The following is a 72,089-nucleotide window of genomic DNA, read 5'->3' on the forward strand; positions in this document are numbered from 1 at the left end:
TTTTGAGGCTTTCGGGGTTCATGTTGTGTTATGCGGCGAGAAATCCAATACGGATGCTTCAGCAGAATGATAGGGTGTGAGTGATATATCAGCCATTTGATTTGTGTAGTTGAGTTAGGTATGGAAATTTTGGTATTCTAGAGGTTTGCGGCGAGATGCCCTCATATATGGACTATTTCCTGTTTGCGAATTGTGAAGAAACGTTTAGGATGAGATAATTAATAGCATGCATTATTGATAGGTCGTTGTGTATTTTTGGAAAGGTCATTTACTTATTTGGAAATACTCAGGATTTGGATTGGGGGCTATTTGAAAGCTCAATGAGAATATGTGTTTTGTGTCAGGTCAAGTTTGTGTGCTCATGTGAGATTGTCATTTTGGTTATGTTATCAGGCAGAATGGATATTATTTATGCCCTTGGCATATGTTATGTGCTACTCTTTTATGTTGTGCTAGGCGGTGAGGTGGTATGATTATTCACCACGCATATTGTAATTTTGTTCAGGCCTTATGGTGATGTGGGTGAGATAGCCATCGTGATGTTGATCTGCTCATTGCACCTTGGTTTTGCTTGCTTCTTTCATGTTTTATTACTTCTATTCATTTTTCCCACAATTTTATTTGTTCGCTCTGTTGTACTTGGTATCAATATTCATATGTTCGGTGAGCCTTAGCATTTTGGCTTGATGAGTATTTGGGAGCGGGCTGCACGCCGCAGTGGATGTTATGTAGGATACCATTTCCTTGTATTTATCTGGTGTTGTGTTTTCCCTCTATAGGATGATTTGATGAAAAACTACACTTTTGTTGTTACACGTGTTGTACTTGTTAGATAATTCTTATACTTTGCTTTTCTTTATTTGTGATGCACAATTGAGTTATTGTTGGTTTAGTGTATGAATTGTGTAGTGTGAGAACTCGTGTGGTTCCATGATGAGTTGTTAGTTGGGCTGCTTGTATTGGTTGAGATGAGGTTCTTAGACCTGAGGTTAGTGTTATGGTATTGGGGGTGAGGAATGTTTGGAAGTGTGAGAGTGTTTCTACTAAGATTTGGGTAATGGCCCTTGACGGGCGAGAAAGCTTCTTGACTTGTTGACTTCATGGGCGGCTAAGAGTTCCCGCATGTTCCTTATCATGAGCAGTGATGTGGAGGTCCAAAACAAGGTTATATTCAATGTGAAGTGTATTGTCGGCATCTAGGATGTTATTTGAGCAGCTATGGTGGTCAGAGGTGATTGCTTCGGGCATTTGAGTTGTGTGAAGCAGCATGTGATTGTATTCTGCATTGGAATTTTGGCTCGATTCAGCTTGTTAAGGCTCATGCAATGCGATGACATGGAATTAATATCCTATGATGAATTTCAGATGTTGAGGTTTGGGTTCTATTCTAAGGTTATGGGCTAAGGAGGAGATGAGACCTTCAGCCAAGTTGCATTGTCAATTCTGCTTAGGTTGGGTGATGGGGAATCACCCCCGGGTGTATGTATGGTGAGCTCATGCAGTAGTTTGATGGCTTTGGAACGACTCAGGGCACGTTCGAGGATGAATGTATGTTTAAGTGTAGGAGGATATAATGACCTAACTAGTTGTTTTGAGCAATTTTTCTTGGTTCGACAGTTTGAGGTCACGAGCAGCTTCATAATATATGTATCGATTTGTGTGCAAGGTTGAATTCAATTAACGGATGATTCAAAGTCAAATTGGAAGAAGGAAGCTAGTTTTGGAAGTTTAAACGGTAAGAACTTGACCGGAATTGGACTTTTGAGCAAACGACCCCGGAATGGCTTGTGGGTGATCTCAACAGCTTCGTATGGTAATTTTCGACTTAGGCACACGTCCGGATTCAGATTTGAAGGTCCGTAGGGTAATTTGAGGTGTTTCGGCAGAAGTTGCAAAAATTGAAGTTTAAAAATGGAGAAGTTTGACCCATAGTTGACTTTTGTGATATCGGGGTCGGAATACGATTCTAAGAGTTGGAACAACTCTGTTATGTCATTTTGGACTTGTCTGCAAAATTTGGTGTAATTCCGGGTTGATTTTATAGGTTTCGGCACGAGTTTTGGAAGTTGGAAGGTTTGAAAGTTCCTAAGTTTGATTCATGGTATGATTCGTTGTTTCGACGTTGCTTGATGTGAGTTGAGACATCGAGCGAGTCCGTGTTAGGTTATATGACTTGTTTGTATGTTTAGGCGGGGTCCCAAGGGACTCATGTGTGTTTCGGGTGGGCTACCAGTATTTTTCCCCTATTTTTGAAATGCTGATCCTCTCTTCTGGTGTCCTTCTTCGCGTTCGGGAAGTGTCTCTCGCATTCGCGAAGTGTTACTGCTGACCACCACAAAATCCTTCTTCGTGGTCGTGTCCACCACCACGCGTTCGCATAGTTAAGCCATTCCACTCTACGTGTTCGCGTACTAGTTCACGCGTTCGCGAAAAGCAATCTTTGGGCCATTCCTTCTTCGTGTTCGTGAAGCACACATGGGAAGCCTTCATTTTTCTTCTTCGTGAATGCGATCCTTCCTCTGCGTTCACGACGCACAAATGCCTGGGCAGACAGAATATATCCTAAAATCGAGGGTTAGACCATTTTATTCATATCTTGACTTGTGGAGCTCGGTTTTGAGCGATTCTTTGAGGGTTTTTCACACAAATTGATTAGGTAAGTGTTGTTCACCTAGAATGTAATTATTCCATGATCTTTTCTTCATTTTCATCATTTAAATTGTGTTTTGAGTTGAGGAAAATGTTGGTTTTGAAAGAAAATTTCTAAAATGAAAAATCGTGATTTGAGGGACCAAATAGTATGGGAATTTGATAAATTTTGTATGGTTGAACTCGCATCGGAATGGGTATTTAGTTTTTGTAAAATTTATCGGGTTCCGAGGTGCGTGCCCATAGGGAGGGTGGTCCACTTTTGGACCGATTTTTGGATTTTGTTAAAAATTGAAACGTTATGATCCACAATAGTTTCTTATGTGTTTTATTTGTGCTTTGAAGTTAATATGGATAGATTTGAGCCGTCCGGAGGTCTATTCACCTGAGAAGTGCATTTTAGAGTATCGGTTTGTCGTCTTTGAGGTAAGTATCTTGCCTAACCTTGTGTGGGGGACTTCCCCTTAGGATTAGAGTCTTCTATGCTAATTGTAGTCCGTGCATGCGAGGTAACGAGTGTGTGCTCAGACTAATTTTTGGGAAATTTGACTTTAGTGTTCTTAGGTCCTTATGTTTATTATGTGGGAAGTATTCCGTTATGATTGAGTTTCCTAATTGCTTAAATTACCTCAATATGCTCCATATGATGTTGTTAGCTTTCCTCTAACTCTTACTTGTTACTTGACCCTTATTTGCCTTAATTGAAGTGATTGCCTTCCTTATTGTTTTGATACTTCTTGATTATGCGTTCCTCTATGACTTCGCGCAAATATGTTACATATTCAATTGTTGTGGTTACCGGTGTAGTTATCACGTGTTATTTATGTCTTGTTGTTTTGTTAAGGTTATTGTACTTCTTGCTTTTTCCATGATCCTTATTATGTACTATTCATGCTTAAATTGACAATTATTCATTGTCACGACCCAAAATCCACTAAGGATCGTGATGGTGCCATACACCGCTGTCAGGCAAGCCAACCAAAATACTTAATTAAATTTCAATTTTAGTATTTGTGGAAATCATTTTCTTTATACATTAAATAACAAATAATGAAATTTACAGAAATAACCATGATGTCTTTAACAAACTTAATATTGAACAATCATCTAACCATCCTAGAACCCGGTGTCACAAGTGCATGAGCTATCTCCAGGAAACAATATAATACAACCGCCGTCCGGAATACAAATTGGATAGAAAGTAAATAGAGTAATCTGAAAGAGACTTGTTGGCTGTGGGTCGTCTCGGGAAATGCAGCTCACCTAGGTCTCCGTATCAACCATGCTGCTACGTCCACTAGGCCACTATTGATACATGTGCCTGTGCAACAAAAATGCACAGAATTGTAGTATGAGTACGAAAATAACGTGTACCCAATGAGTATCCCGTCTAATCTCGAAGAAGTAAAGACGAGATGGTCGAATTTGACACTTACTAGTGGTCAAATAATGATATATTATTAATGGGAATAATCTTGGATTTATTAAGAATGACAAAAATTTCAAGTAAGTCACGAACAGGTGAAAGTTCCTTTTATATTACAGGTCTTCGGATTCATACTTCATTAGTTTTTCAATTATCTCAAGTCGGGGAGAGAAAATATCAATAGCAATAAATCTCAAGGCAATCAATACAAGCATGCGCAAATCATGCCGAGGTTGTACGGCCCGATCCAACATAAATGTAAAATGTGCACTGCCGAGGAACGAACGGCGCGAACCATAGATGCATCTATTACTTAGCTCGCGCATCATGCATGCGATGCAGTCAACACAAATAAACAAATACCCCGATCGCAAATCATAAATGCGACGCGGGCATACATAATTACACACAGTCAAACAGCTAATTAAGAGTTTATCGGAGAATGTTTATTCCAATAAAAGCCAATTCACTTTTAATGATTTATGAAAAATGAAGTTTAATCCTTTTAGAAATTCATTAACCAATTCGATAAGATTTAAGCAATTCAAATGTCAATAAGATTACAACTATTCCAAGTATAGCATGCTTTTGGGTCCTACACTACCCGTACTTAAATATAATAGTAGCTACGCACGGACTCTTGTCACCTCGTACGTACATAGCCCCCACAAATAGGAGCACATAATAAATTATTTCACCTATGGGGACAATTCCCTCTTACAAGGTTAGAAGGGAGACTCACCTCGCTCCGAAGATCCATAACCGGCATTCCACGCACTTCTAGAGAATCGAATCGATGCACAATACTCCAAAACTAGCCAATAATTATGCAAATCCATTAACATATGTTCAATTACTCATTACAATCCAATTGATAGCAATTCCTAACCCCGATCGAAAAGTTGACAAAAATGCCTCGGGCCCACGTGCCCGGATTCTGAAATTTTTTGAAGATAAAGTTTACCCATGAACTCACGAACTCAAATATATTATTTTCTCTTAATTCCATACCCAAAATCGCGGTCAAAATCCAAGAATACTAATTTTCTAGGTTTTCCCTCAAACCCCCAAGTTTTCTACAAATTTCCATGTCCAATTCCGTATATAATCATGTATTTAACTCAAAACTAGTATGAATTACTTACTCGTGATGAATGACAGAACCCCATCTTCAAAAGCTCCAAAAATCGCCCAAGCCAAAAGTAAAATGGGTGAAATGAACTCAAACCCCGATTTTAAACATTCTACCCAGCTCAGGTCCGCCCTTCTTCGCGTTCGCGGCCTGTTGCTCGCGTTCGCGAAGGCCAGTCACCCAGCCCCTTCGCGTTCCCATACCAGGCCTCACGTTCGCGTAGGCCAATGACTATGGCCCAGCTTTTCCTTCTATGCTTCGCGATCTCTCCCCCGCGTTCGCGTAATAGCTCCTCTCACCCCTTCGTGTTCGCAATTTCCTCTTCGCGTTTGCGAAGGCCAAATCCAGCAGTCTACCACTTTCCTCTTCGCGAACGCGGGACTCCCTTCGCGTTCAAGAAGAAGGAAACCAAATACCATCAATCAGCAGCAGCTTTTTATCCAAATTCGATCTAAAACCATCCCGAAACACACTCGAGGCCCGGACCCCAACCAATCATACCAACCAGTCCCAAAATATATTACAGACTTGCTCGAGGCCTCAAATCATATCAAACAACGCAAAAATCATGAATCGATCTCCAAACCAAGCTTTATGAACTTTAGAATTTCTAACTTCTACTTTCGATGTTTAAACATATCAAATCACGTCCGATTGACCTCAAATTTTGCACACAAGTTATACTCGACACTACAGACTACTCCAGCTTTCAGAATCGGATTCCGACCCCAATATCAAAAAGTCCTCTTCCGGTCAAACTTCTTAAAAACCTTCAAATTTCTATCTTTAACCAAATGACTTCAAAATGACCTATGGACCTCCGAATTCATTTCCGATCGCGCTCCCAACTCCAAAATCACCATACGGAGATACCCACAGACTTGGAATCCCAAACGGACATCGAAAACACTAAAATGCACTTCAAGCCAAACTTATGAAATTTCTTCCAAAATGCTAACTTCCACAATAGGCGCCAAAATGCTCCCAGGTCATCCAAAGCCCGATCCGGGCATACGCCCAAGTCAGAAATCATCATACGAACCTGCTGGAACCTGCAGAACCCGATTCCGATGTCGTTTACTCAAAAATCCAATCCTAGTTAATTCTTTTAACTTTAAGCTTCCGAAATGAGAATTCTCTTTCCAAATCAACTCTGAACTTCCCGAAATTCAATTCCGACCACGCGTACAAGTCATAACACCTGATATGAAGCTGCTATGGTCTTAGACTGCTGAACGACATGCTAGAGCTCAAAATGACCGGTCGGGTCATTACATTCATGTTGAACAAGAGTTATGATATTCTCTTGGTAATTGACCATTGTTGAGTATTGACTCAAGTTGATATCTAGAGATCAAAACGACCGGTCGGGTCGTTACATTCTCTTCCACTTAAACATACGTTCGTCCTCGAACGTGCTAAGAACTGGTGTGGAGCTTTCCGAAATCACTGTTTAACACCTTGAGCACCTACACGTGCTACCACCACTCAGTTGGGCACCCTTGCTCGATAAATCTGAAGATATCCTTTTTCACTAAATAAGCCTTAGACCTCAATTCCAACATCCGAAATTCCCTACCAGGCTATTTCCAACATACGCCCACCGTATCAATAACTACACACAGCACCAAACATGACTGCATACCTTAGCTAAATTCACACCTTGCACCACTTTACTCACATGACCACAATAAATTTCTCTAATCGAATAAATCGAAATTCCACGAATCCGATGCTCCCATTGCACCTCATGACCTACTTAGGTCTTGCTCTAACTCTGCCAGTATCGCCACGACGGCAGAGATGTGTAGAAATCCATAACCAACTGCCAAATCAACAAATCATTGGGTCTATACTTCTGACAAGAACCATCACCTTATTCTGAAGTAAATAATGGTCTTAGCTCCTTAATATACTTAATATAATCAGATTTCACTAATCCAAAATCCAATGATCTCGTCTCACCCAGTACGAACTGCTCAGGCAATAAGTCACCTCGGACATGACCAAAAGTCTCATATGACGCCACCAGGTGCCAATAGGATACCAATTCGAACGCGATACAAAAGGAAAACGAACTTGGAAAAGGAAATCCAATTACCTCGCTCGCAAATCATACATGTGACGCGGTCAATATGCTAAATAGACGCCCCGCTCGTGAATCATACATGCGATGCGGTCATCATAATCAAACCAATACCCCGCTCACGAGTCACACATACGATGCGGGCACACAACTAATATGAGCTTTTCTCATAAAATAGGAAACAAAACACATAAAAACAGATACAGGGAACTGTACTTAGCATCACCCTGTTGCGGCGTGAAACCCGATCCAAATAACATAATCATGGAGGCGTGTCACTCGATCCACACATAGAACTCACATAAGGAGACATACATCGAGATAAATTGCTCATTACAGCAAGATACCGAATATCGGTCACAAGCACGCTAGGTGCATAATATCATTTCCCTGAGGAGACATATAGCGCTATAAGCTACAAACTCAAACACAACTGAGGTGCGATATACGATCTGAATCTCAAGAGCCATCCAGCTCATATAACATCATCTCTACGCGGAACCGCAACACATAAGAAATTCACAAAGCCGTCTCACAACTCCTACGGTGCAATATAACATTATATGAAATAGCTGACAACAAATAACACCCCGACTACTCTTCCATATGGAGCGCTTTGTTGAAATGAACGCATTCAGACTGATATAAGGCCCATATTCATACTTAAATCCATTAATAGACCTCAAGCCGATTCTGATCATACCAAATTAGGTCCATAATCTTTCCTGGGTCCATAATAACCCTTGTTCCCATAACACACAAGAATAACCATCATAACTGGAGTAATTCCTCCACTGTCAACAACCCAATAAACCGAGTGCCCTCCAAGAATGAATTCTCAATTTAACGACATCGCTACAATCTTCATACTTGGTTTAACTTCTTTAATCAATGAAGTGACTACATGCCACACTTATACAACCTTCCCTTGGGGCATGCTCCCACCACTTTCCATAACAGGTAACAAGTTTGTACATCTAAACCACCGGCCGCACTAACGCTGAAAAGCATCAAGAATCCTTAACCAGGATGCGAAGCCTTTTTCACAAAGCACCGATCTCAGGTGACACTGAAGACAATACCAACTTACTTCAAACATCGAAACTCCTTTCCTGTTCATCCGAGCTCGTGACATTCTTGGCAACATCGAACTGCAACCTTGATCTTCACTTCAAATTCCATACTACTCACTGCACCCATCATGCCAATATATGGTAGAACACGTTTTTCATCATGGCTTCAGAACCACTATTAGATTAACACTTCATCATATAAAACTTTCCACTTAACTCACTTCAAGAGAACCATAGCATTACATAGGTGAATTCTCATAACCGTACAATATGTATATCTCTAAGTAGTGGTCTAAACCAACATAGTGCTTCCGGGACCTGCCTCCACATAACAGGCCACAACAGTAGAATACTTTCTGAATAACACCAATTACGGCGGTCGACAAGCCTCACAGGCACCGTCACAAATCACTTGCATAACTTGATCACGCTGAATGAACTGATCACTACCAGCAATATGCCAATTCGACTATGGCTAACCAATCCATCTTCTACCAATTTATCCTTGATTGCCATAGAAACAATAATAACTACATTCAACATTTAACACACTCCATATGCACTCATCCCGAGTGACCTTGAACCACGAGACCATGTTGTCTCAAATCCCATGAACCATTTCATACCTCCCAATTGCTACACTGCAAGTTAAAACATCATAGAACATTCTGGGGCCTTCTCATAAGCTGCTAGAAAGTTTAATTCTTAACTGTACCTATAAGCTCGAAATTATTAGGCACCACACCTTACCCCTTTGAATCTACTAGGACCGTTGCTGAGAGCCGCCCGCCCGCACTGACTTGGCCCAAATATAATCAACTCCATGATTCTTCTAGCACAAGCATACCCTATTGACGGAGCACCTGACAGGATAACTTACCTTGAAACCCACACTTATACGAGTCACAATTCCTGAATCCTTCCCCATGTATGAACATGATCCAACAAGGCCAACCATAGCACACCTTTAACAATCACTTTGCTCAAATTACCACTTATGTCATTTTCCCATAGCTGAAATAACCCATCAATATACTAATAACCAGAAACCGCGCAAGCAGTTAACCATGCAACCCAATCATAGGCGGTGGGTCTCTCCCACTTAGCTCGAAGCCACTACTACACAACTCTGGAATTCACTAGGATTCTTAATCTCTTATTGACATAACCTTGAGCAATCAACCGCCAAAATTCTCGGAATCTTTCTGTAAAACCCCCTTTTTATACTCCAAATCATCAACCATATTCGCACGACCGATCTCTTCGTTATATGACCAATAGAATTCTTCACGGAAGCCTCGCCAACCACGTGACCGCTAACCTACTCACAGGGACTAACCCTCATGTGGAAATCACTTCCCGGCATCTTCCATTACTGTTGCACGGGGTACAATCACTATGACATTAAAAACCCATTCTAAGTTCGAGCTAACTCTCTAGCTGCATAAGTCTATTCACCCCTCGTGGACATCAATTAAATGTGCGGCAACATCCTTCCAATTCAAAGTTATGTTGTATCCTTCTTCATTTCAAGCAGTTCTTTCTTGTTATATCAAATCTTTTGCCGCATAATGGCCCATGCTTCAAAATAACTCCGTAGGCCCCAATCACTAATCTCTAAAATTCTCAAATCATTCCAAACTCTCCTTAAGGTGCGTAGTCATCCTACCACAATACCCATATGCAACTCCGCCACTTTCTCACTTTGGCAGAACTCATCCTTTTAATCGACTACTCGACCTTTGCTTCTTACACTTGGCCTTCTAAACACTTTAGCCTCCGCCTGACACTTCCCACATGTCTTTCCTCATCCTTTGTTGCTCAGTTGTTGACTTAAATAAAATCTATCTTTATAGTACTTGAACCCATAATCGCTACTAACTTTAAACCTTTCTAAAGATCATCTTTCTCGAGCCGTCAACATTAGAAACATTGATTCAATCCTGAACCACCGCACCCCACGATCTCTGACCGTCGCTTCTTTAATACTGACCTGCATTAACCTGTTCCAAAGGCGAATTGGAGAAGATAATAACACCGGCGAACTTAGTACATTCAATAAGGACAATGACACCTCATCATAGAAGAAAGTTCTACCATGCTCACAAATACCAAGTCCTATTACCCCATCAACCCAAACTTGAACACTCTCAGCCCGACTGTTTTTCCCCTGCCGGGAATAAATTCCGAATCTCTAGATCATGCACTGAGTAAACCTCCCTTCAAGTCATCCATTGCTCCGACACATAGGAAAACATCCTACCATCGTATCAATACTGTGGAAAAATCGTTCATAAGCATCATGGCAACTTGTTCCTAGCCTCAGAGCTCTCAGAAGTACCGCTACTTGGCTGAAACAATAGAATATACTTCCACAAGGCGACGATAATAGTCCAATCAACTATAATGGGAGAAACATCCCGCACCACATCTATAGTACCATTACGATTCTTCAATTCTCAATTTATAACAAGCGCTTTGCGTCGCATAAGATTGAGTAGGAAAGAAATAAAGGCATAAGCCTCAAAAGAATTAAATCGTACAATGAGGAATCAAGAAGGGAAGTACTCCTAACAGCCTTGTAGCCTCCCGAAGATAAGTAAAACGCCTCCGTACCTATCCGCGAGACTCTACCAGACTTGCTCATGACTTGTGAGACCTAAGGGAACCTAGTGCTCTGATACCATGTTGTCACAACCCAAAATCCACTAAGGGTTGTGATGGCACCGGACACAGCTGTCAGGCAAGTCAACCAAAATACTTAATTAAATTCCAATTTGAATATTTATGGAAATCATTTTCTTTATACATTAAATAACAAATAATTAAATTTACAGAAATAACCATGATGTCTTTAACAAACATTATATTGAACAATCCGATAACCATCCCAGAACCCGGTGTCACAAGTGCTTGAGCTATCTCCAGGAAATAATATAATACAACCGCCATCCGGAATACAAATTATACAGAAAGTAAATACAGTAATCTAAAAGAGACTTGCTGGCTGCGGGTCATCTTGGGAAATGCAGCTCACCTAAGTCTCTGTATCAACCATGCTGCTATGCACACTAGGCCATTAGTGATGCATGTGCCTGTGCAACAAAAATGCACAGAAGTGTAGTATGAGTACGAAAATAATGTGTACCCAATGAGTATCCCGTCTAATCTCGAAGTATAGACGAGGTGGTCCACTTCGACACTTACTAGTGGTCAAATAATAATATATTATTAATGGGAATAATCATGGATTTATTAAGAATGACAGAAATTTCAAGTAAGTCACGAACAGGTGAAAGTTCCTTTAAGTCACGAACAGGTGAAAGTTCCTTTTTATATTAAAGGTCTTCAGATTTATAATCCATTAGTTTTTCCATTATCTCAAGTTGAGGAGAGTAAATATCAATATCAATAAATCTCAAGGCAATCAATAAAAGCATGCGCAAATCATACCGAGGTCGTACAGCCCGATCCAACAGAAATGTAAAATGTGCACTACCGAGGTTCAAACGGCGCGAACCATAGATGCATCTATTACCCCGCTCGCGCATCATGCTTGCGACGTGGTCAACATAAATAAACAAATACCTCGCTCGCGAATCATACATGCGACGCGGGCATACATAAATACACACAATCAAACAACCAATTAAGAGTTTATTGGGGAATGTTTATTCCAATAAAAAGCCAATTATCTTTTGATGATTTAAGAAAAATGAAGTTTAATCCTTATAGAAATTCATCTACCAATTCGATAATATTTAAGCATTTCAAATGTCAATAAGATTACAACTATTCCAAGTACAACATGTTTTTGGGTCCTTGACTACCCGGACTTAAACATAATAGTAGCTATGCACGGACTCTCGTCACCTCGTACGTATGTAGCCCCCACAAATTGGAGCACATAACCAATTATTTCACCTATGGGGACAATTCCCTCTTAGAAGATTAGAAGGGAGACTCACCTCGGTGCGAAGATCCATAACCGACATTCCGCGCCCTTCCGTAGACTCGAATCGATGCACAATGCTCCAAAACTAGCCAATAAGTATGCAAATCCATTAACATATGTTCTATTACTCATTACAATCCAATTTATAGCAATTCCTAACCCCAATCGAAAAGTTGACAAAAATGCCCTCGGACCCACGTGCCCGGATTCTGAAAATTTTCGAAGATAAGGTTTACCCATGAACTCACGAACTCAAATATATGATTTTCTCTTAATTCCATACCAAAAATCGTGGTCAAAATCTAAGAATACTAATTTTCTAGGTTTTCCCTCAAACCCCCAAGTTTTCTACAAATTTCCAGGTCCAATTCCATATATAATCATGTATTTAACTCAAAACTAGCATGAATTACTTACCTCGTGATGAATGACGGAACCCCCTCTTCAAAAGCTCCAAAAATCGCCCAAGCCAAGAGAAAAATGGGTGAAATGAACTCCAACCCCGATTTTAAACATTCTGCCCCGCTCAAGTCCCCCCTTCTTCGCGTTCGCGGCCTATTGCTGGCGTTCGTGAAGGCCAGTCACCCAGCCCCTTCGCGTTTGCATATTAGGCCTCGCGTTCGCATAGGCCAATGACTCAGGCCCAGCTTTTCCTTCTACGCGTTCGCGATCTCTCCCCCGCGTTCGCGTAGTAGCTCAGCCCACCCCTTCGCATTCGCGAAGGCCAAATCCAGCAGCCTCCCACTTTCCTCTTCACTAATGCGGGACTCCCTTTGCATTCGCGAAGAAGGAAACCAGATACAAGCAATCAGCTGCAGCTTTTTATCCAAATTCGATCTGAAACCATCCTGAAACACACCCGAGGCCCCCGGGACCCCAACCAATCATACCAACCAGTCCCAAAATACATTACGGACTTGCTCGAGGCCTCAAATCATATCAAACAACGCGAAAATCATGAATCGACCTTCAAACCAAGCTTTATGAACTTTAGAATTTCTAACTTCTACTTTCGATGTTTAAACATATCAAATCACGTCCGATTGGCCTCATATTTTGCACACAAGTTATATTTGACATTACGGACCTACTCCAACTTTTGGAATCAGATTCTGACCCTGATATCAAAAAGTCCACTTCCGTTCAAACTTCTCAAAAAACTTTCAAATTTCTATCTTAAGCCAAATGACTTCAAAATGACCTACGGACCTCCGAATTCACTTCCGATCACGCTCCCAACTCCAGAATCACCATACGGAGCTACCCCCAGACTCGGAATCCCAAACGAACATCGATAACACTAAAATACATCAAGCCAAACTTATGAAATTTCTTCCAAAATGCTAACTTCCACAATAGGCGTCAAAATGCTCCCGGGTCATCCAAAACCCAATTCGGGAATACGCCCAAGTCCGAAATCATCATACAAACCTGCTGGAATCTTCAAATTCCGATTCTAAGTTAGTTTACTCAAAAATCCAATCCTAGTTAATTCTTTCAATTTTAAGCTTCCGAAATGAGAATTCTCTTTCCAAATCAACTCTGAACTTCCCGAAATTCAATTCCGACCACGCATACAAGTCATAACACCTGAAATGAAGCTGATCATGGCCTCAGACTGCTGAACGATGCGCTAGAGCTCAAAATGACTGGTCGGGTCATTACATTCATATTGAACAAGAGTAATGATATTCTCTTGGTAATTGACTATTGTTGAGTATTGACTCAAGTTGATATCTATATTGCGAAGCTAACTGTTAAAACAAGATTGATTGTTGTTGTTTCCCTTGCCATGATGTTATTGTTTTTATTGTTGAATTCCCTTAATGGGATGTTATATTTTCTATTGATTGAACTCTCTTGCGGGGATGTTATTGCTTCTATTATTGATTCCCTTGCTCGGATGCTATTACTTCTATTGTTTGGGTGAGGAAGAGTGTAAAGCACGAAGGGTGATGACGTGCATGATATTGTGAGTGAGTGTTAACGCACGAAGGGTAATGTCGTACCGATATTGTGAGTGTTAATGCATAAAGGGTGATGTCGTGCCATATTCTATGAGTGTAAAAGCACGAAGGGTGATGTCGTGTCATATCGTGCCATGATTATGAGAGAGTAAAAGCACGAAGGGTGATGTCATATCGTTTCTGTTGATTTTAATGGTGAGGACGAGAGTAAAAGCACGGAGGGTGATGTCGTGCATTTGTTACTGTTTTTACTATTTCTGTTGGTTCCAAAGTTGATATTTACCTTGCTTCTCTACTTACTTGTTGTCAGCATTTGATGTTCCCCTCAATATTTTTCTCCCGTCCCGTTGAGTTATTAGCAATATCGTATTTTATTTAAAAGGAAATTTCTACTAAGTGGTAATTTATTTAAATCTCATGATAAGGGTAATAATTCATTCGATGCCGCATTTTAATTGAAAAGGGAACTTTCTTCATTCAAATGATTTCTGAAAATAACTTCATCGTTTCTTCCTGATTTTCTAATTGGTATAGAAGTTGTACTCTACCTTATGTTATGTAAATGAGGCTCCTTGAACATCTTAATTGCATTGGTTACGGACCCTATGAACTGAGTAGCATGAAAATATTATTGTGCAAATTGAGATAGAAACACATGGGCACATGGTGTTGGGTGTGCTAAAGGTTTGGAAGTTGAGGTTATGATATGAGACATTGAGTTCTGAGATGGCTGGAATTGCGCATTAGAAATGGTATGATTAATTGAGTTGACATTGTTTTGCGTATTTGAGTACATTTTACTTGTCTGCGTTCCAGCTATGTTAGTGTCAATTTACTTTGTTATCTTTTGTCGCCATCCGTGTTTCCCTATCTTGTTACTACTTATTGTAGTTTGTTCTCTCCTTGCTATTAATATTACCTTATTATCTTTATGTTGATATTTTATTATCATATCCTGTTCAATTTACTTGACCAGTAGGTGCCCAGACTGTTCCTCGTCACTACTCCACCGAGGTTAGTCTTGATACTTACTGGGCACTGTTGTGGTGTGCTCATACTATACTTCTATACATTTTTGTGTACAGATCCAGGTAATTGATCGATAGTAGCTGTGCGGGTCGTTGCGGTGGATACTCAAGGTAAACCTGCTACAATGTTCGTAGGACTTGAATTCACCCTCATTTGTACTTATTTCTATTTGTTCCTTTCTTCGTAATAGTGATGTATTTATTTTATACAACTACTCTTAAAAAGGCTTATGACTTGTACTACCGGTTTTGGGGAATTGTAATTTTTTAAGAGATCTTTAATTTAAACTTAGCAAATATCTATGTTATTTCAGTTAATGTTACGCTTACCTAGTATAGAGACTAGGTGCCATCACGACTCCTTCGGAAGGATTTTTGAGTCCTGACAATTAGTTTATTAGCCATATTTCTAGGTATTGATTTACTCTAACCAACCTATAAATGGCCTATGACTTATTTCCTGCCTTATTTGAATCCCAATCTAGGGCTGGTAATTTATCCTTATTTTAAGATGTCTTTCCTGAATTTTGTTTGTACTAATTAGTTTTGTTTAGCCCCAATTAACTGACTGATTTTTATTTGTATACATTATTTATGAACTCTATTATTCTTTGCCTAATTTATTTTACCTTGCTAAGTGTTATATAAACCCCATTTTGATTTCTTTCTAACACATTCAGAAATATACAGAAACACACATAAAAACTCTTATTCGCACGCACTCTCCATTGTAATTATTTCTATTACTTGTGTTTGCTGCACTATCTAGCCGGCTGAAAGTCAAGGCTAGATTATTGGATTCAACTTGCCTTCACCTTCCTGTTTGCTTTCTCTTAACTGGTATGCCCCTATTTTGTTTTCATAATCTCTTCTATGTGCTATGTGTCTCAGTATACTTCTGCTTTGATACTTGTCTCCTAACCATCTCTTTCTCAACTACTATGCTTCAGTTCTTATTCTCCATGACTTATATGATAAGTTCACTCTGAACCGCAACATGTGCATGTTCATTACATGCTTCTTGTTTATTTTAACTAGTACGCTTTAGTCTTGTTACCTCCTTGTCCCATGTGGATGTGTGGTTAGTGTTCCAACATGCTTCTGTTCTACCCTATGTTTCTCTTAACCAACATGACTTATGTCCTGTCCTGGTCAATATGATAGCATGTCCTTGTTTTGCTCATGATACCGGTTTACTCATTCTGAAATTAGCATGTATAATTCTCACCGTCTCACCCTGTTCTGTATGTTAGTTTGATTAGTCATTTTGATTTCAGCATGTTTCTCTATTTAATACATGTCTATATGCTCACCTAGTGATAACTAATGAACTAAGTCAATCCCAGGAAATGTGGAACCTTGTTTGAATTTATTGTGACTCTGTTTTGTCTGTTGTTTGACTACTGGAATATATGTTTGAACTCAATATGTTGAATATGGTCTTGTTTGTAGCTTTAATCTTGTAACCTGTTTCTACTCACTTCTAAAATCCAAACTATTCTTTTCTAAAATTATCTCCTACTTTCATATACTATTTTCGACTCCTACTATTAGATATATAGGGTCATGCCCCTCCAGTGTGAGCACTGCCTAGGAGTCCATGGAACTCCTCCAAACTTTGACACACTGGGGTTGTCCTTTCCAAACATGTTTACAAAAAAAATACTTCTTTGAATAGATTTTGGTGTGAGCATTGCCTGGGGTCCTTGAGGCCCTTGGGAACTTTGACTGCCTGTTAGAGTCCATATTTGATTGAAGGCCTGGCTTCCAGGTTGATTTTGGGTCTGCCAAGGCTCCCTATAGTATAGTAATTTTCATTATGTAATTCATTTGTATTGGCATGTAATAACAATCTTTGTAAAACAGATATGAGGGTACTTAGTAAAAAACTTGGAAGGGATTTTTATATCTTTGTTGGGGTTCGGGTAGAAACCATGCTCATAGGTGATTGTGATGATATTTATATGCATTAGATACCATGTTATAGGGTTAATCTGATTATGCTGAATTTTCATGCTTTGCATCTTAGAAATCCTGCTTATAGGATCTACATGTATTTTCAACTCAGCGTGTACTAGTGACCATGTCCATAGGGTTATGTCCATTTGATAAACCTACTTTCCTGGCGATGTGCTTAAGAATTATGCCCACCTGTAATTAATAGAAATCATGCCTATAGGATTTTAAAAAATTAGTTTTTGCATTTAGATATCATGCCCATAAGATTTTAAAATCAGTTTCAGCATATAGAAAATATGCCTATAGGATTTAAAGATAAAGTCTGTCTGTTAAAAATGAGTAATTGATTTACAGCTTAGATGCCATGTCTATTGGGTCCTGCCCGAATATCACTTAGGCAAACCTGTAGGTTAATTAAACTTTTGGGTCTAAAACTGTGATTGCTTGTTTGAAATATTCCCATATTCAGAATATTAACCAAATCAGTAGGCAAGCTGATAGGTACTCATCTGGCCGCTTCAATAAAATCGATGCATATTCTGTGCTCATTTATATATCCTACCTATAGGACCCTAATCATTTTAAAACTGCTTGTTTGAATAGCGTGCATTTATTTGTCTATGTATGGAGGTAAATATGAGCCCCCTTAAGTGATCTTTTATTTGACAGTTCTACTTATTTTGTTTATCGCTTAATTTTCTCCTTTTAAGCACCATAAGTGAGTCTAGAACCACCTTAAATATTTGGGTCACAGGTAAGGGACGGGTAGTGCACGCATAGGATACGTATTTGATGTTGTTAGATCGCTTAGGTAATAATTAAGGGGAGGGTAATCAGGTAGTAAAGGATATGATGACCTTTATTCCCGTTTTAAAATAATCTCTATTTGCTTAAATTGCTTTATGACTAATTTGCTTAAATTGGGTTTGGCCGGGACCCACCGTTGTGGACCTCGAGGGGTACTTAACACCTTTCCCTCAAGGTAATTTCGAGCCATTACCCAATCTTTGGTAAGCTGGTTTCACGAGTTATTTGTTCTAGGTGCCATAACACACCTTAATCTGTTATGTGGCGACTCTTCAAATCTCATACCAAATTCCCAAAAGGAAAGTAGTTGTCCGAAATATCGAAACACTGACTCCGCAAGGAAAAAGGGGGCATGACAGTCTTACAATATGCATTTTACGCGTGTACCACATATTAGTGAGTATATTTATCTAACTTGAAAATAGTGAATGTTGATTCTATTTATCTAACTTAATAAAGAAAAATGAATCGTAAGATTCAAAATTTCTAAAGACTTATGTGGAATATTTTATGAAATTTATTGTTATTTTTGTGAACTAATAATAAAATCAAGTATTTACGCATAAATACTTTCATCAAAATTCATTAAAGTTTTATTAAATAATACATATTTAAAATTTAAATCTTTATCTCTTTAGAGATTTGGGAATGATTCCCTATATTTTAAGACTTTCTTTACAACAATAATTTATAGTATAAAGATGACTAATGTTGATTTGATATTTTACAACACATAACTTAGTGATATATAGAAAATGATATAAACTTGTTAGAATGATTTAAAAAATAAAAAAATAATTAATAAAAGCTTATTTAGAATACTACAAAAAATTATACATAGATTATAATATAGTGATTAAATAATACCAAAATTATTTATTAAAAATAGTATGTTTTGGTAGATGTTTGAGTCATCGGATTAAAAATAAAATATACAAAGTATAATATAAATATTTTTTACCATATAAAACTTGAATAAATTTTATTTTCAATTTTAACCTCGGACTTCTTAAATGATTTAGAATAAAAGCACTGGAGAAGGATATTTTAGTCATTTGATTATTTTTTTCCTTACGTACATAGGTAATCTCTATATCAGTATACCACATTGAACATACAATAAAAATAGTACCAAATTATGGTATAACTATTTTTGTAATTTATTATGTCGAAAATGTAAATTCGACAAAACATAAAATTGAATAAGCTCATATTCTATTTCATGATTATCATCCATTAATATTTTCTTGTTTATTTTTTTAGAGTAGTTTTCAAGTACTATACATATAATCGATAGAAGAGAATATTTAGTTCTTTGTTCATTTAGTATAGTTCTCAAATATTATCAAGGAAACGATGAAGAGAAAATATTAATATTTGAACATGAAAGGAGGTCAAATATTAATTATATGAAAGTGTCGATAATGACTTCAAAGTTATTTATTTTCGAAAGCTAAAAAGTTTTTGAAAGTCCAACAATTTTAAAGATGTTATGTAATAGGATTGTGTTTTACTTTATTGGAGAAATTTTTATATGTTTATTACTTATTCGCATACTATAGTTTTTAATCCTAAATAGTCGGACTTCCAACATAGTTCAAATGTGGGATAATTTAATGAGTAAAATGTTAATGTATTCAAAGTCCTAAATATTAAGAAAGTAAATAAAATTACTATTTTATCCAATGTAAAATCGATTTTTAAAGGGTAAAAAAGGGAACAACATTTTGCTAAGGGCCTTCATGCTTTTAATATAGTATAGATAAATATACATTGATAGCGTCAGGATACGGAATTTTTGCCTTCGAGACAGTAATGTCGCCTAACATTTCACTCGCTAGGCAAGTCAACATTAGAGTAATTCTTAAGTCAATTTTTAACAATTCAAATAATTAAAACCAATTAACCTGAAATGAAACTAAAATGAAGTACGAAGTGACATAATAACCAAATTATCTAAGTACAATCCCGAATCTGGAGTCACAAGTGCATGAGCTACTAGAAGTTCTACAAATAGGGTCTGAAATAAATACAACTTTTTCGAAGGAAATGAACAGTAAATGAGGAAAGAGGAGGGGACTTCAAGGCCTGCGGACGCCAGCAGATCTACCTTGAGTCTCCGAAACTGATAATCCGAGCTGAAACACCTCTCGTACAGTAGGGACTAGTACCAAAATCTACACAAGAACTGTAGAGTGTAGTATGAGTACAACCGACCCAATGTACTCCGTACGTGCCGAGCCTAACCTCGACGAGGTAGTGATGAGGCTATGACTGGACACTCATGTAATTTAACCTGTACAACGCAGCTATATTTGCAACATAGTAATAAATAAAAATTCAATACGTAAAATTGGGATGGGACATTTGAAAGGGGAACAAGATACGATAACTACAACAAGAATGACAATACAAGACGATCAAATAAATCATCAACCAATGAAAACGGATAAACATGATGAATAAAGATAGCACGACATCACTAATATGCTTTTCCTTTCAACCTCACCATGAAACGATAAATATGGCACGACATTACCCTTCATGTTTTTACACTCTCCATGAAACAATAAATGCGGTACGGCATCACCCTTCGTGCTTTTACTCTCTTCCTCACTATGTATTAATCAATAAATTAAACAATAAATGTTGCGACATCACTGTAACGATCCGAGCGGTTATTTTGAGAATTAGCATTCTGTTCGGTGGCTTAAGGTCTTGACCAGCTTCGTATTATGTATTATGACTAGCATGTATGATCGAGTTCGGATTTCGGATGATTCGGAGAAGAGAGCTGGTGCTAGTGCTTTGTAGATGCGAAGTTGGGTCCACAACTGCAACCCCGCAAGTGCTTAAAATGGTCCACAAATGCGGAAATTATTGCTCAAAATGCGCTGGTGCGGATGTTTTTGTCGGAAAAGCGAAAATCCCTGAGTATAAAAAATCAGACCGTGTTATTTTGGTATTTTCAACATATCTTGAGTTCTAGAGCTCTGATTGACCTGATTTTTGCGGCGTTCTTCTCGTCATTTCATGGGGTCAGTATCTAATAATAATATTTGTACTTTAATATGATCACGGAAGTCCATTTTTGAATTAATCCATGTTTTGATAGAAGAATTTGGGAGTTTTTTTATCAAAAATGTTTTTAAAGAAAATAATTGGGTTTTGAACATTGATTCAGAGTCATAATTTGATAAAATTAGTATGGTTAGACTCGTAATTTAATGGGTTTTTGGATTTTGTTAATTTTTTTTGGATTCCTAGGTGCGGTCCCGGGGTTCAATTTTTAGTTTTTGTTAAAGATTGAAACTTTATCATCCGGAATCATTTCCTATGAGTTTTATTTATGGTTTGAAGTTATTTTGGCTAGATTTGAGCTGTACAGAGGTTGTTTCACTCGAGAAGGTCACTATAGAGTAACGGTCTAGCTTCTTCAAGGAAGTATCTTGTCTAACTTTATGTGGGGGAAACTGCCCCTTAGGATTTGAGTCATTTGTGCTAATTGTTTCATGTGAAGGTCGTGTACACAAGGTGATGAGTACATACTCGAACTTATTTATAGAAATTGACTGTTTAGGGCTCTTAGGTTCTTATGTTCATTAGATGTGAAGTTGTTTTAGCATGTTAAATCTCCCATTTACTAAATTTACCCTTACGTGTCTTATGTGAAATTAATTGATTCATGTTTTACCCTTGTTATGTGCCTTAGTTGAAGATACTACCTCTTTTATTGCCATGCTATCTTTTCTATAATTGCTTATCTTTAATTTAAGTTATTATTTTCCTTTCTGTAATTGCTTATCCTTAATTGAAGTTATTATTATTCCTTCCATAATTTCTTATCCTTAATTGAATTTATTAGTATCTTTTCCGTAACTGCTCAACCATGATTGAAATTTTTTTATACCTTTCATTGTTGACTTATCCTTATTTAGAATCATTGATTCATGATATCTCTCTTATCGTCGAATTGTACTTTAGTGCAATCATTGTTACACATTATTTCTCCCTTGTTGAGCTAGTCTTGTTGAGACCTTATTCCCTATTGTGTCTTTATTTGTGAGCTCATTCTTCCATTTCCTTGTGTTCTAAAGTTCTTGTGTTGATTTACTTGTCGTATTCTCGTGTTATTGTCCTTGTTGTTGTTGTACTCAGTGTTGTTGAGCTGAGGGCTATGTGAGGTTGTGGTATTGAACTATTTTGAGGAAATGTTGTGTCTTATGAGCACGTGATGATTTGTGATGACTTGTGATGGACAGGGGGAATTGTTATTGTTGTTATTTGTGTAGTGTTGTGCCTACCCTGTGTGAGTTATACCATATACATTTCGTGGTGATCGTTTCTTTTGTGCAATTCATTGTCTCTACTCTTACTTGTTGACTTAAATTGTGGTGGAACACTTGCATAAGCATACACATAACTAAATCACCCATATAGGTGAAGAAGATGAATCCTGATGTTATTGACCATTTATATGTACTCCCGTGTACTTGCTTTCTATGTGAGAGTTATCTTGTTGGCATGTGAGTTATCCGTGCAGTCATGAGTCATTATTATTGTTGGCACGTGAGTGATCTGTGCGAATATTAGATAATGTCACTCTTTTGGCACGTGAGTCGTCTGTGCGGTTATGAATTTGTAATGTGGGCACAAGAGGCCAAATGATTAGGGTTCAAGAATTAGGACCCATGATCCGTGATCATGAGTTTTGGTACCTCATGGAAATTCCTAAATAGATCTAGTGTAAAAGCGGTTATTCTTGTTGAGTTGTTACTTGTATTACTTTATTTCATCGGACTTACACTGTGTTTCGCTTACTCTACAGTATTTCTATCTGTTTGCTTCTTGTTCTAAGCATTGTTTCTAGTGTTTCATTGCGAGTATTGTTTTGTCTTCCTTACCATGCTTAGATTTATATTAACATTGTTTCCCTGATAGTTCACCTTCATACTTGTTTAGGTTGTTTAGTCCAATAGGTGTCCTAACTGTCCTTTATCACTACTCCACCGAGGTTAGTCTTGATACTTACTGGGTACTGCTGTGGTGTACTCATGCTACACTTTTAGCATATTTTTTTGCAAATTCAGGTATTTCAGAGTTGGTTGATCAGTAGCTAGCTATTCGGGTTTTGCTGTGGAGACTCAAGGTAAACCTGACATCACGTTTGCAGGCCTCAGAGTCATCTTTTGATATTGACTTGTACTGTTTTACATCTATTTTGAAATTGTTGTATTTAGGTATTTTCTAGCAAACTCAATAGAGCTTATAACTTGTACTATAGGTTTTGGGATTGCTGGCTTGTATGGAAATTTTCATATCGAAATTAATAGTTGTTGGTTAAATTTTGCTATTAATTCAGTAAGTGCTAGGCTTACCTAGTCTTAGAGATTAGGTTCTGTCATGATATCCTACGGAGGGAAATTGGGGTCGTGACAATCACCCCTCGTGCTTTGACACTCTCCCATACCATGCAGTAATGAATATAAAAATTTGGGAGAGAGATAATTCAAGAATAAACCTGACGTCAATAATGGCTCCAAGATGGCGAACCTCAACTTCCAAAAATACTCAACCATCATAATTAATTCATAAATATGGAAAGAAATATCAAATAAATAATAATCTAATCTAAGCATGGATGTCATATTTAAAGAAAGCAGTAAATCACAAGGAAACAAGTCCCCCCCCCTCATGTTTTAACCCAACAACAACACATAAGTACTCGTCACCTCACATGTACGTTGTACCCAAACATTTAAACACGTAGAAAATAGGAAAACAAGTCTTAATCCCTCATGTCAAAGGTTAACCACGATACTTACTTAACTTTACAATCAAATTAGAGCTCTACAGGGCTTTTCCTCTAAAATTTGCCTCCAAACAGATCGTATCTAACCAAAATCGACTCGATTACACCAAATAATGCTAACGGCATCAAATTCAATATGTAAAGTTAGGATTTTTACACTTTTCCTAAAAAGTCAAAAAAAATCAACCCTAGGCCCCTTTGGTCAAAACTCGAGATTCGAACCAAAACTCATTTACCCATTCACCCCGTAAACCCGATTATGTTATTAGTTTCGAAATCCGATCCCAAATTGAGGTCTAAATCTCAAATTTGTAGAAAACCCCAATTCTTCCTAAATCCCTAGTTTTCTACCATAGAAGAATAATGATTAAGGCTAGAAATTAATGGGTGATGTTAGAAATGGAAGAAAATGAGGTAAAATATACTAACATATGAATTGGTGATAAATTTAGTCTTTAAAATCACCTCTAGGCCGAGCTCAAATGGATTAAATCCCGTGTTTTGAAATATTTAAGGATGTGCGTCAGGTCTTCATCGCGTCCGCGAGGGACCTGCCTCGTTCGCGATGCACAACGGCCAAAGTGGCATTCGCGTTCGTGAGATGTGCTCCGCGTTCACAATGGTTCTCCGATATCATGACCCAAAACTCTATCCTATCGTGATGGTGCCTATTGATGATACTAGGCAAGTCGATTTTCAAAATACTTTGATATTTCATAAAAGATAAACCAGTAGATTTTTCATAATAGAGATTTCATAAAAACGAAAGTTAAACTCAAAATATAATGCGGAACAATAGCCCAAACATCAGGGTGTTACCAAGTCATGAGCAACTAGACCTCCTGTCTAAGAAATAGTGTTTATAAAAGTTTGTGTCTAAATTTAAAAATAGAAAAGAAAGATAGCCAAAGAAGGAGAACTAGGACTGCGAACGCCGGCAGCTACCTCGTAAATATTCAATAATCAACCCTACACGAGCTCAATGACCTCCGTGACCAGACACACCTGGATCTACACATGAAGTGTAGGGTGTAGCGTGAGTACAACAAACTCAGTAAGTAGCAGAAACAAATAAGGAACTGAGAAGCAATGACGAGCTATACAAATACAGTTCATTTCATCAAGTTCAATGAATAATAGACAGGCTTTCAAATCCGGCAGTTTAAGTCAAATCAGTTTTATACAGTTCAGGTTCAATTAAACCGAATATAAGGCCTTTTAGAAATTTCCACAACAATGATAGATAGCAACTAAGTGCAACAACAATGAAAGTAAATACAGCCTCTCAGGGCAATAGTCACTCAACTCATCTCAACAGCTCAATCACTCGGCTCTCAGCCCTTAGTACTCACATTCAATAAGTACATGTGCTCACTGGGGGTGTGCAGACTCCGGAGGGGCTCCTACAGCTTAAGCATTATAATCTGCATGAAAAATTCACGTGTTCCACGGACAACTCATGTGCTATAATATCAAATCAATATCCTCACGGACAACTCACGTGCTGCACGGACAACTCGCGTGCTATGGTATCAATACCTCACCATCAGGCCCTAGGCCTCACTCAGTCATCAACCTCCCTAGTCTCTCGGGCTCTTAGCAATCATATAAATCTACCCAAATAGAGGTAAATCATGTATCAACAAGGAACAAGAAGAGATGGAGGTATGGTACGCAAGTGAAATCACGATTGTGTACAAGATAGCAAATAGCAGCTAATTCAACAAGTACACGACCTCAACGATTCTCAATGGTGATATCATATGGCCTAAGCATGACTTCAAACATGAATTGCAGTCAAATTTCCATAAAATAGAGGGAACATGTAGTTAACAGTAAGCTATTCGTCTTTACAATCTCATGGGATGGACCAAGTCACAATCCCTTTGGTGCACGCTCACACGCCCGTCACCTAGCATGTGCGTCACCTCAAAAATAATCATACGACACGAGATCCAGGGTTTCATACCCTTGAGATCATATTTATAATTGTTGCTCACCTCAGTTCGAGGGAAACTCTACTCTAAAATGCCCTTGACTCGTGAGTCGGCCTCCGAATGTCCCGAAACTAGTCACAAGCAGTATAGTACAATTAATATAGGCTAAGGGGATCAATACCACAAGAAAACTACTAATTAGAGCCGAAAACCCAATATTGGCTTAACCTGGCCCCTGGGCCCAAGTCTCGAAATCCGACAAAAGACACAAAACCCGAAAGCCCATTAACTCACTAGTCTAACTGTAACGACCTGGATGGTCATTTTGAGAAATCAAGCTCCTTTCTGTAGCGTATGGTCTAGAACAGCTTCATAATATGAGTATCGACTTGCATGCATGGTTGAATTCAGTTAACAGATGATTCAGTGTCAAATTGGAAGAAATAATCTAGTTTTGGAAGTTTAAGCGGTGAGAATTTGACTGGAATTTGACTTTTGAGTAAACGACTCCGAAATGGGCTTTGGGTGATCTCAACGACTTTGTATGGTGATTTTGGACTTAGGCGCATGGCCGAATTTAGATTTGGAGGTCCGTAGGGTAATTTGAGGCGTTTCGGCGAAAGTTGGAAAGTTGAAGTTTAGAAAATAGAGAAGTCTGACCCATAGTTGACTTTTGTGATATCAGGGTCGGAATGCAATTCCGAGAGTTGGAGTAGCTCCGTTATGTCATTTTGGACTTGTCTGCAAAATTTGGCATCATTCCAGGTTGATTTGATAGGTTTCAGCACGAGTTTTGGAAGTTGGAAGATTTGAAAGTTCTTAAGTTTGATTCATGGTGTAATTCATCATTTTGGCATTGTTTGATGCAATTTGAGACTTCGAGCGAGTCCATTTTAGGTTATATGACTTGTTTTTGTGTTTAGACGGGGTTTTGAGGGCCTCAGTTGTGTTCCGGGTGGGCTGTGATTCATTTTTCCCATTTTTGGAACTACTATTTTTCTACTTCTTGTATTCTCCTTCGCGTTCGCGAACATCCTTTTGCATTCGCTATGTGTTGTTGCTGACTACCTCAAAATCCTTCTTCGCGTTCGCAAAGCCTTGCATTTTTACTATTCGCGTTCGCGTCCATCCCTATGCCTTCGCGTAGATTCCTGGCTCTTATTCTCCGCGTTCGCGAGCTCATTGTCGCATTTGCGATGAGCAACCTGGGCAGACTTCATTTTCCCTCTTCACAAACGTGATCCTTCCTCCGCGTTAACGATGCATAAATTACTGGGCAGACAGAATATATTCCAAAATTGAGGGTTAGACCATTTTATTCATATCTTGACTTGTGGAGCTAATTTTTTGAGGGGTTTTCACACAAATCAATTGGGCAAGTGTTCTTCACCTAGAATCTAACAAAATCCATGATTTTATCTTCATTTTCATCATTTAATTTGTGTTTTGAGTTGAGGGAAAATGTTGGTTTTGAAAAAAAAAAATCTAAAATGAAAAATCGTGATTTGAGGGATCAAATGGTATCGAAATTCGATAATTTTTGTATGGTTGAACTCGTATCGAAATGAGTATTCTGTTTTTGTAAAATATGTCGGGTTCCGAGGTGTGGGCCTAGGGGGTCGACGTTTGGACCGATTTTTTGATTTAGTTAAGAGTTGAGACTTTATGATCCGAAATAGTTTCTTATGTATTTAATTTGTGCTTTGAAGTTAATTTGGCTAGAATTAAGCCATCCGGAGGTATTTTCACCCGAGAAGTGCATTTTAGAGTATCGGTTTGTTGTCTTTGAGGTAAGTATCTTGCCTAACCTTGTGTGGGGGACTTTCCCTTAGGATTTGAGTTTTCTATGTTGATTGTAGTTTGTGTACGCGAGGTGACGAGTGCGTGCTCGCACTTATTTGTGGAAAATTAGCCTTTTAAGGTTCTTAGGTCTTTATATTCACTGTAAATGAATGTGTTCGTGACATGACTGAGTTTCCTATTTACTAGTTTCACCTCTACATGCTTAATTGGAATTAATTGCTTCATGATTCACTCTTATTGCCTAATTCACTCCTATTTTATTTAATTGAAGAATTTCGCCTTTCCTATTGTCATGCTATCTTTTCATAGTTGCTTGTCTTATTTGAGAATTATTATTTTTCCTCATGAAATTGTTTAGTCTTAAGTGAAGCTAAGATCATCTTTCCTTAATTGAATTGTCGAATATCCTAGAAATTGTCCAACCTTAAAAGGAGTTTAAATAACCTAAATCTTAGTTGACTTGCCTTATTTGTGACTATTTGACTAGTGTTGATTTCCTTGTTATTGACTTGTATATTGTGGGATCGTTGCTACATGTTAGTTTTCCCATTGTTGAATTGTTCCCTTTATACCAGTATTCTTTTCTGTGGTTATTCCTTGTGAGCTGGTTCTACTGTTTCCTTGTGATTTACAGTCCTTGAGTTGATTTACTTGTCTTACCTTGTATTATTTTCATTGTTGTTGTTATATGTATTGTGGTGATGTATGAGTTCTATGTTGTGCTGTAATTATTGTTTCTATTTGTTGCACTGTGTATTTACTTTGGGACAACGGAACAACGGGAGAGATCCTTCTACATGTTTACTTTGGGACTACGGATCGGTATTCCGGGAGATCCCCCTACACAGTTATAATTGGTACTACGAGACGATATCCCGGGAGATCCCCCTGTACTGTATATTTAATATGGGATTATGGATCGGTATTCTGGGAGATTCCCCTACATATTTACGATTTGGACTACGGGACGATATCTCGGGAGATCCTCGGCAAATTTATGTTTGGGATTATGGGACGATATCCTGGGAGATCACCTGTTAATATCACTGTGTTCTGAGCTATTGTTTCATTTATCCTATCCCCTTGTAAACATTTAATGTATTGTCCGTTCCATTTCTTATACTTACTAGCTAGTATGAACTATGTTAGGACACTTGCACAAGCATACACGTGGCTAAGCACCCTTATCGGATAAGAGGCTTCTTGGTATTGTCGAGTATAGACGCACACCCTTGTTTATTTGTCTTCAATGTGAGAATGACTCTATTTTGCACATGAGTTGTCAGTATAATTATGTGGTGTGATGAGGGCATAGGATGCCAAGTGTTAGGATTCAGGTACTGAGACCCGTATTGTATTAATATGAGATGAGGTGTCATAGGGTGGCTTTTATTCGAAGGCTATCTATTTGAAAAGATTATATTAGAAAGTTATCTATTTGAAAAGATTATATTCGAAGTTACTTATTTTGAATTAACTATTTTGAAATGTCACAGGGTGATTTATATTGGATGAATATTTGTTTGAAAAGATTATATTCGAAAAGTATTTATTATGGAAGAACTATTTTGGAAAAGAACATTTATTTATAGGAAGAATATTTCGAAACATTTTTATCACTTGATAGGTTTGACTATTTGATTGATGTTTGATGGTTAAGACTCAAGGTGAAAATTGTCGTAGTTGCTGAGCTATGACTTATCTTTGTTGTATTTGTGATTTCGGAGTTGGGTTGTATTTCCGTTTACTTTTCTGTGTTCTTATTACGGTGTTCCAGTATTACTTGTTGTTTTCTTTCCTTATTGCAATTTCTGTGTTGTTAGCCATATCGAGTTTATATAGATATTATGTTTTGTTGTTTCTATACTTATACTTGTTCAGTTTATTAGGCCAGTAGGTGTCTTGACTGTTCCTCATCACTACTCCACCGAGGTTAGTCTTGTTACTTACTGGGCACCGCTGTGGTGTGCTCATACTACACTTCTGCATATTTTTTTGTACAGATCCAGGTATTGTTCGATAGTAGCTGTGCGGAGACTCAAAGTAACCCTGAAGCTGCGTTCGCAGGCTTCGAAGTCACCTTCCTATTTTGTATTCACATTGTTGTACTTATTTCCATATAAATGTGTTTAGAAGTTGTAGTAAAATGTTGTAGAGCTTATGACTTGTACCGCCAGTTTTGGAAAAATAGATATTCTATAAAGGTTTTTATGTCGAAGCTGTTAGACTTTTTTAATTATGGTTAATATTCAGTAAATGTTAGGCTTACCTAGTCCCTAAGTGTGACGACCTGGTCAGTCGATCATGAGTTACCGCTCCGTTTTCCCCCATTTTTGCTTCTTATTGCTTTGTCTATCGGTTATATATGTGATCGGGTTGGTTGGCTCGGGTTCGGAAAGGATTTGGTAAGGTTTGAGACACTTAGTCTCTTTTGAGGAAGCTTAAGTTAAAAAAGTCAACATGATGTTGACTTGTATGTTAGAGGGCTTGGATGTGAGTTTCGATGGTTCGAATAGATTCCGGAGGTGATTTGGGACTTAGGAGCGTGATCAGAATGAGTTTTGGAGGTTCGAAGTAGATTTAGGTTTGAATTGGCGAAATTGGATTTTTGGCATTTTTCCGGTTGTTAGGTGAGATTTTGATATAGGGGCCAGAATGGAATTCTGAGAGTTGCAGTAGCTTCGTTCTTTCATTTGGGATGTGTGTGCAAGAAGGTCATTCGGGCGTGGTTTGGTTGTGTTTTTGATCAAAAGCGTAATTCAGAAGATTTTAAAAACTTAGGCTTGAATCCGATGAGTTTTGGTTGATTCGATGTTGTTTGAGGTGTTTTAAAGATTGGTATAAGTTTGAATAAGGTTATGGAATATGTTTGTATTTTTGGTTGAGGTCCCGGGGGCATCGGGGTGAATTCGGATGGTTGACGGAGAGTTTGGGAGTTTGGAGGAGCTGTAGATTTTTCTGCTTCTGTTGTTTTCGCGTCTGCAGATTGGGGACCGCAGGTGCGATGCCGCAGATGCGAAGAAGAAGGCCGCAGAAGCGAAAAGGTCCTGGGAAGGCTGGAGCTACAGAAGCGGTTGAGGAGCCGCACCTGCGATGGCGCAGGTGCAGGCAATGCATCGCAGATACGATTTTGAAGACTTAAGTGAGGAGTGCAGATGTGGTGGTCTTGACCGCAGATGCGAAATCCCTGGGCCAGAACACATAAATTGTTTCCTTCAATTTTTGAGCTATTTCACCATTTCTAAGTCGGCTTTGGAGCTTTATAGGCGATTTTGAAGAAGGGTTTCAAGGGAACTTCACTGAGGTAAGGATTTTTGACCTAAAACCCCTTCCGATGGTACTATTTCACGAATTAGAGCTATAATTAATGGAATTTAAGGATTAAAATTGGGGAAACTAGGACTTGGTATTGGAGACCTAGACTTGAGGATTTGAGAGACCATTTGTGGTCAGATTTTGGTACTTTTGATATGTATGAACTCGTGGGGAGATAAGGAATCTATTGATGTAACATTTATCGAATTCCGAGATGTGGGTCTAGGGGGTCGGGTTTTGGTAATTTCGGGATTTATGTTGTAAATTGAATATTTTCACTTGGGCTTCGTTCCCTTAGCATATTTTGACGTCTTGGTTCTGATTTTGGATAGATTCGACACGAGTGGAGGCCGATTTGAGGGGCAAAGGCATCGCGGGCTACAGATTTGACCAGATTGAAGTGAGTAATGATTGTAAATGATGTCCTGAGGGTATAAAACCCCAGATTGCAGATCGTTGTGCTATATTAAGGTGACGCACATGCTTGATGATGAGCGTGGGGTCATGCACTGTTGGGGATTGTGACTTAGTCTGTTCCGAATGACTATTTTACCGCGTATTTGACTGAAATCTATTTGCTATCTTCATGTTTTGGGCTAAATGCCATGATTGGGCCTCGTGCCAACTATTTGAATCCTTAGGGGATTTTTATTGATATTTCCTCACTGTTTTGACTTTATACTTGAACTCAGTCATGTTATATTCTATTGTTTTTTCCTAACTCGTCCATGTTTACTCTGCTTTAATGCTTAAATGATATTTCAAATGATATTTTGGGATGAACACTATGTTTTACTGTTGCCCGAGTGGTTTTTGAGGATTTTGACTGAGTAAGGCCGAGGGCCTATGTTGTGAGGTAACATTGATGTTGATTATGAGGCCGAGCGCCTGAGATATGTATGCCACGAGGTGGCTTGTTGATATGAGGCCGAGAGCTTAGTGATTACGCCACGAGATGGCATTGATATTGCACTTGGGCCGTAAGGGGCCCCTCCAAGAATCTGCACACCCACTAGTGATGACGCCACGAGTGGGTGAAACACCATTATTGAAGATAAATGAGCACAAGAAGCTTACCTCAATAATCATTTCAAATTCTCCTCAAAATCCTCCAAAATCCGAGTTCCAAAATGTGAAAATGGTGAAAAATCTCGAAGTCCCGTATTGTTATGTTCTGCCCAGGCTTTTCGCACCTACGGCCATTTATCTGCACCTGCAGAGCCGCTTCTGTGGTCAAATCTCCGCTTTTGCGGAAGTCACTTAAACCATTGGGCTCACACCTGTGCTCTACCTCTCGCACCTGCAGACGCGCATCTAGGACCCTTCGTCCGCTTCTGCGGAATCAACCAAGATCGCCTCTTCTGCATCTGCGGCTCAGCCTCACATCTGCATGCTCGCAGATGCAACCCCTTTCTTGCACCTACGCCTCCTGCCCAGCCTGGCCTTGGCCGCACCTGCGCCAATCCTGTTGCATCTGCAGCATCGCACCTGCGGCTAGACCCCTGGCAGTTGAGATTACACCAGCAACATGCCATCTTTAGCAATTCTTCAAACATCCAACTTGATCCTTTAATTATCTGAAACTCACCTGAGGCTCTCCAGACCTTAACCAAATATATCAACAAGTCCTATAATCCCATACAAACTTATTCGAACCCTCAAGCCACCTCAAATAACATCAAAAACACAGATGACACTCTAATTCAAGCCTAATACACTTCTAAACTTCCAAATTCCACAAACGACATCGAAACCTATCAAACCACATCCGATTGACCTCAAATTTTGCACACAAGTCATAAATGACACCACGAACCTACTCTAATTCCTAAAAAGCAAATCCAACCCCGATATCAAAATATCCACTACCAGTCAAATTCGCCAAAATTCCAACTTTTGCCAATGCAAGCCAAATTCTACTACAAACCTCTAAAACACATTTTGGACACGCTCCTAAGTGCAAAATCACCTAACAGAGCCAACAGAACCATCAAAATTCAAATCTGAGGTCCGTTTACACATAAGTCGATGTTTGGTCGACTTTTCCAACTTAAGCTTCCAATTAAGAAACTAAGTGTCTCAATTTACTCTGAAATCACTCTAGACCCGAACCAACTAACCCGGTAAGTCATAATACAACTGTAGAATACAAAAGAAGTAGAAAATGGGGGTACAAGGCTACAACTATCAAAATGACCGGCTAGGTCATTACATCCTCCCCGTCTTAAATAAAACATTCGTCCTCAAATAGGTCTAGAAACATACCTGAATTCTCAAATGGGTATGGATACCTGCTCCGCATCTCCCGCTTGGTCTCCCAAGTGGCCTCCTCCATGGGCTGACCTCTCCACTACACTTTCATTTAAGCTATATCCTTAGACATCAACTTTCGAACTTGCCACCCTAAAATTTCCACCGGCTCCACAGCATAAGTAAAACTACCATCCAACTGAACTGTGCTAAAATCCAAAACATGAGACGGATCGCCGACTTAATTCCGAAGTATAGAAATATGAAATACTAGATGCACACTCGACAAGCTAGGTGACAATGCAAGCTTGTAAGCCACATCCCCAATCTTTTAAAGTACCTCAAAAGGCCCAATGAACTGAGGGCCCAACTTGCCTCTCATCCCAAACCTCATAACACTTTTCATGGGTGATACCTTGGTTAGCCCCAATGTTTCATATACTAATTTTGATGATACCAAGCCAACATAAAGTTTAATAAAAGAACATTTACTTGTGGTAAATTTATTTTTTTAGTACATGTTTAGTATGGAAAGCAGATGGAAGATATATTGTAAGATAGAATTATGGGAGAAGATATGGAAAAGAAAATATTGAAGATCTACTGAACATTGGTACAAGTAATAAAAAAGAGGAAGAGTATGTAATGGAAAAGAGTATTGACATGCTAAAAGAATATTTGTTAGTTCAAGAAAGAAGGAGTTGGTGTTAATCCAGTCAAATATGGAAACAAAGATTATTTCCAAAGAATTGATCTGCAAGCTTAATGGAAGGAATAACATTTGAAGTTCAAAGTTTCAAATGTCAAATGTTTTACTAAAGATTTGGAAGGAGTCGCTAGGAAAATTATAGAAGAATTCTCCCTAATGTTTTGTACAAGATCTACTACATATAGAAGAAAGGAATGTTCTTACTACAATATTATGGTAAGAAATTATATTCCAAGAACAAAGGAGAAAATATTTTCTATTGAAGATCTACTACCTTATGAGAGAAAGATTGGACAGAATAATTGTATTGCTCTAAAAAGGAAGAAGTTTGAAGAGGAAAGAAGATTGGTACTACACTCAAAAAGGAAAAGTATTAATAGAGGCTTGGTACTGCTATTAAGGAGGAATATGATCTTGAAAGATTTTTGCTATACAATTGGATGCCATAATATAAGAAAGTGTATAAGACAAATTTTGGAGACAATCAAGCAAGAAGATCAAGAAGCACATGCACGTGAACACATCCAGATTCAAAGAAGTTCAAGTCAAATTCCTTAGGATAGACAATCAGTACTATTCATTAAATGCTTTCCACAAATAGCTAGACTCTCTTGCAAATAGCTATTGTTATGTAGCAATTTCAAATCTCTTGGTTCTTGCACAAAATAGCAAATAGTATAACAACAAAGAAACAACAAGCCATTTCAATTATGCGACAAATCAGGAAACCATATCAAGGAGGATTTACGCCAAATATTGTGATGACCCGGCCAGTCGTCTTAAGAGTTAACACCCCGATCCCCTATTAACTACTTTCCCCAAGTTTGATTCTGCTAATTTGATTTACCAGGATGTTCGGTTTTGAGTTTCGGAGAGTTTTGGGACACTTAGTCCCTAAATGAGAGCTTAAGTGTTGGGAAAATTGACCTTAGTCAGAACAGTGTGAAGAGGAACTCAGAATGGAAATCTGATGGTTCTGTTAGCTCCGTTGGGTGATTTTGGGGTTGGAAGCATGTCCGGAGTTTGTTTTGGAGGTCTGTAGCTAATTTAGGCTTGAAACGCCGAAGGTTGAAATTGTAAAGTTTCCGGTCCAATAGTGAAATTTTGATCCGAGGGTTGGAATGTAATTCCAAGAGATGAAGTAGTTCCTTCATGTCATTTGGGATGTTCATGCAAAAATTTAGGTTATTCGGAGACGGTTTGGTTGGGTTTTTGATCGAAAGCGCATTTTGAGAAAATTTGGAGTTCTTAGGCTTAAATCCTTGATTAATCCGAGGGTTCAATGTTGTTTTAGGTGTTTTAAGGATTGGTACAAGTTTGAGTAATGTATTGGGTGATATTGGTGCTTTTGGTTGAGGTCCCAGGGGCTTTGGGGTGATTTCGGATGGTTGACGGGAAGGTTGAAGAAGTGTAGTAGCAGCTGTAGCATTGCTGCTTCTGGTATTTTCGCATCTGTGGCTTGGGGACCGCGGCACTGCAGATGCGGCTAAGGAGACCACAAAAGCGGATTTTGGTTTGATCAGCAGGTTCCACAGATGCGGTGGATATTTCGCAGAAGTGGAACCGCATCAACGAGTGGAAGACAATAGGTGCGGAAATTGGCCATTTAATGAAAGTTGCAGATGCGACGTTTGGTCCACAGATGCGGTCGTAGAGCCGCAAATGCGGAAGTTGCTGGGTAGAACATATAAATAGTTGCCTTTGCGAAATTGAGCCATTCTTTCACCGTTTTTATCCGGGTTTGAAGCTTCTAAGATGGGTTTTTGAGGAAAACAAAGGGGAATCACATGGAGGTAACGTTCTTCACTTTATAAATTGTTTTCATATGATTAAAGACCTAAATAATGGTGAGAAATTTGGGAAAAAGGGGTAATTAGGGCTGGAGTTTAAGAGACCTTTAAATGAAGATTTGAGGGGCCATTTGCACTCTGATTTCAGTATTCTTGTTATGTATAGACTCGTGAGAGTACAAGGTTTCTGAAAATGTAACTTTCACGCGATTCTGAGACGTGGGCCTGAGGGGAATTTTGGTCATTTTACCTAATTTCTCGTATTAGCTTTGAATTAAATCGTAGAATCAGTTACTTGAGGTGTCCTTTACAATATGCAATTGAATTGAATACATTTGGGCCATATGGAGTCGGATACTCGTAGAAAAAGTGTGGTTTCGAGTTGATTTTGTGCCGGTTCGAGGTAAGTGGCTTGTCTAACCTTGTGTGGGGGACCTTCCCCTTAGGATGTGATATATTATTTTTGAAATGCCTTGTACGAGAGGTGACGAGTGCGTACTTGAGCTAATTATTGAAAATCCGATTTTACTTTGAGCATCTAAACTGAGTTCCTTTCTTACCTGTTTTACTCTACTTGCAAACTTAGACTGTGTTAGTTTAGAAAATCATGCTTAGTTGACTTAATTGCCTATTTGCTCAAACTGCATTAATTGCATTACGTGAAGCATGTTAGGCTATAATTTACTGTTTACTTGTTACGAACTTAGTATTTATTTTGATATTCTTGAGTTGCTACTATGTGTTTTAATTTGGACTACGGGACGGCATCCCGGGAGATTCCCTGCACGTATTTATAATCTAGACTGAGGTGCGGGATACTAAGAGATCCCTGGCACGGGTTTTGAGGATACCAAGAGATCCTCGGGATACCAAGAGATCCCTGGCACATATATTGAGGATACCAAGAGATCCTTAGTGTATTTATTTAGGATACCAAGAGATCCTCAGGATACCAAGAGATCCCTAGTGTATATATTGAGGATACCAAGAGATCCTCAGGATACCAAGAGATCCCGGGTTATTATCCTTGTTGTGAGTGGTGTTTTCCTTGTGTTATGCCTTTATTTCTGTTTTCGTTATTGTTCTCGTATCATACTGTATAGATTCTTACTATAGATTCTCATTTATACTGTTTACATTATCCTATCATATTTATTATTATTTACCTCAGTAGGGCCCTGACCTTCCTAATCACTACCCGACCGAGGTTAGGCTTGGCACTTACTGAATATCGATGTGGTGTACTCATGCCCTTTCTGCGCATGTTTTTCATGTGCATATCGAGGTACCTCTACCCAGGCTTATCACCCTTGAGGCAGGGAGATCTTTTGGAGACTTCGAGGTACATCTTCCGCTTCCACAAACAAAAGAGTCTCTATCTTTATTCTATCCTATAGTGCTAGCCTTCTACCTGTTGATGTAGACATTCTAGAGATTAGAGCATTTTATTGTATTTCTTCTAGCTTGTGTTCCCGTGAGTTTCCGGGTTTTGGGATAGTGTTTTAGAAATTCTGAGATGTTGAGTTGTATATGCCGAGCGGCATTTTTATACTGTTTCTCGTTGGTTACTCCTGGCTTTTAATTTATATTTTTCGCAAGTTCCTATTAATTCCGCATTTGTTAGGCTTACCAAGTCGTGGAGACTAGGTTCCATCATGATAGTTCACGGAGGGCGAACTGGGGTTGTGACAAGTTGGTATCAGAGCTCTAGGTTCATAGGAGTCACAGAACACAGACCGGTTTCTTAGAGTCTCGCTGATTGGTACGGAGACGTCTATACTTATTTACGAGAGGCTATGTAACTGTTAGGAAAACTTCCACTTCATTTGATTCCTTGTCGTACGATATTTTGACATCATAATTTTAAATCCTCTCTTCTATTCTCTCATAGATGGTGAGGACACGTGCTAATCGAGACGACCAAGCACCCGCGCCCCTTACTGCAGCCGTCAGAGGACAAGGCTGGGGTAGAGGATGAGGACGCACACACGGTGCAGCTAGAGCACCTACGTGAGTTTCCACTGAGGTACTACCAGAAGATCCAACCGGAGTCCAGGCACCTGACACGCCTACTGCTACCAATACTCCAGCCCTTTAGGAGACTTTGGCACAGTTCATGAGCATGTACACCACTCTGGCTCAGGCAGGGCTTCTTCCCCTTGCTGCAGCCACATCCCAAGCCTGGGGAGGAGCACAGACTCCCATCGCCCGCACTCCTGAGCAGCGAGTGCATGTAGAGAAGGCCCTTGAGATTATTCCTGCACCGCCTGCAGTGCCAGTTCAGCCCGAGGGCATGGCAGCGACTTCCGAGCAGGAGCAGTTGAGTCTTGAGAGGTTCAAGAGATACAAGCCTTCTGAATTCAGTGTTATAGCATCGGAGGATGCTCTGGGATTTCGTAATGAGTGTTACTGCATTTTCCGTACTATGGGTATCTCAGGATCGAGCGGAGTTTCTTTCACTACTTTCCAGCATCGAGGAGCCGCCTATGACTGGTGGTGCACCTATGAGTTAGACAGTCCAGATGTGGCTGCTTCACTGACTTGGGCTCGATTTTCAGATCTGTTGCTGAGGGAGTATGTTCCTCATCGCCTCAAGGACGCATGACGCGCAGAGTTTGAGCATATGCGCTAAGGTGCTATGACTGTTTTAGAGTATGTTGTCCGTAAAACCAATTTGGCTAGGCATGCACCAGCTTTGGTTGCTACTGTTCGCGAGAGGGTCCTCTGTTTATTAAAGGGCTTATTCCTTCATCAGATCTAGCATGTCTCGTGAGTTAGAGATGGATATTTCTTATCAACAAGTGGTGAGCATTGCTAGGAGGATTGAGGGTATGCATGGTAGAGAGAGATAAAAGAGGGAGGGCAAGAGGTCTCGAGAGTTGGGCCATTTCTCTGGTGCCCATGCCCCAGCTTTAGGCCGTCATGATAGGGGTTATATGAGTCGCCCTATTCATTCAACTCTTCCAGCAGCCAGTAGTGCTCCAGCTCCTCCTAGGCCTCAGGAGCCTTATTATGCACCTCCGGTTTATAGCGTGCCTCCTGCATGGGGTGCTTTCAGAGGTTAGTCCAGCAGACCTGGCCCTAGCCAGTCACAACCACCACATCCTCCCAGAGCTTGTTTTGAGTGTGGTGACACACTCCACATGGTTAGGGATTGCCCTAGACTTGGGAGGAGTGCACCTCCATAGACTTCTCAGCCACAGTGTGCCCCGCAGAGTTCTCAGGCTATGATTACAGCTCTAGTTGCTACCCCACCGGCTCAGCCAGCTAGAGGTGGAGGTCGGGGAGGTAGAGGTCTCCCTCGAGGGAGAGGCCAGGCCAGATACTATGCCCTTCCTGCCTGTACCGAGGTTGTTGCCTCTGATTCTGTCATCACAGGTATTATACTGGGTTGTCACAAAGATGCATCAGTTTTATTTGATCTAGGCTCCACTTACTCTTATGTGTCTTCTGATTTTGCTCCGCATTTGGGTGTATCCCAAGATTCCTTGAGTTCCCCTGTTTATGTTTCTACTCCTGTGGAAGATTCTCTTATTGTGGATCACATTTATCGGTTGTGTTTTGTTTCTCTTAGTGGTTTTGAGACTAAAGCCGATCTATTATTACTCAGCATGGTTGATTTTTATATTATCTTGGTCATGGACTAGTTGTCGCCCCATTATGCTTTTTCTTGATTGTCACGCCAAAACTGTGACACTGACTATGCCAGTTGTACCACATGTTGAGTGGAGAGGTACCTTAGATCACACTTCCAGTAGAGTTATTTCTTTCCTTAAGGCTTAGCGTATGGTTGAGAAGGGGCGTGACGCGTATTTAGCTTAAGTGAGAGAAGTCAGTATTGATACCCCTTCTGTTGATTCAGTCCCTATAGTACGGGATTTTCCCGATGTGTTTCTAGCTGATCTTCCGGGCATGCCGCCTGATTGAGATAATGATTTTGGCATTGATCTGTTGCCGGGCTCTCAGCCCATTTCTATCCCTCCATATCGTATGGTCCCTTCTGAGTTGAAGGAGTTGAAGGATCAATTACAGGAATTGCTTGATAAGGGTTTTATTCTGCCCAGTGTTTTGCCTTTGGGTTCTCCTGTCCTATTTGTGAAGAAAAATGATGGTTATATGCGTATGTGTATTGATTATCACTAGTTGAACAAGGTTATAGTGAAGAACGGTTATCATTTGCCTTGTATTGATGATCTGTTTGACCAGCTTCAGGGTGTATGAGTGTTTTCTAAGATTGATTTGCGCTCAGGTACCAACAGTTGAAGATTCGAGAGCCAGACATCCCAAAGACTGCTTTCAGGACTCGGTATGGTCATTACGAGTTCCTTGTTATATCATTTGGGCTGACTAATGCCCCAGCAGCTTTTATGCATTTGATGCACAGTGTGTTCTGGTCGTATCTTGACTCATTCGTTATTATCTTTATTGATGACATTTTGGTGTACTCTTGGAGTCCAGAAGATCATGAGTAGCACTTGAGGACTATGCTTCAGACTTTGAGAGAGAGGAAGTTATATCCTAAGTTCTCGAAATGTGAGTTTTGGTTGTATTTAGTGGCATTATTAGGTCATATGGTATCGAGTGAGGTTATTCAGGTGGACCCGAAGAAGATAGAGGTCGTGCAGAGTTGGCCCAGACCATTCTCAGCTACAGAGATCTGTAGTTTCCTTGGTTTGGAGGGTTATTATCATTGTTTTGTGGAGGTGTTCACATCTATTGCAGCCCCTATGACCAAATTGACCCAGAAAGATGTTCCATTTCAGTGGACGGGGGAGTTTGAGGCGAGCTTTCAAAAGCTCAAGACAACATTGACTACAACCCCAGTTTTGGTATTACCTTCGGGTTTAGGATCTTATATGGACTATTGTGATGCCTCGAGGATTGGCCTCGGACCGGTGTTGATGCAGGATGGTAGGGTGATTGCCTACGTGTCCAGACAGTTGAAGATACATGAGAAGGATTACCCTGTTCACGACCTTGAGTTAGCTGCCATTGTTCACACCCTGAAGATTTGGCGCCATTATCTGTATGGGGTTCTCTGTGATATTTATACTGGCCATCGGAGCTTGCAACATTTGTTCAAGCAAAAGGATCGAAATTTGTGCCAAAGGAGGTGGTTGGAGTTGCTGAAGGACTATGACATCACCATTTTGTATCACTCAGGCAAGGCCAATGTAGTGGCGGATGCCTTGAGTCGTCGGGCAGAGAGTTTGGGGAGTTTGGCATACTTACCTGCATTAGAGAGACCTATGGCGATGGATGTTTAGGCTTTAACTAGCCAGTTTATGAGATTGGATCTTTCGGAGCCCAGTCGGGTTCTAGCTTGCGCGGTTTCTCGGTCTTCCTTATTTTATCGTATCAGGGAGCGACAGTATAATGACCCTCATTTGCTTGTCCTTAGGGACAAGGTTCAGCACGGTGATGCGAGAGATGTGACTATTGCAGATGATGGGGCATTGAGGATGCAGGATCGGATTTATGTACCCAATGTCGATGGGTTTCGAGAGTTGATTCTAGAGGAGGCCCATAGTTTGCGGTATTCCATCCATCCGGGTTCCATGAAGATGTATCAGGATTTGAGGCAGCACTATTGGTGGAGGCGGATGAAGAAAGGCATAGTTGGATTCGTAGCTAGGTGCCTCAACTGTCAGCAAGTGAAGTGTGAGCACCAGAGACCGGGTGGGTTGCTTCAGCAGATAGAGATTACAGAGTGGAAGTGGTAGTGGAATACCATGGACTTTGTAGTTGGACTCCCACAGACTTTGAAGAAGTTTGATGCTATTTGGGTGATTGTGGATCGGCTGACCAAGTCCGCTCATTTCACTCCTATGTGTACTACTTATTCTTCGGAGCGATTGGCGGAGATTTATAGCCGGGAGATTGTTCGTCTGCATGGTATTCTAGTTTCCATTATTTTAGATAGAGGTACTCAGTTTACATCATGGTTTTGAAGGGCCGTTCAGCATGAGTTAGGCACTTGGGTAGAGTTGAGTATAGCATTTCACCCTCAGACGGACGGACAGTCTGAGCGCACTATTCAGATTCTTGAGGATATGCTCCATGCGTGTGTGATTGTGTTTGGAGGGTCATGGGACTAGTTCTTGCCATTGGAGGAGTTTGCTTACAACAACAGCTATCAGTCCAGCATTCAGATGGCACCGTAAGAGGCTTTATATGGAAAGCGGTGTAGATCTCAGGTGGGTTGGTTTGAGTCGGGTGAGGCTAGACTATTGGGCACAGATTTAGTTCATGATGCTTTGGAGAAGGTTAAGTGATTCGGGATAGACTCAGTATAGCCTAGTCCAGACAGAAGAGTTACACGGACCGGAAGGTTCGTGATGTTTCGTATATGGTTGGAGAGCGGGCTCTGCTTTGGGTTTCGCCTATGAAGGGCGTTATGAGATTTGGGAAGAAAGGGAAGTCAAGTCTGAGGTTTATTGGTCCTTTTGAGATATTGAGGCGGGTTGGGGAGGTTGCTTATGAGCTTGCCTTACCTCCCAGCTTGGTAGGAGTTCATCCGGTATTTCATGTTTCGATGCTCTTAAGGTATCATGGTGATCCGTCGCACGTGTTGTATTTCAGTTCAGTCCAGTTGGACAAGGATCTATCTTATATTGATGAGACAGTGGCGATATTGGACAGGCAGGTCAGAAAGCTGAGGTCAAAGAACATTGCATCAGTGAAGGTTCAGTAGTGGGGTCAGCCGGTCAAGGAGGCGACTTGGGAGACCGATCAAGATATGCACAGTCATTACCCTCATCTTTTCACTACTTCAGGTATGTCTCTATGCTCGTTCGAGGACGAACGAATGTTTAAGTGTAGGAGGATATGACGACCCGGTCAGTCGTCTTAAGAATTAATGCCCCGATCCCCTATTAACTGCTTTCCCCAAGTTTGATTCTGCTAATTTGATTTGCCGAGATGTTCGGTTTTGAGTTTCAGAGAGTTTTGGGACACTTAGTCCCTAAATGAGAGCTTAAGTGTTGGGAAAATTGACCGTAGTCGGAACAGTGTGAAGACGACCTCAGAATGGAAATCTGATGGTTCTATTAGCTCCGTTTGATGATTTTGGGGTTGGGAGCGTGTTCGGGGTATGTTTTGGAGGTCCGTAGCTAATTTAGGCTTGAAATGCCGAAGGTTGAAATTATGAAGTTTACGGTCCAATAGTGAGATTTTGATCCGAGGGTCGGAATGGAAATCCGAGAGTTGCAGTAGTTCCGTCATGTCATTTGGGATGTGCGTGCAAAATTTCAGGTTATTCGGAGATGGTTTGGTTGGATTTTTGATTGAAAGCGTATTTTGAGGAAATTTGGAGTTCTTAGGTTTAAATCCTTGATTAATCCAAGGTTTCAATGTTGTTTTAGGTGTTTTAAGGATTGGTACAAGTTTGAATAAGGTATTAGGTGATATTGGTGCTTTTGATTGAGGTCTCGGGGGCCTCACGGTGATTTCGGATGGTTGACGGGAAGGTTGAAGAAGTGTTGTAGCAGCTGTAGCATTGCCGCTTCTTGTATTTTTGCATCTGCGGCTTGGGGACCGTAGATGTGGCTAAGGAGACCGCAGAAGCGGATTTTGGTTTGTTTAGTAGGTTTCGCAGATGCGGTGGATCTTCCATAGAAGGGGAACCGCATCTGCGAGAGGAAAACCGCAGGTGCGGAAATTGGCCATTTAATGAAAGTCGCGGATGCGACGTTTGGTTCGCAGAAGCGGGACCGCATCAGAGCCGCAAATGCGGAAGTTGCTGGGCAGAACATATAAATAGTTGCCTTTGCAAAATAGAGCCATTCTTCCACCATTTTCATCTGGGTTTGAAGCTTCTAAGAGAGGTTATTGAGGAAAACAAAGCGCAATCACTTGGAGGTAACGTTCTTGACTTTATAACTCATTTTCATATGATTAAAGACCTAAATAATGGTGAGAAATTTAGGAAAAAGGGGTAATTAGGGCTTGAGTTTAAGAGAGCTCTAAATGAAGATTTGAGGGTCATTTGGAATCCGATTTCCGTGTTCTTGTTATGTATAGACTCGTGAGAGTATGGGGTTTCTGAAAATGTAACTTTCACCTGATTCCTATACGTGGGCCTGAGGGGAATTTTGGTCATTTTACCTAATTTTGCGTATTAGCTTTGAGTTAAATCGTAGAATTAGTTACTTGAGGTGTTATTTACAATATGCAATTGAATTGAATAGATTTGGGCCATATGGAGTAGGATACTCGTGGCAAAAGTGTGGTTTCGAGTTGCTTTTGAGCCTGTTCGAGGTAAGTGGCTTGTCTAACCTTTTGTGGGGGACTTTCCCCTTAGGATGTGATATTTGATATTTGAAATGCCTTGTACGTGAGGTGACGAGTGCGTACTTGAACTAATTATTGAAAATCTGGTTTTACTTTGATCATTTAAACTGAGTTACTAAGTTCCTTTCTTACCTATTTTACTCTACTTGCAAATTTAGCATGTGTTAGTTTAGAAAAGCATGCTTAGTTAACTTAATTGCATATTTGCTCAAACTGCATTAATTGCATTACGTGAGGCATGTTAGGCTAGAATTAACTATTTACTTGTTACGAACTTAGTATTTATTTTGATATTCTTGAGTTGCTGCTGTGTGTTTTAATTTGGGACTACGAGACGGCATCCCGGGAGATCCCCTGCATGTATTTATGATCTGGACTGAGTTGCGGGATACCAAGAGATCCCTGGTACGGGTGTTGAGGATACCAAGAGATCCTCAGGATACCAAGAGATTCCTCGCACATATATTGAGGATACCAAGAGATCCTCGGGATACCAAGAAATCCCTAGTGTATTTACTGAGGATACCAAGAGATCCTAGGGATACCAAGAGATTCCTAGTGTATATATTGAGGATACCAAGAGATCCTCGGGATACCAAGAGATCCCAAGTTATTATCCTTGCTGTGAGCGTGTTTTCCTTGTGTTATGCCTTTATTTCTATTTCAGTTATTGTTCTCTTATCATATTGTATAGATTCTTACTATAGATTCTCATTTATACTATTTACCGTATCCTGTCATGTTTATTATTATTTACCTCAGTAGGGCCTTGACCTTCCTCGTCACTACCCGACCGAGGTTAGGCTTGGCACTTACTGAGTACCGTTGTGGTGTACTCATGCCCTTTTTGCACATGTTTTTCATGTGCGATCCAGGTACCTCTACCCAGCCTTATCACCCTTGAGGCAGGGAGATCTTTCGGAGACTTCGAGATACATCTGCCGCGTCCGCAGACCAAGGAGTCTCTATCTTTATTCTATCATGTAGTGTTATCCTTCTATCTTGCTGTTGATGTAGACATTCTGGAGATTAGATCATTTTACTGTATTTATTCTATCTTGTGTTCCCGTGAGTTTCCGAGTTTTAGGATAGTGTTTTAGAAATTATGAGATGTTGAGCTGTATATGTCGAGCGGCATCTTATATACTGTTTCTCGTTGGTTATTCTTGGCTTTTGATTTATTTTTTTTGCAAGTTCCTATTTAATTCCGCATTTGTTAGGATTACCTAGTCGTAGAGACTAGGTGCCGTCACGATAGTTCACGGAGGGCGATTTGGGGTCGCAACAAATATGGAGCAATGGTCAGAATAATTCCAAGCAAGATGAATAACTACTTAAAGAGGATCTGAAGACATTTCTCAGCACCAGCTTCATAGAAAACTTTCCTACTCTTTCTACACCTTAGTCAAGCACTATATTCTTAAGTTTACTAGTGTCATAAAAGATAGAGAGAAAGGGAAAAATACTGAGAGGTTGTGTCATTGTTTGTTTCTTTGGTGAGCGAGTGAAAACCAAAGTGTCGTTGTTGGTGAGCGAGTGAAAACCAACGCTTTGTTCATTGTTGGTGAGCGAGTGAAAACCAACATTATCAATATTGGTGGTGATCATTGAAAACCACAAAGGTTGTACTCAATTTAAGTTACAAAGATATCTAAAAAATAACACTCTTGCAACCCAAGAGGACTAGATTAGGATACCATATTGGTTCCAACTAGTATAAAAATTTCTGGTGTCATTTACTTTATCGCTCTTATATTATATTTTGTGCCTTTACTGTTTGTTATGATTTACACTTGTTTAAATCGAAAGAACTAACAGTTCTTGTGCAGGCTGTCTCCGCATCAGACGACTATGTCAAAATATAGTCGACCAAATTTTTAATAGGCGTACAATTCACCCCTCCCTTCTTGTACTTTCAATTAGTATCAGAGCAGGTCTCATATCTTTATTTTTTGCTTAACAGCAAGCGAGAAAAGATCCATGGCAGGTCACCAAATTACTGGAACCATACTTCAAGAGGGTTACTCAATAAGAAGGCCATTGTACTTCAATAGTCAAAACTGTAGCCATTGAAAGGAAAGAATGAAGGTATATGTTAAATCAATGGATTATCAAACCTGGCTAGTTATTTAGAATGGACCAAGGCCTATTCCGAACAATAGTGATGGAAAGAATCTTGAAAAAGGGGCATCCATATTTGACTACACAAAAGAACAGTTGGATATTATGCAAACAAACGCTAGAGCAATCAACATGCTCTATTGTGCGATTAGTGAAGAAGAATATAAGAAAATATTCACATGTGAGACTGCTAAAGCTATATGGGATAGATTGGAAAATATCTACGGGGACACCAACAAACTTAAGAAAATTGAATCCAATTCAAATCTTGAAGAATCTGAAAATGGTGAAGATCGGAAAAACTTAGCCGTGATACCCAAGGCGAGAAAAAAGAAGAATAAAAGAAGCAAAATAGAAAATCTCAATCCATCCAGAATTATCAAAATAACCACAAGAATGAGTTTCAACAACAAGAGAACTTTTTCTGCTACAAATGTGGTACACCTGGACATATGAAATTAATGTCCTAGCCTTAAGAAGAAAAATCATAGAATCTCAACTTGCAGCGACGAGGATGATCAAGAAGAAATGACGAACATATCTCTCCATGAAAGATGAGAAACTGACAAGGTGTGCCTTAATGCTATTATGGATTGTGGTCTCAAAAGCAACGAGGATGAATCTGAAGAAGAAAACGATCACGAAAGAATGGGGGACCTATGTTTCATGGAAATGGGAGAAAATGACAAGTTATGATCTACTCCTATTCCGTATTGTGATAAATGTGATGAATTGCAGGAAAATATTGAATTGGTTCTCAACGACCTTGAGAAAGTTTTCAATAAATATAATAAGTTGAGGATTGAGAAGAAGAATTGGGATATCCAACTTGATGAATATAACAAGTTGATACATGAGAAGAAAGATTGGAAAATCCGACATGAAGAGTATAACAAGTTGAGAAATGAAAAGAAAGACTGGGATATTCAGCCTGTAGAATATATAGTGGAGAACAACTTACTTCAAGTAGAAAATTTTGAGCTTTGTAAACAAATAAGTAGCTTGCAAAAATCCTCCAGCCACTACTTTGATCGATCAAAGTTGTCTTTTTGGCTTAACAACTATAAGTCGATTGAAAAGAGATCTACTGGTGAACTTCCTATTTTAAACAAGTTGACTGAGGAAAGATCCAAGTCAACTAATAAGGCAACTGCAGGAATTCTGAGTCCAGCCATAAAAAGGGATAAATGACATTTGCATAATGGTTTGTCAAGGCACATGCTTAAAGATGCTTCAAAGTTCATACATACTCTATAAATGATGAAGGAACTATTACACATGATGGTAAAGTTTAAGTGATTGGTATCACTATAGGTTATTCAAGTTCCTTCGAATGCTTTATAAGTTGATACATATCTAGTAATATTTTTCTTTAGTTAAGCATTATATATACAACTACATATTGTTTGAGTCGTTTAGCTGCATTATACTTCTATTCTCTTTGATGTTTAATCTTATCCTTGACTTAGAGATTTTGAATAGAAAGAATTTATATCTTACATGAACCATGTCAATTGTATAAGCATCAGAATAAGCAAGCATGCATGCATTCCTTTCATGTCGTTGTGAGCTTAAAATGCTTTTTAAAGAAATTTACTTCTGCTATTCATTCTCTTGGTGAGAGTTCAATACTTCATTCAAATTCAAGAAGGTTGTTTAACCCTAAGGACAACAACTTCTGTACATGTAGAGATTCTCGACTTTTCTTAAGACTCAAAAGTTTAGAAGGTACATGTATATATTTCTATTGATGTTTATCCATACTTTTGCTTAGGTTATTTTCCTTAATAAGAATATGATGCATTTGAAATGATCATAGATGTGAGTTATAATATTTGTTCGATATTTTTTTTTTGCATCATACATGATGACTCACATATTTAGTTTGGCGCCTGATTTGAATGCATAATTGAAAAGAAAGCATCATTTTTTGCATAAATTGTCATCATTGGCTTATATGTGCTTTAATATTTTTTCATTGGATCTTATCTTGAATGAAATTCTGTTTGAGCTATAGAAAGAAGAAAAACTAAGTTTTGGTTTATGTTATTTTCTTTTGTTGCAACTGTCTTGGTAAGACTCTTGACACATTCCTTATTCATTACTACCTACGATTTTATGAAATTCAGAATATTAGTTGTAGAGAAATCTCAACATGCACATTTTTCTTTATACTAATACTTTTCTAAGCAAATTGTGAATAAGGATGGAGAATTTGTAGTGGATAGCTTGCAATAATCTACTAATGACACATCACTAGTTGAACTAGACAGTCATGAAAAAGTATTAAACGATGAATGCTGGATTCTAGCAATGCAAGATTTTTTGAGCGAAGCTGAAAGAATCAAAAGTATGGAAATCTAGTACCAAGCAAAGGAGCTGCAATGAAGGATACCTAAAGTCTGATAAGATTGGTAAGGTTATGAAAATTATGTGTAAACTTGTAGCCCAAGGTTTCACAACAAGAATGTTTGTTTCTACCTAGAGAGTTTTGTTAGAACATCATTTTTCATGTGCGTATTACAAAGTTTGTAAACTATTTTTGTATGGATGTTGAAATATTTTTTAAACGGGTATAACATTATTCTCTAGCCTCTCTCTAGAATTAAAAGTTTTTGAATGACATTCTTGTTATTAAGACTAGTTATCATTTGAAACAAATTCATGTTTATCATCTGAGGATTATTCTTTCCAAAGATGTATTTACAAGAGCATATTTTTGGTAATACTAAACAAAAGCATGTCAATCATTTTTAAGCCTCTAGGAGATGATCGAGTTGAAAATGAATATAATGGAGAATTTACCTTTATCTTCACATTCCAAATAATGCGAAGGAAGGAGAAAATTAGTAATTCCAACGATCGAATAAAATACCAAGGTATGACCGACTCTCTATTGTATTTTTATGACTTATATTTTGGTATGCCTGATCCTATAATATCTCTTTGTACTGCCCCAAAGGATCTTTGGTTAATTCGAAATTATGGATTATTGTGTGCAAGAACTAATTGCTTTGATCTAGTAGGGTATTTTCAGATGCAAACTTTGCAGGCAACAAAGTGGACTAAAATAGAAAAATTGGCATGGAGATTTTTTTTCTCATATCATGAAAAAGACAAAAGCAAGCTAGTGCACAAGGTATAACACGTGTCATTAGATTGCCTGTGACAAAAGGTAGTGTGGAAGTCTTTCTTATGACCATTGAACATCATTTTGCAAATGCTTTCTCACATAGAGAAAAGAAGTTAGTATGGTAATGAGATAAAATTGTGTATCCTTCCATGATGAAAACGATATGTTACCCTCTTCATTCTTGTATGCTTATCACATATGTGTTTCCAATATATGGTAGTATATATGAGAATCTAGTCAAAATATTTTAAAATGCTTTCTACCATTGTTTGAAATCTTTTCCTCAAATGTTTGGTCGAAATTATCCTTTGGCCAACTCAAAGTAACTAAGCATCTGTGTGTACTTTAAATGATTTGTTGAGTTAAACCTATTTTTCTCCTTAAATTTTTTAAAGGTGATTATTATTACATGATTCCTTATATAACTCGTAGGATGATTAGAAGTATGTAGTCTAGATTGACTATATGCATCTATACTTTCCGTGTGAATACTTGTTTGCGTATCTCCTATGTGTTGGTTCACCCTTTTGATGATGACAAAAGGGGGAGAGAATAGATGATACAAAACTTTCCTTGTAAATGTTAAAGATAAGATGCATGAAGGTAGGGGGAGCATAACTGAGGAACACATAAAGTGAGGGGGATCCTTTCCTTGTTCCATCATCTATGCATCGAAGAGATAACTTCAGAAGGGAGCCTGTACTTGTTCCATCATCTATACATTGAAGATATAACTTCAGGGAAGTAACCATTTTATCTTACTTATCTCTTCAATGTGTTTCATTTGAACTTTTTTGATTAAAATTTTTTGTGTTTTGTACTCAATGGTTTGCCATCATCAAAAAGGGGGAGATTGTTAGCCCCAAGGTTTCATAGACAAATTTTGATGATACCAAACCAACATAAGGTTTAATCAAAGAACATTTACTTGTGACAAATTTATTTTATTGGTACAAGCTTATTAAGGAAAGCAGATGAAAGATTTATTGTGAGATGAAATTAGGGGAGAAGATATGGAAAAGAAAATATAGAAGATCTGTAGAAGATTGGTACAAGTAATACAAAAGAGGAAGAGTATGCAATGGAAAAGAGTATTGACCTGCTAAAGGAATATTTGTTAGTTCAAGAAAGAAGGAGTTGGTGTCAATCAAATCAAATATGGAAATAAAGATTATTTCCAAAGAATTGATCTGCAAGCTTAATGGAAGGAATAACATTTGAAGTTCAAAGTTTCAAATGTTGAATGTTTTACTAAAGTTCTGGAAGAAGTCACTAGGAAAATTATGGAAGAATGCTCCCTAAAGTTTTGGACAAAAGGAATGTTCTTACTACAATATTATGGTAAGAAATTATATTCCAAGAACAAAGGAGAAAATATTCTCTATATTGAAGATCTACTACCTTATGAGAGAAATATTGGACAGAATAATGATATTGCTCTAAAAAGGAAGAAGTTTGAAGTGGAAAGAAGATTGGTACTACACTCAAAAGGAAAAGTCTTAATAGAGGCTTGCAACTGCTATTAAGGAGGAATATGATCTTGAAAGATTTTTGCTATACAATTGGATTCCATAATATAAGGAAGTGTATAAGAAACATTTTGGAGACAATCAAGCAAGAAGATCAAGAAGCACATGCACGTGAACACATCCAGATTCAAAGAAGATCAAGTCAAATTCCGTAGGATAGACAATCAGTACTATTCATTAAATGCTTTCCACAAATAGCTAAACTCTCTTCCAAATAGCTATTGTTATATAGCAATTTTAAATCTCTTAGGTCTTGCACAAAATAGCAAATAGTACAACAACAAAGAAAGAACAAGCCACTTCAATTATGCTACAAATCAGGAAACTATATCAAGGAGGATTTACACCAAATATGGAGCAATGGTGAGAATAATTCCAAGCAAGAGGAATAACTATTTAAAGAGGATCTGAAGAAACTTCTCAGCAGCAGCTTCGCAAACAACTTTCCTACTCTTTCTACACCTTAGTCAAGCACTATATTCTTAAGTTTACTAGTGTCATAAAATATAGAGAGAAAGGGCAAAATATTGATATGTTGTGTCATTATTCGTTTCTTTGGTGAGCGAGTGAAAACCAAAGTGTCATTGTTGGTGAGCGAGTGAAAACCAACCCTTTGTTTGTTGTTGGTGAGCGAGTGAAAATCAACCTTGTCAATGTTGGTGGAGATCGTTGAAAACCGCAAAGGCTTTACTCAATTCAAGTTACAAAAAGATCTAAAACACAACACTATTACAACCCAAGAGGACTGTATTAGGATACCATATTGGTTCCGAACCAATATAAAATTTCTGGTGTTATTTACTTTATTGCTCTTATATTATATTTTGTGCCTTTACTATTTTTTGTGATTCACACTTATTTAAATCGAAAGGACTAATACTTCTGTATAGGCTATCTCTGCATCAGTCGACTAAGTTTAAATATAGTCGACCAAATTTTTAATAGGCGTACAATTCACCCATCCCCTCTTGTACTTTCAATCTTCAGCAGAACCTTTTCCCCAACCTGTAAGACACATCACGAACCTTCATGTCAGCATAACTCTCTGGTCTCGACTACGCTGTGCGAAGCCACTCCTGAATTAAGTTCACCTTGTCCAATGAATCCTAAACCAATTCTGTACCCAAAAGCCTAGACTCATCCAGCTCAAACCATCCCGTTGGAGATCTACACCGCCACCTATATAACGCCTCATACGGAGCCATCTGAATATGCGATTGATAACTATTGTTGTAAGCAAACTCTACGAGCGACAGAAACAGATCTCATGAACCCCCGAAATCAATGACATGAGCGCGTAGCATGTCCTCTAATATCTGGATGGTGTACTCGGACTGTCCGTCTGTATGAGGGTGAAACACTGTACTCAACTCAACCTGAGTGTCCAACTCTCACTGCACGGCTCTCTAGAAGTATGATGCAAACTACGTGCCTCTATCTAAAATGATGGAAACTGGCACACCATGAAGGCGAACAATCTCTCTGAAGTAAATCTCAGCCAATCGCTCTATAGAATAAGTAGTACCAACTGGAATGAAGTGCTCGGACTTGGTCAGCCAATCCAGAATCACCCAAATAGCGTTGCACTTCCTCGAAGTCCTTGGGAGCCTAACTACGAGATCCATGGTGACCCGCTCCCACTTCCACTCTGGAATCTGTAACCGCTGAAGCAAGCACCCGATCTCTAATGCTCATACTTGACCTGCTGACAGTTGAGTCACCGAGCTACAAACCTAACTCTATCTTTCTTTATCCTCCTCCATCAATAGTTCTATCTCAAATCCCGATACATCTTTGCTGAGGCTTTGCTGGGCTGCCATGGGATAGACCTGGTTTGTTGGTGTCAAAAAACTGCACTTCTCGAGGTTTCTTGAAAATGATGGGTTTTAGGAAAAATGATGAGTTAGTCTGCCTGAAGAAGTCTTAGATACCATTTGATTTCCTTTATGAGCATTATGGGCACAGCAAGTCATATCGCCTTTATCATTATGAGTTTTCCATCACTTCGTTGGGTTGGACTCACCACAGAGATTTTGTATTCATTATCTGATTTTTGGGGATGCTGGTATTTTCGATACAGGGAGAAAGGATCCACACTCACCTAGCTATAATCACTAAGATTTTAATGGAGGGGATTGAGGGGCAAATATTCACTATTGTCCCTATGATTTTCGCTGATATGTACCGGGCTTTAGACCGTTGCAAAAAGGGGTATAAGCATTTCGGAGGTTGCAATCTATTGCTGCAAGTATGGTTGTTGCAAGACCTTCAGAGGGGAGAATACCGTTAATAACTTCCGCAACGACCATGGACTGACCACATAGCCGATCACCATCCAAAGAGAATGACTTTTATGACAAACAGGTTTGCTCAACCGAAAAACGTTGTGAGATGGGTACATTTCTTTAGCAATTTGACTGATGACAAGATATATTGGATGTTCGAGTGAGTCCTTAGCGGTGAATTCATCATCAGGTTGAGAGATACTCCCCATCTAGTGATAATCGGATTTAGGGGGATCTATTCATATGCTCCTATCAGGGTTATGAGGCAAGCTGGGACAAAACAGGTTATACCATAAGTTTCCAAAATGGTTCAATACAAAGCAGACTTCTAGGGGAATGCCATTCTATTCAAGTTTAAGGCATAACACATGTGGCATCAACAGATCATTGTGGAGAAAGATACCATCAAGCCAGATCGGTATCATGGCAGCCATGTGTATTTATATCCATCATGGTTGGTAGATTATATAGCAGGGGATGTCAAGCCCGGGATTAATCTAAAGAATAGGGGTTGTAGACGATGTTTCTAAAGCATAAGTCAAATACAGGATGTTGCGCAAAAGGTTTTTTGAGTCTGAAGCCAGGCATTTGGAACAACATAAAGTGGACATGGAAGCAATCAATGAGTGGAGAGAAATCGCTACTAAGTCAACAGAGAGGATGGAGTATTTGGAGAATGGGTTGATGGAGCTTGAGGGAAAGATTAGGAAAAGGATCTCGGACTGTCAGAATGTAGAGGGCAACGAAGGAGGGCATCTAGCAAGGGCGTATCTGTTGTTGGACATGCAGGACGTGGGGAATCTGATCTATGGAGCAAAGAAGGCCAAATATGGAGAACGTCCCTCTAGGACCAAATAGATTAGGAATGATGTTTTACTTGCTTTCTAGACTCATTTTAGACTTTGGTTGTAATAAGGCAAATGCAATTAGTGACACTTTATAATTATTGTCGTTTTAGTAGAGATTTTGTTCATACATCATATTAGTGAAGTGACGCAGTTATTGGCATCGATTTTCTCTAAATATGTATGTCTCTTAGGCCTACCTCGAGCATAATGAGGTCCTCAAACTAGGACAAGAATTTATAATTCTCGCAATATGTGTTTAAATACCGCAAATATCCTTTCAATACTCCTTACTGACTTGTTTACCTCTTTGTTTTCTTCTTTTATTTATTTGTTTATTCCCATCCCCTAAGGTTGGTTCGTGCATACTAGCATCATCAAAATATCATACCAGATCTAGAGGTACTCCACCTCCTTCTCCTCCAAGTGATCCTAAAAGCAAGGGGAAAGCCAGAATGGATAATATGAGCGGTATCAAGAAAGACAATGCTACACATGTAGAGAATGTCAAGACTTCAGATGGTCAGAGTACTCCAGCACCGAATAACTTGGTTTTACACTTAGAACATAAGATATTAGAGTTACAAGGTGAACTTGAGCAGTTCGGAACATGGCAAATCTTTTCCTTACCCTGAATGTCCCCAACGTTAACCAACAAAATGCCCAAAACCCAGCACCTCCCCAGAACACACAAAACCAACAAAATCCTCCCGCACCTCATCAGTATGCAACATCTCCTCAAAATCCTAATCCTCTATCAGTATCGACCCCTCCACAACATCATCACCATCCGACCCAGTATCCACAAACCACCACCTACCACACTCCTAAAAATGCAACACAACCTACCCTTGATCCCCAAAACTCAACCAACGACCACCACTATGCCCAAATTCCTGAAGTCCATCAAAGCAACCCTATATACGTGGAAACCTTACTCCATACTCCATAACAGATCCTGTACACAACAAAGTCTGCCGAGAAGGACTTGCTCATCAAGAACATAGCAAAGGATCTCAAGACACTTACTAGTCAAGTCTAAGGTGTTGAAGGTGATTACAGCATCGAAGGTTTGAAGTATGAGAATTTGTGTATTCAGCCAGACATAGAAATACCAGAGGGTTACAAACCTCCTAAGTTCGAAATGTTCAATAGGATCGGTGATCCGAAGGTACACTTGAGAACATATTGTGACAAGCTCGTAGGGGTTGGTAAAGATGAAAGAATCTGCATGAAGCTATTCATGAGGTGCCTCACTGGAGACACCATGTCTTGGTACATCATTCAAAACCCAAAGAAATGGGTTAACTACGTAAGCATGGCATCAGATTTTATGGATTGGTTCAGGTTTAATATAGAAAATGCGCCAGACATCCTCTACATTCAGAACCTTGAAAAGAAGCCAACAGAAACTTTCCGTGAGTATGCTACTCGATGGAGATCAGAAGCTGTGAAAGTAAGGCCAACACTTGAAGAAGAACAGATGAATAAGTTCTTTGTTAGAGCTCAAAATCCACAATACTATGAAACGTTGACGGTTATTGAAAAACAAAAGTTCTCTGATATCATCAAACTGGGAGAAAGAATAGAAGAAGGAATTAAAAGCGGAATGGTGAAAACGTTTGAGGCACTAAAGGATACAAACAAAGCCTTGCAGTCAGGTGGTGTTGCTAAAAAGAAGGAAGTAGGGGCAGTGATGGTAATCCAAGGTCCGAAGTCTCCCCTCACATACCAAGCACCACCACCCACATATCGGCCTTCACCTCCCAGATACCAACAACCCTCTGCCACTTACCATACTTATAACACTCAGCCTGCATACTACCACTCACCACCAGCCCACCAAAACTACCAAAAACCCAAACCAAATTTCGACCGTAGACTGCTCAAACAATACACTTCTATTACTGAACCCATTGATCAGTTGTATGAAAGTTAAAGGCTGCCAGTTATTTCACTCCTATTCCCGCCGTTACCATGGAAAACTCCTCTCAGTAGGTCAATCCAAACAAGACATGTGCCTACCACTCGGACATGAAGGGTCATACTATCGATGAATATCGCACTTTAAAGGATAAGATACATACGCTGATTGACACCAAGATTATACAAGCAAAAACGGTTGCACCTAATGTCCGCAACAATCCTCTTCAGGATCACAGGGGTAAGAGGGTAAATACGATCAAACTAATGAAGAATAGGATCTAGAAGGATAATCGAGCTCATTCGTGAAGGGTATGAACCTAAAATACCTCCAGTCATTCTCACACCTATTATGGTGCAAATTAAATCACCAGTTAAGGTTGAACTAACCACACCGACCCCGTTTGAGGTTGAAGTAACAACGCCCTCAGCTATGCCAACTCCGTTTGAGGCGGAAGTGACCACACCCTTCATCGTGATAGTAGCACCCACACTGTCCTTTAAGTCCAATGCCATACCTTGGGACTATGCTGCAGAGACAAGAAGGAAATAAAAGGGGAAAATTGAAGAAACTGGTGTAGCACAAGGTATGACCAGGACCGGTAGGGTGTACACGCCCGAGCATTTGGGAGGAACAAGTAAATAAGCCTCTCCCAAGCAGCCTATCATTGAAACTGGCCCAGACGATCTTTGGAGAAAGGTGCAAGCAAGAGAGTATTCTGTGGTTGATCATCTGAACAAACCCCTGCTGAGATATCCATTCTATCACTACTACAGAATTCTGAGGCGCGTAGGAATGCATTGATGAAAGTGTTGAGCGAAGCCTATGTACCCAACAACAACACTAGCAGAGAAAAGGCAAACATGGTAGAACAAGTGTTGGAAAGCCACAAGATCATTTTTCACAAAGACGAGTTGCCACCAGAAACACTTAGTCACAATAGGACACTACATATCACAGTGTTGTTTAAGGATGAATTCATCACCAAGGTCTTGATAAATGGGGGTTCGAGTCTCAACATTTGTCCATTGACTACTTTGAAGAGGTTGGGAAAAGGTTTGCATGAGATACGAGTAGGAACTATGAACGTGAAAGCATTCGATGTGTCGCAAAGGGCCACGATTGGGGAAATCAACCTATGCTTGCAGATGGGCCCGAATTGGTTAGATGTTGAATTTCAAGTATTGGACATATCCACTACATACAAATTGTTGTTGGGACGGCCGTGGATACATGCTGCTAGGGCCATAGCCTCCAATCTACACCATGCCGTAAAGTTTGAATGGAATCATTAGTAAGTAATCATCTATGGGGATGGAAGCAATCCTATTTATACCAATCAGACTGTTCCGGTTGTCGAGAATAGAAGGAAGTTGGGTGGAGAAACTTACCATCGCATCGAGCACGTCAATGCAATTGAGAAATACAAATGGTGGAGTAATAAGATTAAAAGCATATTGTTATGGATAGGGTATGATCCTGGCAAGGGTCTCGGCAAGAATCTCCAAGGGATCAACAAACCGATACAGCTAAAGCGTCACGGCATAACTTTTGGGATTGGGTATGAATACACCTGGCACGAGTATCAGAATTGGTCTCTACCATGGCGTGGTCCTTATTACCCTCTTGAACATCCAATACCGCATATGCACCAGACATTTTAATAGACTGACGTGATATGGAGATTTGAAGAAAATGAGGCTTTGGCTGGCCTGAGAAATCTCTTTCTGGACGATGAAGACATGGATTTCAATGAAATAGTTGAGGAGGAGGAGAAGGAGGAATACCTTACAATTTAGACCGTGGGAAAAGGAGCTGTTTTCAAGAACTGGACTGTTGCATCGTCCCGGGCCCGTCCAGTTCCTGGGTAGCCTGGCAATTAGCATGATCTATTTTTAAAAAGAAATTTTAAGCATTTAAGATAGTTTTAGTATTTTGTTTTGGACGTATTTTGTTTTGAAATAATTGCTCATCGAGTCGTACTTATTTTCAAGATTTATTTAATGCATTGTTATTTTAGTATTTATTATTAACCTTTACATTTCTCTACAACATTATTATTACTTATCCTAGTGAACCAACAACTGTGACATGTAATGAGACAATGCAACATAAGGATAGTGATTTAGAGGAAGTAGAAGAAGAAGATATAATACCTGAGGAAATTGTCAGAGAAGGGGAAAATTTTGAGAACAAGCCTAAGTCCAATTTGGACAAAACCGAGGTAGTCAATTTGGGAGATTCTGAAACATTCAAAGAAACTCGCATAAGCATTCACCTGTCACCATCAAAGAAAGAAGAATACACTCGTTTCCTGAAAGAGTATGAAGATATTTTTGCATGGTCTTATGATGATATGACTGGTTTGAGCACGTCTATAGTGGCTCATAAGCTACATACCAATTCGATGTGTTCACCTGCAAAGCAGAAGCTTATAAAATTCAAGCCAGATATGAGTCTGAAAATCAAAGAGGAAATCACCAAGCAGATCAAAGCTAAGGTTCTCAGAGTGGTAGAATATCCTATTTGGTTGGCTAACATCGTGCTAGTTCCGAAGAAGGATGGGAAGGGCAGAGTGTTTGTCAACTATCGGGATTTAAACAGAGCAAGTCCCAAAGATGATTTCTCGTTACCTAATATACACATACTTATTGACAATTGTGCCAAGCATGAACTCCAATCCTTTGTGGATTGCTTCACAGGATATTATCATATCTTGATGGACGAAGAAGATGCCGAGAAGACAACTTTTGTTACACCATGGGGGTGTACTGCTATAAAATGATGTCGTTTGGTCTAAAGAATGTTGGGGCAACTTATATGAGAGCCATGACAACCATTTTCCATGACATCATACACAAGGAGACAAAAGTATGTGTGGACGACGTCATCATCAAATCCAAGAAGGGCACAGATCATAGAGTGGATTTGAGAAAACTCTTTGATTGGTTTTGAAGGTATAATCTAAAACTGAATCCCGCAAAATGTGCCTTTGGAGTCCCTGCTGGAAAGTTGTTAGGATTCATTGTTAGCCGCCGAGGAATTGAGCTAGACCCGTCAAAGGTCAAGGCTATCCAGGATTTGCCTTCGCCAAAGAACAAGAAAGATGTGATGAGTTTCATGGGGTGTCTCAATTACATCAGCCGCTTCATAGAGCATTCGACCGTGATCTGTGAGACAATTTTCCAAATGTTGAAAATGGATGTGGCAACAAGTGGGACTGAAGACTGCTAGAAAGCTTTTGACAAAATCAAGGAATATTTGTCTACACCACCAGTCCTAGTCCCACCAGAACTTGGGAGACCTCTTCTACTCTATTTTTCCATACTAGATGGCACTTTCAGTTGTGTCTTGGGACAACACGACGAGACGGGGAAAAAAGAGCAGGCCATATACCATCTAAGTAAGAAGTTCACACCCTATGAAGCACGGTATTCTATACTGGAATGCACATGTTACACCCTGACGTGGATAGCTCAAAACTTAAGTCATTACTTTTGTGCCTACACTACATATCTCATATCAAGGATGGATTCTCTGAAATATATTTTCCAGAAACCCATGCCTACAGGGAAACTAGCAAAACGGCAGATACTGTTGAGTGAATTTGATATTGTCTATCTGAATCAGAAGGCATTCAAGGGACAGACATTAGCATATTATCTTGCAGAAAATCCTATAGGAGGAGAATATGAACCACTAAAAACATATTTTCCCGATGAAGAAGTATCATTTGTCGGAGAAGATATCACTGAAACTTACGACGGTTAGAGAATGTTCTTCAATGGGGCCGCGAACTTTAAAGGAGTAGGTATTGGAGCTGTTTTGGCATCAGAGACAGGTCAACATTATCCGGTTTTGGCATCAAAAAGTTCATGCATATTTTTCAAAAACTTTAATTCTATGGCAGCCAGATGTTACCCAAGGTAACTCAAACAGGATCTCTAAAGCAAAGCAAAGCAAAGCATGGAGGCAAAGACATGAACCAACCTTCCCCGCAAAACTCATGATTTTTCTTTAGATGCAGGAATAAGGAATATTCGCAAATACGTGCACACATCAAAATCACTATCATCGTAATGACAAAGCTGGCAAATGCAAACATACTCATTACCAGCTAAGAAATACTCTACTATAACTCACTACCTTTTCTTGCATTGAGACTAAGCATTGTCTCCTCTTTGCATGAGGCTAAGCACTTTCTCCCTCTTTGCATAAGGCCTTAATTGCCTTCCATTGCATGAGACTAAGAATTGTCTCCCATTTTTATGAGGCTAGGCCCTTGCTCCTCAATTTCATAAGTCTAAGCATTGCCTTTCCATGCATGAAACTAAACATTGTCTCCCATTTTGCATGAGTCTAAGCTCTGCCTCCTCAATTGCATAAGGCTAAGCATTGCCTTTCCCTGCATGACACTAAGAATTATCTCCCATTAAGCCCTACCTCCTCAATTGCATAAGGCTAAGCATTGCCTTTTCCTGCATGAGACGAAGCATTGTCTCCCATTTTGCATGAGGTTAAGCCCTGCATCCTCAATTACTTAAGGCTAAGCACTGCCTTTCCCTGCATGAGACTAAGTAGTGTCTCCTATTTTGCATGAGGCTAAGCCCTGCCTCCTCAATTGCATAAGGATAAGCATTGTCTTTCTTTGCATGAGACTAAGCAATGTCTCCTATTTTGCATGATGATAAGCCTTGTCTCCTCAATTGCATAAGGCTAAGCATTGCCTTTCATTGCATGAGACTAAGCACTATCTCCCTTTCTTACATGAGGCTAAGAATTGCCTCGCTAATTGCATGAGGCTAAGCCCTTCCTCCTCAATTGTATAAGGCTAAGCTCTACCTTTCCTTGCATATTATCGAATGTTATGCTTCGTGAAATCCAGCACTATTTTGCCTTCCCGGGGCTAAGCTCTGCCCCAATCTTATGCAAGACTAAGCTCTGTATTGTTTCGCTTCTTATATACCTAAGCATCATGTATTTCATCTCATGGGATGAAATATCTCCATTTTGTCCAAAGGCGTCATAGCCCGAAGGCGTCATCCTCACAGCCTGAAGACCCCATGTCATGGCCGAGCATCTCTCAAAATTGCACATCATTATTTAAAGGTGTCATAGTTCAGAGGCACCAATTTCATGGCCCGAGAACATCATTTCATGGACTGCGAATCCCTTATCTCACTATTCATGGCCCGGGAGTCATGGTCCAAGGACATCATTGTCACTGTCCAAAGACAACCTTCACGGTCTGAAGGGAATTTGCATCATGTTTAAATTCTCGCAATAACCTATGTATTTGTATGCATCGTGTTTTATGTTTTGCCGGTAATCCAGGAAGTAACCGTTCTTCAAATAGGAGCAATCTTCGCTCCGGTTTCTATTCATACCATTCATCCTACAGCTATTTCAAAACGTAATCAACCATCATCAATTTCCGCTTTTTTTTCTATGACCATTCAAATATTGGCTCATTGATATAGCCATAACATTTCAAATTCACATTTATAACTCCGCATAAATTCATCTAATATAGTCCTACCCAAAAGAACCCTTTCCGAAACATGCGATCATTCCCATAACAACTTTATCGGTCTCGTTTACCGTTGGATCCAGAAATACATACGGCCTGATTCCCGTAACACCAGTGATATGTAGGCAACTCAGGAATTAGGGTTCGGCCCCCATTTTTCAAAATAACATCATCCCTCATTCAATTCGGCCAAAATTGGTCATCATTTCTTGACCCGGCAATTTTTTCATCATTCCCGGGTAAAAATGGGCAGCTATTGAAACTCAATTTTTCCCTCATATTTTTTCAATATATATACACTTTCAAAACATCATTTTACATCATTATTTTATTTACAAATTTATACAAGCATTTTCTACAATGTTTTATAATTTTAGAGCTTTTAAATTGATTTTCCTGCATTTAAATTATTTGAATAATTATTAATTATTATTTTATATTATATTTTGGATGACTCAATTACCTAAAATTATTATTTGCATTTATAATGTATGTTTCAAATATTTTAACCTCATTTTTATAAATACATTAGTAATTTTAGGGCTATTTCCACAATCTTGCAATAATAGCCTGTATTTTACAATTGTATTGCATTTGTCATTTTATTCAGGTTCAGAATCATATCCCGCATTTTTTAAAACTTATACTACTACTTTAAAACATTACTTTACATAAAGGGTATTTTATAATTTATTTAATTGATTTATTAAATTATTTTTCCCTTAATGTTCTATTTTTAAATCTGGCCCAAAATTGGGATTAATTTCGGACCATTAAGCTCCAAATAAACGCATGGCCCAACAACCTCACTAGCCCAAACAACCCAATCCCCCAAACCAATCCAAAAACTAGCCCCAACCTGTTTTTGATCAATGGCTCACAACATCTCCCCCATTTCTCTTATAACCCAGCCCCTAACCCTAAAGACCATTTGTATCTGTTCTGCCTCCATTGAATCTTCTCATCTTTCAAATCTAAACCCTAGCTGCCGGCCCCCTAAAGTCTCTCCTAATCCCACCCAATGGTGGATTCCATGGTTATTCTTTGCCATATACGGCCTCTCCCTGGTACCTGTTACTCTTCTATACTGTTTGCCTAAACATGGCAAGAAGATCACATCAAGATCGAACCAAAATCAATTCAAATCCTTGACCTTTCTACTATTCCATCTGTATTCATCCTTTGTTCTATTATGGGTACGAATCTTTGTGTATTTTCTATTGATTCTTACTTACCCTAAAACTAGGGTTTTCAGATCTCTTTAGATCGAACCAAAATTGGTTCAAATCTTTGATTTTGAGTGTTATTTTATCTATATTCGTCCTATTATATGTGAGTTTGATTTTTTTTTTGTTTAGAATCTTCCAATTTTTCACTTTCCTTAAAAGTTAGGGACTCCAAATCTCTCTCTTAAAATTGATTTTCAAAATAATTTGCATGATTATTTACTTTGTTGGTTGCTTAAATTACTGAGTTTCCTTGTTTGTTGCTCGATTTTTACTACTATATAAACTCTTCACCCATTCCCTTTTAGAGGGATCGAAATCATGAAAATGATTACTAAAAACTGAAGTTATTGCTCTTTGCTCTCTGATTCTCCTGTTCTATACTCTGGTTCTTGGCCGACTGAAAGCCAAGGCCACTGAAATTTTGGGTTCTTGCTCTTGTTGATATTCAGAATACTGTGGATTTCTATTTTTTCTTGATTCTTCGCTTAACTGGTGAGTTACTAGACTTTATAATTTCATCCCTATGTGTCCTTGATTTGCATGTCTGAAATTCCTAGCTTAAATATGTTTTCTAGATTACTTTGTGCATGATTTTGTTAATCTCACCTTGTTCTAAGCTTGTTGGTATCTGATTTTCCTCCTAATGATTCTAGTTTTGTGTTTATCTAAGCCTAACTTAGGTAATCTGAGTGCAGGGGTGTCTAGATGTTTCCCTAATTCATGTTTATTTGTTTGTCTTTAATCTCTATAGTGAAGGCCAGAATGTTTATGTTAATAATGACATGTTCACTTGCTATTTTGATGCTCAGCATGATCCCCACACCCCATTGGTGATTGATTGAGAACTTAACAGTTACCTCAATCTATTTTTCTGTTTGAACCATTTTGTGATATGATTTAGACTTCTCTAGTTGTTTAGTCTATTGTGACCATCCCAGAATACCCATATGTGATATTTGGTATACATTTGCTATATTACACTGTTCTGAGTCTTTGCAATATTTGTTCTACATGTACAATGTGTTGTAATTTGTATTAAAACTATTTTGTTATCGACTATGATCTTGCTTCTATGCTAATATATTTTCTAGTTTGTCCTTTGTTCAATGTTAATCACAAAATGTATTCTCCATCACGTCTGAATACTGATAAGCATGACCCTAGGATGCATGTTTAGCATTATCTGAACTTCTTAAGCCTCAATTGGTTTAGTGTCATGATAAATGCAAACTTGTTTCTTCCCCCCAACTTCTTCCAATATGTGTGGTACTTTTCTATGTGTTGAAATCCTACTGAACCTGCTGGCCTGTTTGATTAGTTGCTCTCTATGGCTATGTCTACTTCCCCACTTTTGTCTCTCAGCTATTGTCCATTCTCCCTCATTTTTACTTATGTTGTTTTGAACTCTTTATTCTTAGCCGGCTAAAAATCAAGGCTATCAAGGCTCTTGCTACTGACCTCCCTAGTGTGAGCACTGCTCGGGGTCCATTTGAGGCCCTTGTGAACTCTAAAACACTAGGATTTGGGGTCCTTTAGTCACTCCCTCTACCATTGAAACTTGCACTACTCCTGATACTCAACTCTTTCTTCCTGTGGTCTACTGAATATGTAAATTGGTTGGTCAATCTATGGTTTTATGATCTAACTTAAGGTCTTCTATGGATTCTAGGTTGTGTTGGTGAATATGGCCCCTTGTTGGAAGTCTGGGTATGTTGTTGAAGGCCTATAGAGTGTAGGGTATTCCTATTGGGCCTGCTAGAGGCCTACTGTCATTATTTGTGCAATATTCGTAATTATATTTATTATTAAGGCCTATAATAACTTTTGTAGCCAACAATTGGTAAATTAGTGAAATTGGGAATGGGTAGATACTAAATGCTTGTGTGTAAAGGGATAGATAATATGCCTATAGGACTCAGCGATTTATTTACTATATATGCTACCCAATCACTATGTGCATTATAGAAGTCATATCATTAGGGGATGCACACATGAATTCAAATGCTGTGGTTATTCTTGCTACTACATGTTACTATAAAACCTCCATATAGGAACGAATGTCATTGAACTTTCATTCAAATCGCCTCAGCAATTCACTAGAAATCATGCCTATAAGATTTTCCTCAGTTTCTTTGTTATTGTCTTGCACTGTTTACTAGAAATCATGCCTATAGGGTTAATTATAACAATAAGATAGGTCCCAAGTCTTAACTATTTGAAATCCTACTTAACTGATATTGTCCCCTGCCTAGAAAGCATTCCTATAGGGATAAAGCATTTAAAATCAAGCCTAATTGTCAATAGTTAGCAAACTTGCCCAAAGTATGTTTATTGACGACTTCACTGCCCATTTACACAAATGGTTAGATATTATTTGCCTATAAATCAAGAAAATACAGCATTTCCTATATAATACTAGAATCTAGAATCACCTAGATATCGCGTCTATAAGATTGCACTTTGCAACTGCCTGCACGAGGTCACTTAGAAACCATGTCTATAGGGTTTAATGGTTTTAATTTTGCCCAATTCTAAAACTGTCTAACGCTTAATGTGATAATGTATTCGAGTGCATTTGTTGTTTAAGTGTGAAGGCTAACTAGAGCCCTTAATTGCTTTTACCTGAAGTCAAATTTATTTTGTATGTCACCTAGTTTTATAATTTTGAGCAGCCTAAGTTAAGTCTAGAACTATCCAAAAGAGAGGTCCAGATGCCTCCTGGACCATAGACATGGGACAGGTAGTGCACGCATAAGGCACGATTTAGAATCAACTAGTGTGTGTTAGGTAATAACTTAAAGATAGTAATCAAGTAGCAGGAGAAGATAGTCTATGCCCGCTGAATAATACGATTAATACCCCATCTTGAGGGAGTTAAGAAGTATTATTTATTTTGCACGGGGTGATCCTTTAGGCTAAAAAATTTAGCCCCCCCCCCCCCCATCTTGTCCTTAAATCAATTATTTGTGTTTAATAAAACAAACTTCTTGCTTTCTTTGGTTTGTCTGACTAACACATATAATTCATGTTCGGCCAGAACCCACAGTTGTAGACCTTGAAGAGTGTCTAACACCTTCTCTTTGAGGTAATTTGAGCCCTTACCCGATATTAGGTGACGCAAACTCGTTAAACCTGAGTTATTTGCAAATAGATGCCTTAATGCACTTCAAACCCATTAGGTGGCGACCATTCTCTTTTAACACCTTCCTTAAAAGAGTTGTCACATGTCGAAACCCGATTTCACAAAAAAAATGATGCGGCAATCATAACCACTATCATATTACATGAATTATTCTGGACGGTTTGGCATTTGTTGACCTTGTTGTCGTCTCTTGTTTACCATCATATTCACACCTTCCATTGCACTTGTTTTAGCCCATGAACTTGTTAAAGCTGAGTTTTGGCCAATTGGTTCATGGTAGTTGTCAACTCAGCAATAGCTTGCTCGTGATCATGTAGCTCCTTGTGTAGGTGAATAACACATGTTGCTCCTTGTGTAGGTAATAACATTAGGGTCACATTGCGGAACATTGGATATAGTTTGCTATGCCGAATAGGTATCTACCATCTCGTCAAAAATTTCACATGCTTTGGTGTAAGGAGTGTTCATGAAGTTCCCCCCGGCGAGATGCCTAACCACACATTGATTTGTTGTGTTGACCCCCCTGTAGACGGTTTGTTGGATCATGGCCTCAGTCATATCATTGTTCGGGTGCTCTTTAACCATGGTAAAATATCTTTCACAAATCTCGTGCAATGGTTCATTGGGTTCTTGCTTGAATTTAAGAATCTCATCCCGAAACGTCGCCATATGTCCCGGAGAGAAGAATTTTGAAATGAATTTCTCCGCCAACTCATCCCATGTATGGATGGAATGACTGGGCAATCTCTCTAATCAGTCCAATATCTTTCCCCGTAGAGAAAAGGGAAATTACTTCAATCGCAGTGTGCCTTCGGAGACATTGGTTTGCTTGCTCCCCCAACAAGTATCAGCGAACCATTTGAGATGCTTGTAGGCATTTTGACTCGGAGCCTCGGTGAAGAATCCCTGTTGCTCAAGTACTGTAAGCATCATGTTAATGATTTCAAAGTTTCCCGTCCTAATGCAGGGTGGGACTATAGCACTTGCATAACCCTCGTTCGGTAATTGTCGGTGTGTTGCTGCTCTTGGTGGAGGCGGGGGAGGGACGGGAGCATTATCTTGAGGCGGGCGGCCTCGTCTATTTGCTTGAAGTTCAAGAGGAACCTCCTCAACTTGGTCATCATCCACTTCCTCCCCCAATGGCATATTTACGATGGGCTCATTGTTGAGAGTCATTTTTGTACCTAAAAGTAATTCAAAAACAAAATTAGTGACTCAGAAGGAAAATAAGACAAAGCACACAAAAATCTAAATATATAGTTAAATGTGTTTAACTCTCCAGCAACGGCGCCAAAAATTGATGTCGCCCAAACTCACACCACAAGTATAGGTAGTGAGACGGTCGAAGCAATAATAAATCCCAACACGAGTCGGGGTCGAATCCTCACAGAGTTAGATTGGGATTAGGTATATATTTTGTGCAATTGTGTGATGTGACTCAAATTACACTTCCACGTTCTTGTTTGTTATTTTTACTTCTACTCTAAGCTATTGATTGCAAGTATAAAACTAAGAGACAATGTTTTTAGTTTTGGTTATTTTTCAAATGATAAAAAATCTAGGGTCCTAACTTCCACCTAGGTAGTTACCAAACTGGTTGTCAAATCTAGTGCAAGTTTGATGAGCTGGGGTTATTATATAGCAATCACATGCAATTACCCACTCTATACCTCTCGGTAGTTTGAGTAATGCCCAATTTGGCTTTCTCAAGTCCAAATGGGTATTGTACAAAACAAGTAATATATGCTCAAGTCGGGTCTTACTATCTCTAGATTTGACACTTTAATTGAGGCTATCAATTTCTTGAGTTTACCCCAATTTCTTGTTAGCCAAGTTTTTCTAGACTTAATCTCTCTTGCTCAAGTAGAGACTAAGCCAAATAGGCAGAAATCAATGTTTCCAAAAATTAATTCTGGAATTTAAGCATGAACAAGGCTAAATATCACTAATCCAATCACAATCAAGCCCTAAATCAAATACCTATGAAGTACTCACACTAGTGTTGGGCCATAACACTAGCTAAAAATTTAGCTACTCATGAAAAATGAAGAAATACAAGAAGAAATTAAGATAGAATGCATAATAATTGATTAGAGAAATAAAATCTAATGTTTAGAAGTTAATCTAGTACAAAATTACTCAAAACGGTAAAGAAAATGGCTCAGGTGCTCTTTTGAAAACAAAACTTGACCTAAAAATGACAAAAAGTTCTATTTATACTAAGCTGAAAATATCTTACAAAAAGGCCCATGCGAAGGTTGTGCGGCCGCATAATTCTGGTGCAGTTCGCACAATGAGCTTTTTAGGCCGCACAATTATTTTGCGGTCCGCATTCTTGGAACTTGAGCTTGGAACATCGGGGCTTCTGCGGTCCGCATAAAATGAGTGTAGTCGCGCTTCTAATTGTGCGGCCACACAAAAATGATGCGGTCAGCACTCCTTTAATTTAAACTTAGACCAAGCTCTCTGATTCTTCACTCCTACAGACCGCATAATAGTGAGTGCAACCGCACTTGACATCCTGCAGCCACACAATTTCGATGTAGTCCGCATGCCTTCAACTGGCCTAAAGACTACTTTCTAAATCTCCTTTCTGCGGCTGCACTAGAATTGTACAGTCCGCACTGCTGCCCTTTTTGCCCTATTTTTGGTTCTTGTTCAGTTTTAACTCCTTTATGAGTTGATTTTGACTTCTTTGGCTCGTTTCCCAATATTCCTGCAAGTAAGCACATTTTATTAACTTCCGGGAATACCTTTTTTTTGAGCTAAAATTCAAGTAAAAGAGAGCAAATAAGCAGTCAAAACCATACTTATTAGGACTCTAGATGCTGGGGGTACCACCTACCCAACCGGTTGCAGCTGCTTAGGACTATGTGGTTCTTGTCATGCCTGATGATGAGCAACGTAGATTGGAGAGGTTTGGGAGACTCCACCCTATATCTTTTAGCAGTACAGAGGGAGAGGATGCACAAGGCTTCTTAGATAAGTGTCAAAGGATGCTCTGTACAGTAGGTATTTTAAATTTCAGTGGGGTCTCATTCACTACTTTTCAGTTCTCTAGAGCTGCCTTCAGTTGGTGGGAGGCTTATGAGAGGCATACGCCGGTCAGTGCAGCACCACTTACTTGGCAGGAGTTCTCCATTCTCTTCTTGGAGAAGCTCATGACGCGGTCTCGAAGAGAGGGGATGCGCAGACAGTTTAAGCAGTTGCATCAAGATGATATGACTGTGACGCAGTACGAGATTATATTTTCTGAGTTAGCCCATCATGAGGTTTGGTTGGTTCCCACTGATAGGAAGAGTATTAAGATGTTGATTGATGGCCTCACATTTCAACTACGGGTGCTTATTACTAGGGAGAGGGTGTCTGGTACTACTTTTGACGATGTTGTTGACATTGCTCTGTAGATAAAGTTGGTCCGCATCTAGTAGCAAGTTGAAAGGGAGGCCAAAAGGTCTCGTGTGTCAGGTAGTTTTAGTGGTACTTCTTCTGGAGGTTAGTTCCACCACGGCAGGGGTCGTCTCTACATATATGCTTAGACGGCTTGTCTAGTTTACCGTGGAACATCATCTGGCCATAGTTCACACAGTTCTTATCAGGGTCACTCACCTCTCAGTGCCTTTCAAGCTCAGTGTTCTTCCCATGCTCCTTCGGTTTAGGGCATATCTATGCCAAGTCCTTTGACTAGTTATCCCGGTGCTCGGGCTCCCTTCAGTCCCCGCCACCAGCACTAGGGAGTTGCTATGAGTGTGGAGATTTTGGTCATATCAGGAGGCAATGTCCCCACCTAGCGGGAAGCCTTTCTCAGCAGAGGAGCCAGCCTACGAATTCAGCACCAGTTACATCACAACCCACCCAACTAGCTCGGGGTGGAGCTCAGTAGCTATGGGTCTCCCTAAAGGGGGAGGCCGATCAGGTGGCAGTCAGGCCCATTTCTATACACTCCCTGCGAGACCAAATGTTATGTCTTCGGACAAAGTGATCAAAGGTATTGTCTCAGTATGTCCTCGAGATGCTTCTATATTATTTGTCCATGGTTCCACATATTCATATGTGTCATCGTATTTTTCTCATTATCTGGATATGCCCCATGAGTCTTTCGTTTCATCTGTTCATGTATCTATGGTGGTGGCTGATACTATTGTCGTAGACCTTGCATACCGGTCGTGTGTAGTTACTATTGGGAGATTAGAGATTGGTGTTAATCTATTGTTGCTTAGTATGGTCGATTTTTATGATATTGGGTATGGATTAGTTGTCTCCATGTCATGCTATTTTGGATTGCCACGCTAAAATAGTGACATTGGCGATGCCGGGGTTTCCACGGATTGAGTGGTGAGGTTCTTGAGACTATGTTCCCAGTACAGTGATTTCATACTTGAAGGCTCAATGGATGGTTGGGAAGGGTTGTCTTTCTTATTTGGCCTTTGTAAGGGATGTTAGTGCAGAGACCCCTACTATTGATTCAGTTCCAGTGGTGCGAGATTTTCTAGTTATGTTTCCTGCAGACCTGCCAGGCATGCTGCCCGACGAGGATATTGATTTTGGTATTGATGGTATCGGGCACTAAGCCCATTTCTATTCCTCTGTATTGTATGGGATCAGCTGAATTGAAGGAGTTGAAGAAGCAGCTTCTGGAACTCCTTGAGAAGGGGTTTATTAGGCCTAGTGTATCATCTTGAGGTGCATCGGTTTTGTTTGTGAAGAAGAAGAATGGCACTATGAGAATGAACATTGACTACAGGTAGTTGAACAAAGGCACAATCAAGAACAAGTACCCTTTGCCACATATTGAGATCTATTTGACCAGCTTTAGGGAGTAATGGTGTTCTCCAAGATCAATTTGATGTCTGGGTATCACCAGTTGAAGATTCGGGACTCAGATATTCTTAAGACAACTTTCAGGACCCGACATGGTCATTATGAGTTCTTTGTGATGTGTTTTGGACTGACTAATGCCCCAACAACGTTCATAGATTTGATGAATAGTGTGTTTTGGACTTATCTCGACTTATTTTTTATTGTGGTCATTGATGATATCTTGGTGTACTCTCGTAGCCAGGAGGAGCATGCCCAGCATATGAGGGTTGTGCTATAGCATTTGAGGGAGGAGAACTTTTATGCCAAGTTCTCCAAGTGTGAGTTCTAGCTCAGTTTAGTGGCGTTCTTGGGGCATGTGGTGTCCAGTGAGGGTATTCATGTAGATCTGAAGAAGATAGAGGCGGTTCATAGTTGGCCTAGACCGTCCTCAGCTATAGAGATTCATAGCTTTCTCGGTTTGGCTGGTTATTACCGTCGCTTCATGCAGGGTTTCTCGTCTATTACATCGCCCTTGACCAAATTGACCCAAAAGGGTGCTCCTTCCAGGTGGTCGTATGTGTATGAGGCGAGCTTTTAGAAGCTTAAGACTGCCTTAACCACATCTCCAGTTCTAGTTCTACCATCAGCTTCTTGTTCTTATACAGTGTACTGTGATGCTTCTTGGATTGGTATTGGGTGTGTTTTGATTCAGGACGGTAGAGTGATTGCTTATGATTCACGTCAGTTGAAACCCCATGAGAAGAACTACCTTGTTCATGATTTGGAGTTGGTTGCCATTGTTCATGCATGAAGATTTGGAGGCACTATCTCTACGGTGTGTCTTGTGAGGTATTTACTGATCATCGTAGCCTCCAGCACTTGTTCAAAGAGAAGGACCTCAATTTTAGGCAATGCAGATGGTTGGATCTGCTAAAGGCTATGATAGTAATATTTTGTATCATCCGTGTAAGGCCAATATGTTGGCCGATGCCTTGAGTAGGAAGGCAATAAGTATGTGTAGTCTTGCATTCCTTCCTATTAGAGAGAGACCTCTTGCAGTTGATGTTCAGGCCTTGGCTAATCGGTTCAAGAGATTGGATATTTCGGAGCCCAGTCAGGTTCTAACTTGTGTGGTTTCTCGGTGTTCCTTATTTGATCGCATCAGAGAGCACCAGTATGATGATCCTCATTTGCTTGTCCTCAAGGACAGGGTTCAGCATGGTGATGCCAAAGATGTGACTATTGGAAATGATGGGGTGTTGAGGATGCAGGCCGAATATGTGTGCCCAATGTAGATGGGCTATGGGAGTTGATTCTTGAGGAGGCCCACAGCTCGCAGTATTTCATCCATCCGGGTGTCGTAAAGATGTATCAGGATTTGAGGCAGCACTATTGGTGGAGAAGAATAAAGAAGGATATAGTTGGGTTTCTGGCTTGGTGTCTCAACAGTCAGGAGGTAAAATATGAGCATTAGAGACCGGGTGGATTGCTTTAGAGGATAGATATTCTAGAGTGGAAGTGGGAGCTGATCACCATGGATTTCGTAGTTGGGTTCCCACGG

This window comes from Nicotiana sylvestris, chromosome 1 (assembly GCF_000393655.2).
Source record: "Nicotiana sylvestris chromosome 1, ASM39365v2, whole genome shotgun sequence".
Taxonomy (NCBI): domain Eukaryota; kingdom Viridiplantae; phylum Streptophyta; class Magnoliopsida; order Solanales; family Solanaceae; genus Nicotiana; species Nicotiana sylvestris.